The sequence below is a fragment of the Oryx dammah genome, unplaced genomic scaffold (assembly GCF_014754425.2).
Source record: "Oryx dammah isolate SB20612 unplaced genomic scaffold, SCBI_Odam_1.1 HiC_scaffold_3, whole genome shotgun sequence".
In the NCBI taxonomy this organism is placed as follows: Eukaryota; Metazoa; Chordata; class Mammalia; order Artiodactyla; family Bovidae; genus Oryx; species Oryx dammah.
The window spans coordinates 83,581,744-83,653,832 of NW_024070187.1; the positions used below are offsets into that span (position 1 = coordinate 83,581,744).

At 37.8% G+C, this 72,089-nt stretch overlaps 2 protein-coding genes and 1 pseudogene across 4 annotated transcripts in view; all 3 read right to left on the reverse strand.

Annotated features, from left to right (window-relative positions):
- Nucleotides 1–2,102: 2,102 nt before the first annotated feature.
- LOC120862196 (UDP-glucuronosyltransferase 2B18-like) lies at nt 2,103–24,796 on the reverse strand. Of its 2 annotated transcripts, none has more exons than XM_040238320.1 (6): nt 24,577–24,796; nt 20,290–20,438; nt 13,786–13,917; nt 7,954–8,041; nt 6,869–7,088; nt 2,103–2,763 (listed from the first exon to the last, which is right to left on the reverse strand). In XM_040238320.1, exons 2-6 carry the CDS (start codon nt 20,410–20,412, stop codon nt 2,484–2,486), a joined length of 843 nt encoding a protein of 280 aa, XP_040094254.1. In that variant the 5' UTR covers nt 20,413–20,438; nt 24,577–24,796; the 3' UTR covers nt 2,103–2,483. The 2 variants fall into 2 exon arrangements, with proteins under 2 accessions (XP_040094254.1, XP_040094253.1); XM_040238319.1 differs by lacking the exon at nt 24,577–24,796 and adding an exon at nt 21,250–21,976.
- LOC120861600 lies at nt 23,764–31,306 on the reverse strand (annotated as a pseudogene).
- Nucleotides 31,307–69,689: 38,383 nt separating this feature from the next.
- Nucleotides 69,690–72,089, reverse strand: part of LOC120862194 (UDP-glucuronosyltransferase 2B31-like) — a 15,918-nt gene continuing 13,518 nt past the window's right edge. For both annotated transcript variants that reach the window (XM_040238316.1, XM_040238317.1), the window contains one exon: nt 69,690–70,183. In XM_040238316.1, the coding sequence (XP_040094250.1) occupies nt 69,904–70,183 (280 nt within the window). In that variant the 3' untranslated portion in view covers nt 69,690–69,903. The remainder of the gene's footprint in view (nt 70,184–72,089) is intronic.

Consider the following 72,089-nt stretch of genomic DNA (forward strand, 5'->3'; position numbering starts at 1 on the left):
TCCTTCCAAAGAAATTCCGGGGCTGATCTCCTTCAGAATGGACTGGTGGGATCTCCTTGCAGTCCAAGGGACTCTCAAGAGTCTTCTCCAACACCACAGTTCAAAAGTATCAATTCTTCACAGTCCAACGCTCACATCCATACATGACCACAGGAAAAACCATAGCCTTGACTAGACTGACCTTAGTCGGCAAAGTAATGTCTCTGCTTTTGATTATACTGTCTAGGTTGGTCATAACATTTCTTCCAAGGAGTAAGTGTCTTTTAATTTCATGGCTGCAGTCACCATCTGCAGTGATTTTGGAGCCCCCAAAAATGAAGTCTGACACTGTTTCCACTGTATATTACTTGTTGACAATTTCAATTTCCCAGATTTTCCATACCACCTTTTATATGTCATTGGCCATTTCGCTTCTGTGAATTTCCTGTTCATACTTTTCATTTATTTTCATATTGGAGTGCTAGACTTTCCACTGGAGATTTTAGTCTTTCTTATTGCACAGTGACTACCAACCTTTGTCTATTACAAGTGCTGCTGTATAGATTTGAGGAAAATTTTGTAAGCCTATATGCTTGACTTAAAAACATTTTCTACTATGGAAACATATGGTTCTACCTTCTTACTTTCCGTTAGTTCTACTTTTCTTTAAATATGTGTCAATTATCTATGTGGGTTCTATGAGAAATTCTTGGTAAATTTTCCTATAATTCCCCAAACATCAATGTTTCTTCTTTAAAATAAATTATGCCTAGGGCTGATGAATGTTTTTTAAATGTTGTGGATGGTGGTCCCCTTGACCAAAAAGACAAGACTCGTTCCCTCACCTGGACATTTTGATAATAAACTGCTTTTCTGTTGTACAGTTTTCATCAGTACCTTCAGATTGTTTTCATTTGATTCACCAATTTTTTACAAAATTTACGTGATTTTTGTATTGTGCTCATTGTTTCTGATTATTTCAGTCATAGTGGACCTAGGTTTAAAGAAAATAATGTCTATAATATTTTCTGTCATGATAAAGGATTGAATGTTTACATGTAAGTGTTATGGGAGGGACAATGCAATAGCTTCCTGAGGAAAGAGACAAAAGAATGATAAATGCTGATCTAAAGTGTGGTTATGATATAATATAATATGAAAGTGAAAGTTGCTCAGTCATATCCAGCTCTTTGGGACCCCATGGACTATAGCCTACCAGGCTCCTCTGTCCATGGAATTCTCTAGGCCAGTGTACTGGAGTGGGTAGCTATTCTCTTCTCCAGGAGATCTTCCCAACCTGGTATCAAACCCAGGTCTCCCACATTGCAGGCAGATTCTTTACTGTCTGAGCCACCAGGTAAGCCCAAGAATACTGGAGTGGGTAGCCTATCCCTTCTCCAGGGCAATCTTCCCAACCCAGGAATCGAACCAGGGTCTCCTGCATTTCAGGCAGTTTCTTTACCAACTGAGCTACCAGGGAAGCTAATATTATAATATAATAGTAAATAATTCGGTCTGTGTTCAACAAACCCATTGAATTTTTCATCATATCTGCAACTAGCTAAGTGGTGCTCTGTCCTGAGTTGTAAAAATATACATAGATTTAGATATGTATATAGATAAGATCATAGATATATTCAGGTAGCTTTGGAGAGAATGAAAATTCAAAAGTCCCTTTGGAGTTCAGGTTATTATTTTCTTAACATACAGTTGAGAACTTATACCCATTAGCAAAGGCTGGTTATAGGAGTGAAAATAATAGATGAATAAAAGGTGGGTGACAAAAAGAGAATTAGGTCACAAAATTAAAGATTTTTGCAAATATCTCAATTTTATAGATGGAAGCATGTAGCAGTTGGTTGCTACACTTCTAATTCCATGAACACTCCAAAGGCAAATGAGTTTAACTGGATGAAGGCAAGTGTCTTGCCATGGCTTTAGGTAAGAAGTGTTGTTGAGGCTGGATGCACAGTAAAAATGAAGAACTATTAGTGGTCTCACTAATAAAATTAAAGGATGATTCTTTCAAAAGAATTCCAATTATTGAACAATCTCTATAGCAAGGAAAAGCTATAAAATTCTATACAAAAATGAAGGTAAAATTTTGAATATCTACAAAGTAATATGGATACTATCAATAGACTTTTATTGTTCTTGTTTCTACACCCAACATGTGAAAAACAGTTAAATTCAACCATATATTTTTAGTATACTTTTGCATTAAAATAATAAATTTCAATACATACCCACATCATTTTATGGAGGAGTTCTACTTATGAGGCAGAACTGCTAGAGCAGCAGTACCCAAACTTTTAGGCCCCAGGAACCAGTTTCGTGGAAGACCATTTTTCCATGGACTGGGTTAGGAAACAATGGTTTTGGGATGATTCAAGCACATTACATTTATTGCTCACTTTATTTCTATTATTGCATCAGCTCCACCTCAGATCGTCAGGCATTAGATCTCAGAGGTTGGGGACACCTGCGCTGAGTCTCAGATACAGCTAGTCTCTTTTCCCCTTCTTTCCTGTTTTAGCAAACTTCCAGCAACAAAATAGACAACATTTCATGATGACAAATATGGCAGTTGCCACACAGGCCAGCAGGAACCCAATGACATCCAGAGAGTGGTACTGGAACCAGGTGAGATCATGGATAGCTGGCCGCAAGTGCTTGGCTCCTTTGTGGCGCATGACAAACTCGATCCAGAAGACTGCTCTGTCCAAGGGCTTCATAGGCTGATCATGTTGAACGGCTGATAATCTCATCACATTCTCTTTGTAGCTGAAGGAACATCAAACAGTTATCATTTATGGAATGAGCTATAATAGATAAATATGTGAAAATTTCTTGCAGATGGTAACAGAGTGCAACACAGAGTGGAAGAAAAACAGATAATTTTCTCCAAGGTGATTATTCAGATATTAGCTTATGGCTAGGATTTCTTAAATGCATAGCGTTTCAAGCTACAAAGAAAAGAAAGAAAATAGGAGAGAACAAGATTGTGTATTCTAAAGAATGGAAGGAGCTGTCCCAAAGGGAAAGAAAAGGAAAGAAATTCGTAATATGTTTGCCAAAGTTTGAATTATCTCATAAAGAATTGTTAATAGACCTGGTAGATGTATTTCAAAATGTTATGATCTATATATAGCAGGTAAACCAGGGATGAGGTTTGGAGACATGTCCAGACAGGGCTGGTCTTACATTAGTGAAGTGGTGGTCGAAAGTGTGGAAGTAGATTGACTCAGTTTGATTCCTGACTCTTACTTTGTTGGCTGCTTTTTTATTTTTCTGTTCCTCTGATTTTTAAAAAAAAAATTAATTTTACTAACATTTTAAAACATTTTTATTTTTTAAACTTTTAATTTTACTTTGGAGGGCTCAATCATGATAGAATCTGTTTCTCAGTTTTTCATTGTTACATAAAATGGCTAGGAATAGTATCTTATCTAATTATTTTGAGAATATTGTATTGATTCTTAGAGGCATTCCTAGCATGCAGTAGACACTCAGTGAATGTTTACTAGTATTGTTTTTCTGGTTCTTGTATTTTTGTTCTGGTTCTTTGTCATGAGCCTTCTGGAGAAGGCTCAACATTTCACTCTCAAGCATTGCAGACACACTTGTTTCTATTGCTGAAATAATGGCAGACTAATAGACAAGAAGGAAGAATAATGAGATATAGCTCATGAACTTTAAATCACAAAGTGCTATAACATAGCAGTGTAGTAATAACAATGGAAGTAACTTTTCTCCCTTTACTGTCAAAAACACAGGAGGAGCACTGGGTTTTTGCAAAGACTGCAATGATCCTGGAAATATATTTTTAATACAATAAGAATAGACTACAATAAAGAAGTTACTTAATATGTGTAAAGTAACACTGTTTTACTAAATGCAACATGTAGCATATCATGAACATTCAGTATATTTTCATTTTTGACACCAATATTGTATTATTAAAAATTAAAAAGGCATATAAATATACTAGAGATATGTACATTTACATAAAAACAGCAAATGAAAGATTTCTTTCAAAAAAAGAAAAAAAGGGCTTTTTATGCTGCTCGCTTAGGACAATAGCTGTGCTAAAATTAAATTTAAATAACACTGCTCATTGTGGTCTTGATTTGCATTTCTCTGATAATGAGTGATGTTGAGCATCTTTTCATGTGTTTGTTAGCCATCCCTATGAATTCTTTGGAGAAATGCCTACTTAGTTCTTTGGCCCATTTTTTGATTGGGTCATTTATTTTTCTGGAGTTGAGCTGCATAAGTTGCTTGTATATTTTTGAGATTAGTTGTTTATCAGTTGCTTCATTTGCTATAGTTTTCTCCCATTCAGAAGGCCGTCTTTTCACCTTACTTATAGTTTCCTCTGTTGTGCATAAGCTTTTAATTTTAATTAGATCCCATTTGTTTATTTTTGCTTTTATTTCCAGTATTCTGGGAGGTGGATCATAGAGGATCTTGCTGTGATTTATGTCAGAGAGTGTTTTGCCTATGTTCACCTCTAGGAGTTTTATCAGAGAAATGCATATCAAGACCACAATGAGGTACCATTTCACACCAGTCAGAATGGCTGTGATCCAAAAGTCTACAAGCAATAAATGCTGGAGAGGATGTGGAGAAAAGGGAACCCTCTTACACTGTTGGTGGGAATGCAAACTAGTACAGCCACTATGGAGAACAGTGTGGAGATTCCTTAAAAAACTGGAAATAGAACTGCCTTATGACCCAACAATCCCACTGCTGGGCATACACACTGAGGAAACCAGAATTGAAAGAGACACATGTACCCCAATGTTCATTGCAGCACTATTTATAATAGCCAGGATATGGAAGCCACCTAGATGTCCATCAGCAGATGAATGGATAAGAAAGCTGTGGTACATATACACAATGGAGTATTACTCAGCCATTAAAAAGAATACATTTGAATCAGTTCTGATGAGATGGATGAAACTGGAGCCGATTATACAGAGTGAAGTAAGCCAGAAAGAAAAACATCAATATAGTATACTAACACATATATATGGAATTTAGAAAGATGGTAATGATGACCCTGTATGTGAGACAGCAAAAGAGACACAGATATATAGAACGGACTTTTGGACTCTGATGGAGAGGGAGAGGGTGGGATGATTTGGGAGAATGGCATTGAAACATGTATACTATCATGTAAGAAATGAAGTGCCAGTCTATGTTCGATACAGGATACAGGATGCTTGGGGCTGGTGCATGGGGATGATCCAGAGAGATGATATGGGGTGGGAGGTGGGAGGGGGATTCAGGATTGGGAGTTCGTATACACCTGTGGTAGATTCATGTTGATGTATGGCAAAACCAATACAGTATTGTAAAGTAAAATAAAGTAAAAATAAAATTTTAAAAAATAACACTGCTTATAAAACACAAAATGCATTTTGCTGCCATTACTGACACATTCTCAAAATGCTTTCTTTACAAAGTCATTACGACCAAAAAGGGGGAATATATACATCATATTTGTGATATTAATATAACCGTGTCATTGAAATTCATGTATATCCTGAAGTGATTTGGAAATTAAATATTTCTGTTTTCATAAAATGTGGCTTTTAAAGAGGGATATCCCAACATAACTATCTATTCCAAACAAGACAAAAATGAGCACGAATAAAAGAACTCTGAATATACTTACATTTATAAGCTGTATCTACATAGTTGTAATTGAGTAAATTAGAAAATTCTAGTTGTTTACCATTTATGAATGATGGGATCAAAATATTATTACAGACTAGCAGATACAGAGAATAATCTATTGGATACCAGATTTGGGGAAGTAGAACCACACAGGTGGAGGAGTAGGAGGCAAAATTACTGGGAATAATATAAGCTCAAGGAGGTGTTATACAACACTGGAAATTTAACCACTATTTGGTAATTACTTTAAATGGAAAATAACCTTTAAAAATTGTGTAACTGTTTTTAAAAGAGGAATATCCCAATATATGGGATTCCCTGGTGGCTCAGATGTAAAGAATCGGCCTGCAATGCAGAAACCTGGTTTGATCCCTGGGTCAGCAAGATCCTCTGGAGAGGGGAATGGCTACCTACTCCCATGTTCTTGCCTGGAAAATTCCATGGACTGAGGAGTGATGGGATATAGTCTATGGGATCCCAAAGAGTCGAACACAACTGAGAAACCAGCACTTTCACTTTTTCATATGAACATACTCTTCCCAAGTCAATTATGTTTAGATTTTATAATTCTTCCAAACAAGACAAAATGACCACAGTAAAAAAAAAAAAAAATCAAGAATATACCCACATTTATAAATAGGATATAGGATATAAATATTTGAAACTGGGTAGTTAGAAAGTTATAGCTGTTTATCATTTATCAGAGATGGAGTCAAAATATTAGCATAGGAAACTTGGAAAATAGTAAATGTAATTGGAATTTGAAATGGATTATGTCATGGTGGTTTGCTGAAAATAAACCGTCTTATAAGAGTTTAAAACATTTGAGAAGTTCACATGCTGAAAGAAAGTAAAGTGGGCAGATGAGTATCCATATTGTTCATGGTTCCCTACAATAACTTTGTTCTTAATGTTTCTTAATCCATTAGAATTTCAATGGTTCTTCTCATTCTAATGATTAAGTTTTCAAAATTTCTCCACTATCTTTAAAACACTGACAAACCTTTTCCATAAAACCATGAAAAAAACTTAATGTGACATTCACAACCCATTATTTTTGTCTGTTTTCAAAACATTGAGCAAATCTTACACCTCATTGTGCTTATGTGAAGACTCATGGCTGCCTCCCTCGCCTTCAGATGAGAACTTCTCTAGAAAGATTAGCTAGTAAAGAAAAAAAAAAAATATATATATATATACTCACGAAGGATTATTAATGACTTCCTTCAATGCGTTGAGCAAATCTCTTGTTGACATTGTTTCCAAGTCCAATCTGACAGCTGTTCCCTTGGATTTCATTCGAGCAATGTTATCAGCTTGATCAGCAAACAAAGGCGTACCCACCATAGGGATCCCATGGTAGATGGCCTCATAAACACCATTGCTTCCACCATGAGTTATAAAGGCTTTGGTTTTTGGATGGCCTAGGATTGAGTGAATTTCAGTAAGATTATTAATTATAACTCAGAATACAATGAGAAATGGGTATTATAAGGCACGGGAAGAAGCAGTATCTTTTAGATAACATTATTATGTATATTGAAAGTGCTTTTAACTTGCTTTCAGAACTCAGAGAAGAAACAGCTATGTCTGCTGAAGGGGTAAATGAAGATTTTGTGAAAGAAGTGCTTAGTCACTTGAACATCACAAATGAATCCAGGATTGGCAGGTGAACAACTTGAAAGACCATTCTGGGTAAAAGAAACCACATGCGCAAAAAAAGAGGAGGGCATGCCCGAATTTATTCACCTAAAGATATAGTGAAGTCATTTAGTTTGATAGGAATGGTGTCAGGGGAAAAGAAGTATAATGATAGTGGCACTGGAACCAGAGGAAGGAAAAGCTAAATTTTATCATGAAGTATGCTATTGTTTCACAAAAATGATTGTGCTTTTTTTTTTTTTTTATAGAAAATTGAGAGTCGTTGGTAATGGCAGAAGAGTTCTTATTTTTAGTAGCATTTAACATACCTCTACAGAATGGAAATGATCAGTATAAGGAAAGAATTCAGAGACAGAACAACAATCCAGGAAATTATTGAAAAGTTCACTGTGAGAAGTAATTACAGCTAAAGTAAAGATTCTGGCTGTGAGGGATGTGACTGTGTAGAATAAACTGACAACTTTTATATGTTCTTTTTTTCTCATAGCAAAGAAAATTATAATAAAGTAGTAAAGTTTTCTTTTTCAGTGTTTCAATAATTGCTTTGTAAGTGTGTTTCCTGTTGAAGCACTCTCACTCTGCTCAGCTGTTACTCATGTTTTCATTATTTGTTCTGAGAAATCTCACCAAGGAGGTCATTCTGGGGAAGCCATTTATACAATCGGGTGTTGGGTCCTAAGTTATCTGGTTTTTTGCCATCATATCTCCATAGCACCTGTTAAAAGTAAAGGAAATACTTTATTCTATGAGCTGAACTTCAAAGTTATACTAATAATTTCTAAATTGACTAAGTTACATATAATTACATGTCTTCCATATGACATGTAAGGAAGTGAAGACATATTAAGTAATGGTAACTAGTAATACAAAGACATAAATAGGAATACCTACGTTTGATGTATTAATTATGTACACATGATGGCAGAGACAAGTGAGATTTTCAATGACCAATTCAAGTATTAAAAAAAAAAGCTGCTTTGTTGTTGCTTTGCAGTCACTAAGTTGTGTCCAACTCTTTGCACTCCATGGAGTGCAGCATGCTAGGCTTCTCTGTCCTTCACTATCTCTCAGAAGTTGCTCATATTCATATCCATTGATTCGGTGTTGCTATCCAAGCAACACATCCTCTGTCACTCCCTTTCCCTCCTGCCCTTAATCTCTCTCAGCATCAAGGTCTTTTTCAATGAGTCATCTCTTTGCATCAGGTGGCCAAGGTATTGGAGCTTCAGCTTCAGCATCAGTCCTTCCAATGAATATTCAAAGTTAATTAACTTAGGATTGACCAGTTTGATCCTGCTGTCCAGGGGACTCTCAAGAGTCTTCTCCAACACCACAATTCAAAAACATCAATTTTTTGGCACTCAGCCTTCTTTATGGTCCAACTCTCACAGCCATACATGACTACTGAAAAACCATAGCTTTGACTATATGGACTTTTCCAGGCAAGTGCTGTCTTTGCTTTTTAATACACTGTCTAGGCTTGTCATAGCTTTTCTTTCATGGATAGGTGGTTTTATTTCTAATACAATAAGTCAGTGGCAGATTACACATAACCTACATATTCATTTACTTTCTTTATATGCTAGTGCTCATTTTCAAATTCAATATTCACTGATTGATTTATTTTTGACTGTTATAAAAGAGTTTACTTATATCAAGTAGTTAAAATGGGAAGTTATTTTATTAGAATTTTACACGTTTTGAATACAAAGAAGAAAACGTATGCAGTCAATCACCGAAGATAGATATTTTGGCTTATTTATAATTTATTAATCCCCTTCATAGATCACAACCTTGTCATGGTAAAGCGGCTTGTGTAACTCAATGAAGCTATGAGCCATGCTCTGCATGGCTACCCAAGGGCAGATGGGTCATAGCAGAGTGTTCTGACAAGCTGTGGTCCACTGGAGGAGGGAATGGACAACTACTCCAGTATTTTTGCCATAAGAACCACATGAACAGTATGGAAAGACTAAATGTATGACACTGGAAGATGAGTTCTCTAGGTCAGAAGGTGTCCAATATGCTGTTGAGGAAGAGTGGAGGGCAATTACTAGTAGTTCCAGAAAGAATGAAGTGACTGGGCCAATGAAGAAATGATGCTTAGTTGTGGTGGTGAAAGTCTGAGGCTGTAAAGAACATAGGATCCTGAGGCCAATGAAATCAAGGTAGTTGGACATGGTCAAGCAGGATATAGCAAGAGTGAATATCAACATCTTAGAAATCCATGAACTAAAACGGTCGAGTTCAATGAATTTAATTCAGATGACCATTATATCTAGTACTGTGGTTAAGAATCCCTTAGAAGAAATGGAGTAGCCTCACAGTTAACAAAAAGGTCTGAAATGCAGTGCCTGGGTGCAATCTCAAAAACAACAGAATGATCTTGGTTCATTTCCAAGGTAAACCATTCAACATCACAGCAATCCAAGTCTGTGCCCCAACCACTAATGCTGAAGCAGCTGAAGTCGACTGATTCAGCAAGACCTACAAGACCTTCTAGAATTAACAGGTAAAAAAAAAAAAAAAAAAAATGAAGAAGTCTTTTCATCATGGGGATAGGAATGTAAAAGTAAGAAGTCAAGAGATATCTAGGATAAGAGGCAAGTTTGGCCTTGTAGTACTAAAAGAAGCAGGCAAAGGCTAACATACTTTAGTCAAGAGAACACACTGGTCAGAGTAAACATCCTTTTCCAACAACTGATGACTCTATACATGGACATCACCAGATGGTCAATACTGAAATAAGATTGAATATATTCTTTACAGCTGAAGATGGAGACGATCTATACAGTCAGCAGAACAAAACCTGGAGTTGACTGTGGTTCAGATCATGAGCACCTGAGTGCAAAATTCAGATTTGAATTGAAGAAAGACTTAAATTGAAAGTGGGGAAAACCGCTAGGCCATTCAGGTATGACAGAAATCAAATCCCGTATAATTATACAGTCGAGGTGATGAATAGATTCAAGGGATTATATCTGATATACAGAGTGCCTGAAGAACTGTGGATAAAGGTGTGTAATATTGTACAGGAGGCAGCGATCAAAACAATTCCAAAGAAAAGGAAATGACAGAAGGCAAAGTGGTTATCTGAAGAGGCTTTATACATAGTTGAGAAAAGAAGGGGAGTGAAATCCAAGGCAGAAAGGGAAAGAAAGATATACTCAACTGAATGCAGAATTCCAGAGCATAGATAGGAGAGATAAGAAGGACTTCTTAAAAGAACGATGCAAAGAAATAGAGAAATCAATGGGATGTGAAAGACTAGAAATCTCTTCAAGTAAATTAGAGAGCCCAAGGGATCATTTCATGCAAAGATGGGCACAATAAAGGACAGAAATGGTATGGACCTAACAGAAGCAGAAGATATTAAGAAGAGGTGGCAAGAATACACAGAAGATCTATACAAAAGAGGTCTTAGTAACCTGGATAACCATGATGGTGTGGTCATTCATCTAGAGCCATACTTCTTGGAGTGTGAAGAATATGGGACCTTAGGAAGTATTACTGTGAGGAAAGCTAGTGGAATTTCAGCTGAAGTATTTCAAATCCTAAAAGATGATACTGTTAAAGTGCTGCACTCAATATGCCAGCAAACTTGGAAAACACAACAGTGGCCACAGGACTGGAAAAGGTGTTTTTATTCCAAACCCAAAGATGGGTAATGCCGAAGAATGTTTAAACTACTGTATAATTATGTTCCTTTCACACCCTAACAAGGTACTACTCAAAAATCATTTATCTCGGCCTAAGCAGTACATGAGCCAAGAACTTCCAGATGTGAAATCTAGGTTTAGAAAAGGCAGAGGAACCAGAGATCAAATTGCCACCATTCATTAGATCATAGAAAAAGCAAGAAAATTCCAGAAAATCATCTACTTTTGCTTCATTGACTATGTTAACCTTTGACTGTGTGGATCACAACAAACTGTGGAAAATTCTTAATGAGTTGGGAATACCAGACCACCTTAACTGTCTCTTGAGAAACCCGTATGCAGGTCAAGAAGCAAGAGTTAGAATTGGACATGGAACAACAGACTGGATCAAATGGGGAAAGGAGTACAAAAAAGCTGTATATTGTCACTCTGCTTATTTAACTTACATATGCACAGTATATCATGTAAAATACTGGGCTAAGTGACTCACAAGCTGGAATCAAGATTGCCAGTAAAAATATCAATAACCTCAGATATGCAGATGACACCACCCTTATGGCAGAAAGTGAAGAGGAACTAAAAAGCCTTTTGATGAAAGTGAAAGAGGAGAGTGAAAAAGTTGGCTTAAAGCTCAACATTCAGAAAACGAAGATCATGGCATCTGGTCCCATCACTTCATGGGAAATAGATGGGGAAATAGTGGAAACAGTGTCAGACTTTATTTTGGGGGGCTCCAAAATCACTGCAGATGGTGACTGCAGCCATGAAATTAAAAGACGCTTACTCCTTGGAAGAAAAGTTATGACCAACCTAGATAGTATATTAAAAAGCAGAGACATTACTTTGCCAACAAAGGCCCATCTAGTCAAAGCTATGGTTTTTCCAGTAGTCATGTATGGATGTGAGAGTCGGACTGTGAAGAAAACTGAGCACCAAAGAATTGATGCTTTTGAACTGTGGTGTTGGAGAAGACTCTTGAGAGTCCCTTGGACTGCAAGGAGATCCAACCAGTCCATTCTAAAGGAGATCAGCCCTGGGTGTTCATTGGAAGGACTGATGCTAAAGCTGAAACTCCAGTACTTTGGCCACCTCATGCGAAGAGTTGACTCATTGGAAAAGACTCTGATGCTGGGAGGGATTGGGGGCAGGAGGAGAAGGGACGACAGAGGATGAGATGGCTGGATGGCATCACTGACTCAATGGACATGAGTTTTAGTGAACTCTGGGAGTTGGTGATGGACAGGGAGGCCTGGTGTGCTGCAATTCATGGGGTCGCAAAGAGTCGGACACGACTGAGTGACTGAACTGAATTGAAAGGGACTCGATGTGGGTGAAAGAGGAAAGTGAAAATGCTGTCTTAAAACTCAACATTCAAAACAATACATTCATGGCATCTGGTCCCATCACTTCATGGCAAATATATGGGGAAAATGTGGAAGCTGTGACATATTTTATTTTCTTGGGCTCCAAAATCATTGTGGATGATGACTGCAACCATGAAATGAAAAGACACTCGCTTCTTGAAAGGAAAGCTATGACAAATCTAGACAGAATACTAAAAGCAGAGACATCACTCTACCAAAAGAGGTCCATATAATCTGCTATATTTTTTCCAGCAATCATGTATGGATATGAGAGTTGGACAGTAAAGAAGGTTAGGTAAGGTAAGATAAGGTGAAGTCACTCAGTCATGTCCTACTCTTTGTGGCCCCATGGACTGTAGCTTACCAGGCTCCTGTATCCATGGAATTTTCCAGGCAAGAGTATGGGGGTGGGTTGCCATTTCCTTCTCCAGAGGATCTTCCCTACCCAGGGATCGAACCCAGGTCTCCTGCATTGTAGGCCTACGCTTTACTGTCTGAGCCACCCAGGAAGTCTATAAAGAAGGTTAAGCACTGGAGAGTTAATGCTTTTGAATTGTGGTGCTGGAGAAGATTCTTGAGAATCCCTTGGACTGCAAGGACATCAAACCAGTCAATCCTAAAGGAAACCAATCTTGAATATTCATTGGAAGTACTGACGCTGAAGCTCCAGTACTCTGGCCACCTGATAACTCATTGGAAAGACTCTGATCTGGGAAAGGTTGAAGGCAAAAGGAGAAGGGCTGGCAGAGGATGACATGGTTAGATAGCATCACTAAAGCAATGAACATGAATCTTGGCAAACCCTGGGTAATAGTGAAGGACAGAGGAGCCCAGCATGCTGTAGTCCATGGGATGGCAATGATTCAGACAACTTAATGACTAAACAACAGCAGCATAATTTTTTAATAATAAGTTAATTAGTGCTGCTGAAGAAGTATGTTCTCTTAAATTACAAATTATTAAGCCCTACTTCCAAAAACAATGAAAAGTGGAATTGTTTGACTTGAATCAATATTGCATGACTACATTTATTGTTAAAATTGAACTCCCGAGAGCATCTGTATGTGTGTTGTGTCCTCAGAAGTCCTTCAAAGAAAAGGAACAAGTGACAAAGCAGAATTTACTGGTTAATCTTCCTGCCCATGCTACCATTGTATTAATAACACCAAAATTCATACTGTGTCTCTTAAATATCATTCTTTTTGATCACTATGTTGAATAATTAAAATTATTCTGGATCAAAGGTACTCCCTGTACTGCCGTAGCACCTGCCTTGTATATTTTGGTTTATATATACATATATATATGTATATATGTGAGATAAATTGCTGCTATCATATTATTTACCTTTCTGATAGGAAATGTCTAAAATCAAATCTATACAGAGTTTATCAGACTTATTAAATAGTTGTCCATGATTAAGTTATTGTATCTACCTTTTGTGGAATTTGAGCGAAGGCTGATGCAATCACCTTGGCTCTGTCTTCTGACATGTTACTGACCATTGACCCCAAAGAAAACACCACAATACCATTTTCTCCAGAGCTCTGCACAAACTCTTCCATTTCCTGTGAAAAAAGAATTTGCCCCATCACAAAACAGCAACAGCATAGCATACATTATTGAAGGGATTACTACAAGCAACAAAAGAAAGAAAATCAGAAATTGTCTCGAGATATTAGAGTAGTGATTTCTTACAAAAATATAGTGGTAAGATACACATGGCATAAAATTTACTTTCTTAATTGTTCCTAAGTAGATAGTATAATAGTAGTGTTAAGTATACTCACATTGTGCAACCAATCTGCAGATCGTTTTCAACTGACAAAACTGGAAGTCTATGATCATTAAGAAACTCTACTTTCCTCTTTCTCCAGCCTTTGGCAAGTTTCATTCTACTCTGTTTCTACAATACTGGATACTTCTGGATACTTCTTATAAGTTGAATTGTACAGTATTTGTCTTTTTCTGACTAGTTATTTTCACTTAATGTAAGGTTCATTCATGTTGTGACATGTGTCAGAATTTCCTTTTATTTTTTTTAATTTTTATTATTTTTTTTCAGAATTTCCTTTTAAAGGTGAGTCATATTCTATTGTTTGTATATATATTTGTTTATTGCTTCCTCTGTTGATGGACATTTGGGCTGCTTCAACCTCTTGGCTCCTGTGAATAGAGCTTTCATGCATATATTGTACAGACACTTCATTGGGATCTTAATTTCAATTATTTTGGATATAAACCCAGAAAAGGAATTGCTGAGCTATATGTGTAGACAGGTTTTATATTAGAAAGTGCACATTATTCTTATCACATACTATACAGTTAGCTAATAGAGTGATTTCCCTCCCTCACCCACCCCACTCTCCCAATTCTCTTGAACATGTTAACTTCACATCTTGGACTTTGGTCAGTTGTACTAATAAATATTCAACACTAAAAAATCACTAAAAATTTTTTGAGGGACTTTATATTATTTTTTATAATTTTTTAAAACATTTTTCATCCTTGAGATCCTGGGGAAAGAATGGGTGGTATGAGGGCAATTTCTTCCATTATATATATTTGTGCAAATGTTTTTCTGTATAAGCAGGAAATAAGATAGAGCCAGTACTAGTAGTGACAAGGAGATATTATTAAACTATATTATCCTCATACTCTTCATTAGTCTTGATGTTAATTACTAACATAGATTCTTGGAAAGAAGTTACTTGCCAGATTCAACTCGCTTTGGTTCTTTGTTATTATATTCTGCTAACTGATTTATTTATTCCAGACAGACTTTTTGAGAATTATTTAGGTTATTCATTAATATTTCATTTCCTGACTATGAGTACTATGAAAAAAAAATGATCTGAATCACTTTATGTCATTCATTCAGCTCTGTAATCCTATTCTTCATCTTAGACTTTGTCATAATTTCCAAACTCTGTCTAAAATACTAACTACTGACTTGAGGAGTCAAGTATTATAGTTTGGAAGTTCTATGAAACAGTTCTGTGAGTTCTATTTATAATCCAAAGTTACACTTGTATAGTTACTTATTTGAGAGACCATATTGCTGTGTTTCTTTACATATGATGCCTTTGTCCTGAACTTGCATAATTAATATCACAGATGGATGTGTTATGTCTAACTGTGGTGAAGGACCTTCAACTTGACTTCAATGAGTCCCCCTGGGAGCACCTGCTCCACAGAGGAAGAGGTGCCCAGGGCTTTCTGCAGTACAGGTATGGTCAGCTTTTGAGTAATTCACTTCTAACTAAATAAAGCTCCTGGTGAATCCATATTTGCCTGGAATTGTTTCTGAATTATTTTGCCTTGTGGTCCTTGATCCTTTCTGATTAAAAATAAAGTTACTTTCTATACTAGAATAATTCCAAATTTTAAATGGCAACCCACCCCAATATTCCAGTCTGGGAAATCCCATTGACAGAGGAGACTGGCTGGCTATAGTTCACAAGGTCACGAAGAGTCAGACATGACTGAGCATGTATGCATATTCACTGTTCTGCACCTTAGATCTCTAGTATTTATTTACTAAGAAATGCAAATTTGTATCCTTAAACAACATTTCTCCTATTCTTCCAACTCTCAGTCCTGGCAACCACCATATTACTCTCTGTTATTACAAGTTTGGCATTTTTAGATTTCATATACAAGTGATTTCTTACAGTATTTGTCCTTCTCTGTCTTTTCAAAAAGATAAAATTGAAAACCTTTAGTTAGACTAATCAAGAAAAAAAGTGACTCAAATAAATAAGGTTAGAAATGAAATGGAGACATTTACAGCTGATACTGAAAAATTACATAGGATCCCGAGACTACCATGAATAATTATAAGCTAAGAAATTATTAATACATATATGAGAAGAATGGAGAACTACTTAAAAACAGAACCTACCAAGACTGAATCAGGAAGAAGTAGAAAATCTGAACAGTCCTAATAAGTGAAGAAATTGAATTGGTAATCAAAAACCTATCAACACACAAAAGGCCCAGGGCCTGATGGCTTCACTGACATAGTCTATGAAATATTATAGAATAACTAATGCCAGTTCTTCAAAAAATCTTAGAAATTAAAGAGAAGGGTAGGAACATTTCCAAACTCATCCTACAAGGTCATCACCATGATCATGATACCAAATAGATAATCACATTGCAAGAAGATAAAACTAAAGTCAATATCCAGATTGAGTATTGTTGCAAAAATTCTCCACAAAATATCAACATGCCAAATTCAAGAGCACATTAAAAGAATTATATAGTAAGACCAAGTGAGATTTATCTCTGTGATGCAAGGATAAATGGAATGAACAATAAAGTAACTTGATTATCTCAATAGATGTCCAAAAAACTTTTGACAAGATATGACATTCTTTCATGATAAAACCCTCAACATATAGGGTATAGAAGGAACATATCTCAATGTAATAAAGAACATATATGACAAACCCAAAGCTAACGTTATACTCAACAGTGAACACTTGAAAGCTTTTTCTCTAATCAGAAACAAAATAAGGACGCTTACTCCCACTGTATAGACTTTAGTTACTGTGTACTAATAATGAAACATCTGAAAAAAACTATCCCATTCACAATAGCATCAAAAGGAAGAAAATAATTAGAAATCAATTTAATCAATGAAGTGAAAGATCTGTACAGTGATAACTATAAGAAATTGTAGAAATAGAAGAAAACACATATAAATGGAAAGTCATTATGTGACATGGACCAGAAGACTAATACTGTTAAAATGTTGACATTACCAAAAGCCCAAAGAATCACACCTTGAAATTTCATATTTACCACAAAGTTTCAATATTTCAAGTAGTGTACTGGCCCCCAAATAGACACATAGACCATGGAACAGCACACAGGGTTCAACTAATAGTCAACAAGGGAGCAAGGGAGACAAAAACACCAACTGTGAAAATGTTAGTCACTTCTTTCTTTTCTGAGAAACCTGGATAAACTATGAAAAAAAAAATGAGACCACTCACAAAAAACAACTCAAAATGTATCAATGTATCAATGACTTAAATGTATCAATGACTTAAACACAAGACCAGATACCATAACATCCCTAAAAGAAAATATAAGGTTAGAAACTCCTTGGCACTGGTCTTGAAAATGATGTTTTTGTATATGACATCAAGACCACAACAAAAGGAAAAAATCACAAGTGGGGCTACATCAAGCTTAAAAGCTTCTGCACAGCAAAAGAAATAATCAACAAGATGAAAATGCCATCTACAGAGTGGAAGAAAAGTTTTGTAACCACATATTGAATGAAGGGTTAAGATCCAGAATATATGCACAATTCATACAAAAAAATTCAATTAAAGAATGGGCAGATGAACAAAATAGACCCTTTATAAAGAAGATTTCCAAATGGTCACCAGGTATAGGAAAAGATACTCAACATCAGTAATCATCAGGGAAATGTATTTCAAAATCACAATCAGATATTACTTCACCCCAATTAGAAAGTCTATAACCAAGAAGAGAAAAGTGTTGTGAGAATGCGGAGAAAAGTGAATGCTTGTACACTCTCAGTGGGAATGTAAATTGGTTTAACCCCTATGGAACATACATTGAAGGTTGCTAAAACAATTAAAGATAGATCTATTGTATGATCCAGCAGTTCTACTTCTGGGTATACAGTCAAAGGAAATAAAAACAGGATATAGAAGAGGTATATGGGCTCCATGTTGACTGCAGCATTATTCACAATTAGCTAAGGGAAAAAACTTAAGTGCCCACCAATGGACGAATTATTTAAAGATGTTTCATAGATACACACAGACATGCACACACACACACACACACACACAGAGACACATGTGCTCAGAATGAAATGTTATTCACCCACGAGAAAGAAGGAAATCCTGCCATTTTCGACAACATGGATGGACCTTGAAGACATTATGCTAAAGTGTATGCTGCCATTTTAACCTTTATTCTATTCCTATAATCAAATAATACACTATGATATATATCCTTAAAGTTGTAATTCTAGCTTATGCTTTTTTAATCTTCAAGTAAACTGTGATCTTATTATATTTGTTATTTTCCAAGTAAATATTTTATTGTATCTGATTTTTATTGTATCTCATTTAGTATATTTTATTGTATCTGATTTAGTATAATTTAGCATTTCCTAGTGGCTCAGATGGTAAAGAATCTGCCTGGAGTGCAGGAAACCAGGATTTGATCCCTGGGTCGGGAAGATCCCCTGGAGAAGGGAATGGCTGCCCACTCCAGTATTCTTGCCTGGAGAATCCCATGGACAGAGGAGCCTGGTGGGCTACAGTCCATGGGGTCACAAAAAGTCAGATATGACTGAAGTGACTTAGCAGCAGCAGCATTTAATATAAAGTTTTTAATGTCAGGAATTTTTAAGGTTTTGGCTATCAGATGAAGAAGATGAAATACTACAGTATTTTTGTAAGTTTTAAGGCTTTTCACCACAGCACTAGCTAAAATAAATGCCCATTTCCAACAATATAAATGAATGTACATATAAATGTATGTTTTTATTCCCAACCCAGAGATTTATTTAAATTTATTTAAAGTAAATCATCCTGATTCATATCAATGTATGGCAAAACCCACCACAAAAATGTAAAGTAATTATCCTCCAATTAAAATAAATTAATTTAAAATAAAGAAAAAATGAGTTAATGTGATATCTCTGTGAACACCGTACTCTAGTTTTCACTCATTATTGTCTATATCTAGTAATAATCTGCTAAATGGTCTCTTCCTACTCTTTACCATTTACAATCCAACCCAGTGACTACATCTTGCATTTTATTTTTAATAATATATGACTATCTCTTTCTCAGGGCTTTTGTCATAGCTCAGTCAGTAAAGAATCTGCCTGCAATGCAGGAGACCTGGGTTCGATTCCCAGGTGGGAAAATCCTCTGGAGAAGGAAATGGCAACCCGCTCCAGTATTCACACTTGGAGAATCCCATGGACAGAGGAGCCTGACAGTCTATAGTCCATGTGATTGCAAGAGTCGGACACAACTTAGAGACTAAACCACTGCCATCACCTCTTTCTTTCTTAATCCTCTCAATATTCTTCCCAATGCCCCTACTAGATGTTTCAAATCTTTATAATTATCTGTTTCCAACTTACCTCTATAGCATCATCTTTATTCAACCTTTTCCTATCTAGACTAAACTTGGACTTTTTGGCAACTGTCCTTACTACTCCACCGACCTTTCTTTTATATCTTTTTCCAACTGAGCTACGAGAGAAGTCCATATCTTCTTTCACCCCTGCCCTATTCCTCTGTTTATTCCTGAGCATCCTTCAGATCTCATATTTGTCTATGAATCAGAGATACATTACATGATTCATGCTGAATATTTCTTTAGCACTCTGGTCTTTCCATATTATAACATTTTTTACAACTTGATTGTGTTCTGTCATTTAAGGTGGACTGTAGAAACTGAGCCTACACTATTTGCCTAAATTAGCACTCACTTCTGGAATAGGCTATATATAAAATTATCCTATAATAATTATAATACAATTATAATGTAACATATTATAGTGAGATGAGATGTTTGGATGGCATCACCAGGTGATAATATCACTATTATCTTATTTATATAAAAAATATATATTTTATATAGAACTATGTGTCCTTTAATGAATGATGCTTCTCTATGTGTTGAATAATGAAATTGTAATTTAATTGATGTATTATCAAAGTGTCCCATGTACTCTAGTTTATTCTGTAATGATAATGAAATTCAGATAGTTGTGTTGATACAGAAATACATCACTTTCTAGGTAGAAGGTCACTTTATCCAGGTTCCCACATCTGACTACCTGTAATCAAACATTCTAAATAAAGAATACAGAATATTCTTATTGAAAACACAAAGTTCACAAAGAACAGCAAGGAGGAGTAGGTGACCTTAGGCAGAGGCTTGGCAGGTTTGCAGTGGAGCCCTCCAACAAATTCAACATTTGGTAGTCGTGGACGAGGAAATGAAAAGTCCCAGTAGCTTCGAATGAGCCACATTTCGGCTTTCCCCATTGTCTCTGATAAGGTAGTAGGTCTTCCTGAAAGTAAAAAGAAAAACAACAACAAATGTTTGATCAAATGAGACTATTGTCATCTGTGTATATTAGATAATTTTTGTAAAGGAACTTGGGATGTTTTGGCCACGATATTTGAATGTGTCTGTTTCTTGATAAAGATATACATAGCATAGTATAGGATAATAAAGTATATCTGGAATACATCTGTTTCTACATAAGCAGAAACAATTTCTAAAAGCTAACTGGATACTTATACTACAAATATGTTTATAACTCTCAATGTACATGTCTTCATTTATCAAGACAGTTTATGAGATTCTTAATGACTTTAAGTTAAAAAAAGAAGTTTTGTAAGTTGGATAGTCACTTGCAGATGTCCTAGGTACTTCAGTCTGTGGTAAATGGCTTCCTGGTATCCGATACTAGTAATGGGCTTTACCCTACCCTATAATTTAAGTGTTTGCATAATATTTGTTAGATTGAGGGTCATTTTATATTTTTATTTCACTGTTTCACTTATGTGAGATAAATTTTTGTGAATTTATATTTAGACAAACTCAACTTCCAAGGCACTAGGAAAAATAAGACAATGCTACCAACTAAAAACATGAATTACCTAGTAGTTTCGTGGCTAAGTGATAACTGACTCTTTTCAACTTGGTGGACTATAGCCCAACAGGCTTCTCTGTCCATGGGATTTCCCAGGCAAAAACACTGGAATGGAATGCCATTTCCTTTTCCAAGGGATCTTCCTGACCATAGGATCAAACCTGTGTCTCCTGCATTGGCAGGTAGATTCTTTACCACTGAGCTATCAGGAAGCCCAACTTACCTAGTACTTCACTGTAAAACTGATTCCACTTCTTATCGTGTGTCATGAAGAAAAGGTCAAAATAAAGTGTGTAAAACATATTTTTGACCCTCTCCATGAATGTCATATGATCACTTAATTCTGAAAGCATAACAGGTACATAAGATGGTGGGAATGGAAGTCTTCCACTATTCTTTTCAATTACATGGCCAGGTGAGGTGTAATGACTGTACACGAATGGTATTTTAAGTAATTCAGCCAGCAGTTCACCACAGGGTCCAACGGCATCTGCAATAAGGATATCAAACCTTGATTCCTGTAGTTTTGTCATTAAGTTCTTGTTGGAAACAGCATCTTTACACATACTTAAAGCAGTATCAAAAAATTCCCAAAATAAACTTTTCACTGTTGACAAATAGGACCAAAAGGAATCTTTCGCCACATATGTCCATTCCTCAAGAAGACGTTCTATAAAATTCTCATAATCACTTTTTGTTAAAGATACAGGAAAAGTCTCAAATTTCATAGTAGATGGTTTGCTGGAATTAGTAATAGTGGAAGCTGAAGATAGCAGAACAGTCACCTCATGACCCCTCGTGACAAGTTCGTCCAGAATTGTCTTTATATTCAGCCAGTGACTAAATTCCACTGGCCACACCAGCACATTTCCACAACTCCCACCGCTAAAGTAACAAGTCAGCTGTAGCAGCAGCAGAAGCGAGAGTCTTTTCATCGACATCTTGCTCATATGTAGTCCTTTTAAAATAACTACTGTAAACTTTTGCTATTGCTCAGGCTTATATCTAGAAGTCATCAACCAGAAGTTAAATTATAACTCCTATTCCTTAAAAAAGTAGATTACATGAATAGTCAGCAGATGTGGAAATCAAGTGAAAAGGCAAAGTGCAGAACATTTTGAGATTATACACTGTATTTAGTATTGATTTGTCAGTGCTGTAACCCATCTTGTTCACACATATCAATTATATTCTATGAGAAAGAAGACTAACTAGTGTAAAACAATAGCAAGTGAGAGGCTGTTGTGTCTGCAGTTGCTTTGACACAAAATTAGAGATAAGGTGACATCAACAAGATGGAGTGTTATGAGGTCACAACAATTGTGTCCCTCACAGAAACAGCAAAAACAATAAATGACCAACTGCAAACCAATGTAAATTATTTTGGGAAAGTTCTGGACTAAAATGAAAAAGCAGCAGAAATCCTGCAGTTTGCAAAGACTGAAGATGTGTGTTCTGATTTTTTTTAGTGCAATGTATTAATTCTAAAGATATCAATTAAGTTTGACTGGTCAATTGTATAATTTATGATCACTATTGCCATATTGATTATTTTGTCTGAATGATCTGCCTACTGATGACAGTGGGCAGTTAAAACAGAAGGAGACGACAGAAGATGAGATGGTTAGATAGCATCACTGACTCAATGGACATTAGTGTGAGCAAACTCTGGGAGATGGTGAAGGACAGGGAAGCCTGGTATGCTGTGGGCTATCAGGTTGATCAGAAAACATAGAAAAGCCCACCATAGGGATCTCATGGCAGATGGCCTTGTAAGTGCTGTTGGTTCCACCATGAGTTATAAAGCCTTTGGTTTTTGGATGATCTAGCATTGAGTGACTTTCAGTAAAATTATTAATAATAATTCAGAGTGAAACAAGAAATGGGCCTTATAAGGCACTGTAAAAAGCAATGTTTTTAAGATAACAGATGGTTACACACAGGAAACTGCATTTAAATTGCTTTCAGAACTCACAACCAGAAACTCCTGTCTGCTGGAGAGATAAGTGAAGACTTCATGAAAGAAGTGCTTTGTCACTTGGACTTCACAAGTGAATTCAAGATTGGCAGAAGAACAACTTAAAGAACACTCTGGGTAAAAGAAACCACATATGCATAAAAATGGGGCATTCAGAAATATATTCTCTAAAAGATTAAGGAAGTCATTTAATCTGATAAGAATGGTGTCAAAATCACCAAAAGGGTAATGGTAGTAACTGTGGAACCAAAGAAAAGAGAATCTTCATTTTATTAAGAAATATGCTACCTCTTCATGGAAATGATTGTGGATTTTATTTCTGTAGAAAATGGAGAGTCACTGGTAATAAACAAGGAGCTATTATTTATCAGTAGTATTTAAAATACTCCTACACAGGAGACCCAATAGGTGTAAGGAAAGCATTCAGAGGTAGAACAATAACCCAATAAGCTACTCATGTTAGAAGCAATTACAGGCAAAATGAAGATATTTTAATTTTGGGCATAAGGGATATGACCAATGTATAATACAGTGCCAACTATGATATATCTTCCTTCTTCCCTCTAGTGTTGGGAGTAAAAACACAGAAGTAAAGTTTTCTTTCTGAATGTCTTAATAATAAACACTTGATAAGTTTATTTCCTCTTGAAGTACTATCACTCTGCTCAGCTGTTAATCATGTTTTTAGGATTTGTTCTGCCAATATTTACCAAGAAGGTCATTCTGGGGGAATTCAGTTATACAGACAAATATTGGGGCCTAAGGTGTCTGGCTTTTTGCCTTCATATCTTCATAGAACCTGTTAGGGTAACAAAAATACCTTATTCAATTAGTTTAAAGTCATAGCATTATAATTCAAGATATTAAAAGATAACATTAAATGTCTTCCATATGGCATGTTAGGAAGAAAAGATGCGTGATCATAAGCAATGATAACTATTAATGCACTGACATCAGTAGGAATAGTTACATTTTACATACTTATTACTATATTCAATCAGCTATGGAATATAATCATGACCGTTCACACATGATGGCATAGACAAATGATGTTTACATTTATAAACAAAGACTTCTTTTTGTAATTTATAAGTATCAATAAACTGTTGAAAAAGTTCCAACTTTGTGATAATAAAATTTATTCAGCTGATCATGAACACATTAACAATGAACCACAAAGGAGTGTCAGTGGCAATCCGTCGTTAGTAAGGTACGGATTTTGGAATTCCCAATCAATTCTCATACACTGGATTATAATTTATAGGGTTTAACCTCTATTTGCTCTGAAATGTAAAGTAACTCTATCAGCAAAGGAACAGCTTAGGTCATTAGGAGAAGATTACAATATCAGATAGCAAATTATAAAAGTAGTTCAAAATATCCAAAGACCTCAGGGGAATTTTATGTATTAGAAAATAAGGTATCATTCTATTTTATGGAGAAAGAGGTTGGTGAATCTTTTCCATGCCACTTTCCTTATGCTTGATTCTTTCTTACAGTCCCTCTCCCTCCTCAATCAGAAGGAGCAATGTGACAGGTTAGAAGCAGAGTCCATTAAGGGCCAGACCATACCATGCACAGAGTTTACTTAAAGGCAGGACCCTGTCTTCTGTTTGATCTTACTGATTCAGACTTTGTCAGGACCAAGTCACCAAGGAGGCTGATGTTTATCTTTCTCTAAGTCACTGTGCCTGGATGGGATCTGGAGGTCTCTTAGGGAGCCCTCACCATCTTTTCTCTGAATAGCACCCTGCAAAGCACACTGACAGGGCTACTTTAAAATTTAGGGGAAATGAAAGGGGTCAGGATTATCTGGCAAGTACAGTCTGCATGATGCATTCCAGACTTTTATCACTATTGCATAATGTCTTTGTGATACTGCACTTACTGTTAAAATTTAACTCTTGAGAATATTTGTATGTTTACTGTGTCCTCAAGAGTCCTTCAATGAAAAGGAACAAATGACAAAGCAGAATTTGATGGTTTATTTTCCTGCCCACAATCCCATTATAATATAAAAATTCATACTGGATCTCTTAGATATTTTTCATTTTGATAATGTTAATCCAAAGTATTGTTAATAAAAGATACTCTAAACTACTGTCAGTCAGTCGGTTCAGTCACTCAGTCTTGTCTGACTCTTCACGACCCCATGAATCACAGCATGCCAGGCCTCCCTGCCCATCACCAACACCTGGAGTTTACTCAAACTCATGTCCATGGAGTCGGTGATGCCATCCAGCCATCTCATCCTCTGTCATCCTCTTCTCCTTCTGCCCCCAATCCCTCCCAGCATCAGGGTCTTTTCCAATGAGTCAACTCTTCACATGAGGTGACCAAAGTATTGGAGTTTCAGCTTCAGCATCAGTCCTTCCAGTGAACACCTAGGACTGGTCTCCTTTAGGATGTACTTGTTGGATCTCCTTACAGTCCAAGGGACTCTCAAGAGTTTTCTTCAACACCACAGTTCAAAAGCATCAATTCTTCAGCACTCAGCTTTCTTCACAGTCCAACTCTCACATCCATACATGACCACTGGAAAAACCATAGCCTTGACTAGATGGACCTTTGTTGGCAAAGTTATGTCTCTGCTTTTGAATATGCTATCTAGGTTGGTCATAACTTTCCTTCCAAGGAGTAAGTGTCTTTTAATTTGATTGCTGCAATCACCATCTGCAGTGATTTTGGAGCTCCCCCAAATAAAGTCTGACACTGTTTCCACTGTTTCCCCATCTATTTCCCATGAAGTGATGGGACCAGATGCCATGATCTTAGTTTTCTGGATGTTGAGCTTTAAGCCAACTTTTTCACTCTCCTCTTTCACTTTCATCAAAAGGCTTTTTAGTTCCTCTTCACTTTCTGCCATAAGGGTGGTGTCATCTGCATATCTGAGGTTATTGGTATTTCTCCCAGCAATCTTGCTTGATTCCAGCTTGTGCTTCTTCCAGCCCAGTGTTTCTCATGATGTACTCTGCATATAAGTTAAATAAGCAGGGTGACAATATACAGCCTTGATGTACTCCTTTTCCTATTTGGAATCAGTCTGTTGTTCCATGTCCAGTTCTAACTGTTGCTTCCTGACCTGCATACAGGTTTCTCAAGAGGAAGGTCAGGTGGTCTAGTATTCCCATCTCTTTCAGAATTTTCCACAGTTTATTGTGATCCACACAGTCAAAGGCTTTGACATAGTCAATAAAGCAGAAAGAGATGTTTTTCTGGAACTCTCTGTTTTTCTAGAACTCTCTTGCTTTTTCCATGATCCACTGCTGCTAAGTCGCTTCAGTCGTGTCCGACTCTGTGACCTCATAGACCCCATAGACCAGCCCACAAAGCTCCCGCATCCCTGGGATTCTCCAGGCAAGAACACTGGAGTGTGTTGCCATTTCCTTCTCCAATGCATGAGAGTGAAAAGTGAAAGTGAAGTCGCTCAGTTATATCCGACTCTTAGCGACCCCTGTGGCCCACCAGGCTCCTCTGTCCACGGGATTTTCCAGGCAAGAGTGCTGTAGTGGGGTGCCATTGCCTTCTCCACAGATGTTGGCAATTTGATCTCTGTTCCTCTGCCTTTTCTAAATCCAGCTTGAACATCTGGAAGTTTACAGTTCACGTTTTGCTGAAGCCTAGGTTGGAGAATTTTGAGCATTACTTTACTAGTGTGTGAGATGAGTGCAATTGTGCGGTAGTTTGAGAATTTTTTGGCATTGCCTTTCTTTTGGATTGGAATGCAAACTAACCTTTTCCAGTCCTGTGGCCACTGCTGACTTTTCCAAATTTGCTGGCATATTGACAGCAGCACTTTCACAGCATTATCTTTCAGGATTTGAAATAGCTCAACTGGAATTCCATCACTTCCACTAACTTTGTTCATAGTGATGCTTTCTAAGGCCCACTTGACTTCACATTCCAGGATGTCTGGCTCTAGGTGAGTTATCACACCACTGTAGCACTTGTCATATATATTTTGGTTTTTATAAATATTTGTGTTGTTGGAGTTATCATAGTAATTTACCTTTCTTGCAGAAATTGTCTATAATCACACCTTTTATATTATTTAAGTGACTCATTAAATATTTTTCCACTATTAAATTACTTTACCTACCTTTTGTAGAATCTGAGCAAGAGCTGATGCAATCATATTGGCCCTTTCTTCTGTTAATAACCATTGACTCATAAGAAAACACCACAGTGTCTTTTTCTCCAGAGCCCTGGGCAAACTTTCACTTCCTGTGGAAAAAAAATTTGCTTCATGTGGGGAAATTAACAAGATGACTCTAGTCAGGCCCTCTTGCCCCATGGTCTCATGCTCTCTCACCCATGTTCTGTAAACAATGAGTTTGCATGGTTATGTAACAGATGAGATCTGTAACAGTTGTAGGACTGCGTATGCATATCACGAGGTACTTACTGGTCATGGGCTGCTTTGTGCAGTAGACCTGTAGGCGCTTCACCATGAAAGTCCTAGCTGCTGCTGCACTGGGGCTACACTGGTGTGACCCATGGTTATGTTACATGAGATTATGTTACGGCTAGGTTATGTTATGGCTGCTGCTACAGGTACTGCATCAGCCAGGAGAGAAGCTGTTTTATGGCTGCCATGCCAGTCAGGAGACAGTAAACCTGTCTGCAGTTACTGTGGCTCCTGAGTCTCCTTCCAGGCTCTTAGCTTGTGCCTTGCCTATCCTGGGTTCAGCGAACAGTGTGACCTGCATGAATGGAGAGAAAACTGGTGTCACAAACAAGATTAGCAAGATACTTCATCACAAAGGAGCAACAGCATAGCTAACATATTAAAAAGATTGCTCCAAACATCTCAGTTCAGTTCAGTTCAGTCACTCAGTCGTGTCCGACTCTTTGCGACCCCATGAATCACAGCACGCCAGGCCTCCCTGTCCATCACCAACTCCCGGAGTTCACTCAGACTCGTGTCCATCGAGTCAGTGATGCCATCCAGCCATCTCATCCTCTGTCATCCCCTTCTCCTGCTGCCCCCAATCCCTCCCAGCATCAGAGTCTTTTCCAATGAGTCAACTCTTCGCATGAGGTGGCCAAAGTACTGGAGTTTCAGCTTTGGCATCATTCCCTCCAAAGAAATCCCAGGGCTGATCTTCAGAATGGACTGGTTAGATCTCCTTGCAGTCCAAGGGACTCTCAAGAGTCTTCTCCAGCACCACAGTTCAAAAGCATCAATTCTTTGGTGCTCAGCCTTCTTCACAGTCCAACTCTTACATCCATACATGACCACAGGTAAAACAATAGCCTTGACTAGACGGACCTTAGTCGGCAAAGTAATGTCTCTGCTTTTGAATATGCTATCTAGGTTGGTCATAACTTTTCTTCCAAGGAGTAAGCGTCTTTTAATTTCATGGCTGCAGTCACCATCTGCAGTGATTTTGGAGCCCCCCAAAATAAAGTCTGACACTGTTTCCACTATTTCCCCATCTATTTCCCATGAAGTAATGGGACAGGGTGCCATGATCTTTGTTTTCTGAATGTTGAGCTTTAAGCCAACTTTTTCGCTCTCCACTTTCACTTTCATCAAGAGGCTTTTTAGTTCCTCTTCACTTTCTGCCATAAGGGTGGTGTCATCTGCATATCTGAGGTTATTGATATTTCTCCCGGCAATCTTGATTCCAGCCTGTGCTTCTTCCAGCCCAGCATTTCTCATGATGTACTCTGCATATAAGTTAAATAAGCACCTAAAGAGAGAAAACTGGATATATTCTAGAATTATTAGAATAGTAGCTTTTTAAAAGATATTGCCATCTTAATCATTCCTAAAGTTATGGTTTAGTAGTGTTAAGTGTATTCATATAGTGAAACCAATCACCAGAACTTTTTGATCTGGCAAAAATTGAAGTCTATGTCATTAAGAAACTACATTTTCCTCTTTCCTCAGCCTCTGGCAGCCATCACTCTGCTTTATGTGTCTACAAATTTGACTAGGCTATATACTCTGGACTTTTCTTGTACTTGTCTTTCTGGACTAGCTTATTTCATTTAGAGTAAAATTCATCTCTGTTGTGTGGTGTGTCAGAATTTTCTTCTAAAAGCTAAGTAATACTTTATTACTTGTCTAATTCAATGAAACTATGGGCCATGCTGTGTAGGGCCACCCAAGTCAGATGGATCATGGTGGAGAGTTCTGACAAAATGTGGTCCACTGGAGAATGGAATGGCAAATCACTTCAGTATTCCTGCCTTGAGAACCCCATGAATAGTATGCAAAGGCAAAAAGATAGGACACTCAAAGATGAACTCTCCAGGTGTAGGTGCCCAATGTGCTACTGGAAATTAGTGGAGAAATAAATCCAGAAAGGCAGAGATTTGGCAGGTTTGCAGAGGAGGCCTCCAATTAACTCAAAATTTGGTAGCACTGAGAGAGGAAATTCTAAATTCCAATAGGTGCCAAGATGAGTCATGTTTCAGCTTTCCTAATTATCTCAAATGTTGTAGTGGGTCTTCCTGAAAGAAAAAACAAAAACAAATCTTTGATGAAATGACTATCTTGTCACATGCATATATTAGGTAATTTTGGCAAAAAGGCTTGGAATGTTTTGGCCAAAGATGTTTCAAAGTGTCTGTTTTTGATAAAGCAAATACGTATGTACATGTATAGTATGTAATACTCATGCATGCATGCTAAATTGCTTCTGTCGTGACTGACTCTCTGTGAGCCTGTGGACCTAGTCATTCTCTAGGCTCCTCTGTCCATTGGATTCTCTAGGCAAGAATATTGGAGTATTAGTAAGGTAGACACTGAAGTTTATTAAGGCAGATACTGAAGTTTAGTAAGGCAGATATATAATTGCTTGGAGAAGTCTTAATCCTTCAAATGGTTGTTTATGGCTTCCTGGAATGCTCTACACTAGTAATGGAACACAGGGTTCTACTTTCAGTATTCCATAAATTTTTCCATAATATTTATGAGTTTGCTGAACCCTGTCATGCCCTCCTCTAGGGGATCTTCCTGACCTAAGGATTGAATCCACGTCTCTTAAGTCTCCTTCATTAAGGTTCTTTACCACTAGTACCACCTTGGGAGCCCATAATATATAATATAGTGTAATATAATAAGAAAACTGAGCTACAAGTAGGAACAAGTAGGAACAAACAGGAACAGTCTCCAAGTGCTACCTAGATACTATTGCTACAAATATCTGTGGGACTCTTCAATATACATGTCTTTGTTAATCAAAAATTTTACAAGGTTTCTAGTGATGCTTTCTAAATTAAAAAAAGAAGTTTAGTAAGGTAGATATATAATTTTTTGGAGAAGTCTTAATCCTTCAAATTGTGGTTTATGACTTCCTGGAGTGTTCTATGCCAGTAACGGGACACAGGGTTCTACTTGCAGTATTCCATAAAAGTTTCCATAATATTTATGACTTTGCTGAATCATTTTATATTTTCATTTCCTCATTTTACTTAGAGGAGACAAATTCCTGTGACTTTATGTGAATTCACTTTCAAACGAACTAAAAAAAATAAGATTTCATGCTACCAACTAAAAACATGACTAACTTAGTATTTCACTGTAAAACTTACTCCATGTGTTCTCATTAAACATTTGGAACCAAAAATCAAAATAATGTACATATGTTTCTGACCCTCTCCCTGAATGTCATATGACGACTAATTCAGACAACATAACAGGTACATAAGATGGTAAGAATGGAAGTTTTCCACTAATCTTTTCAATTGAATCACCATACAAGAAGCAGAGATTGTACAAATAAAGATACTTTAGGTAGCTCAGTGAGAAGCTTACTCACCACAGGATCCAATGGCATCTGCAAGAACAACATCAAACCTGATTGCTGTGTTTTGTCATAAGTCACTTGTTAGAAACAACATCTTTACAGAGATCCTTAAAAACATCAAAAAATTCCCAGTATAATCTTACTAATGAAAAATGTGTCCAAAACAAATCTTTTGCCAGATATGTCCACATGCTGACCAAATGCTTGATAAAATTCTTACAATGTGCTGTGTGCTGTGCTTAGTTACTCAGTCATGTCTGACTCTTTGGGACTCCATGGACTGCAACCTGCCAGGATCCTTTAGCCAAAGGAAAAGTCTCATATTTAATAGGAGCTGATTCATTGGGATCAACAAGAATGGAAGTTGGAGGTGTCAGAACAGTCATCTCATGAACCCTCCTGACAAGTTCATCCAGAACTGTTTTCATATTCATTAAATGACTGTATTCCATTGGCCAAACCAGCACCTTTCCACAACTTCTAGAGCTAAAGTAGCAAGTCATCTGTTGCAGTACCAGAAATGAGAGCCACTTCATAGACATTTTGCTCCTGCAAATATTACCGCATTCTTTCACCAGGGCTCATGCATATATAAAAGGAGAAATCAATCAGGAAGTTAAATTATAATTCCTGATTTATAATATGGGAGTTTATATATTTATAATATAATACAACTCAAATAAGTACATTATATTAATTGTCAACAGAAGTGGAAAGCAAGTGAAAGGGCAAAGAGTAAAACACTTCTAGGTTATACAGTGTGTTCAGTATTGTCAGCACTGTCACTGATCTAAAAGTCGATGAGTTTACACATGCAAATCCACTATGTTATGTAAGAGATAAGACTAGCCTGAAAACTGTAGCAAGTGAATGTCTGCAGTCTCCTTCAAGCAGAGTTAGAGTTAAGTTGATGGGTTATAGTCCATAGGGTTGCAAAGAGTCAAACATGATTGAAGCAACTTAGCATGCATGCACACAGCAAGATAGACTGTTTGAAGGTTTCAACACTTGTATCTCCCACAGAGAAATAGCAAAAACTATAAATAGTGAAGTGAAGTCGCTCAGTCATGTCCGATAGTGAACAATATGTTGGGAAAGCTCTGGACTATAATGAAGAAGCAACAGAAACCTGGCATGATTGAAAACTGAGAATGGTCATATAAAAACGTGGGGCTGATTTTACCTGCATTACCCCATCCTCCAGTTCAGAGATTCTGGGTCTTTTGGCTAAGACCAAGAGTAGTATTGGGACTTCCTAGATGGCTCAGTAAAGAATCCACCTGCAGTGAGAGAGACCTGGGTTCAACCTCTGAGTTGGGAAGGTCCCTGGAGAAGGGAACGGCCAGAATAAGGTATTCTAGCCTGGAAAATTTCATGGACTGTATAGTACCTGGGGTCACAAACAACTGGACATGACTGAGCTACTTTCACTTTCAGGCGGCTCAGTGGTATATAGAACCCACCTGCCAATGCAAGAGATGCAAGAGACACGGGTTTGATCCCTGTTTGGGAAGATCCCCTGGAGTAAAAAACGGCAAATCACTCCAGTACTTTTGACTGGAAAATTCCATAAGCAGAGGAACCTTGTGGGCTTTAGTCCATGGGGTTGCACCAAGTTGGACATGACTAAGCGACTGAGCACACAGAGTTCAGGACAGCTTGGCACCAGCAGAGACTGTCAGAGTAAGTTCCCTCCACGGGGAAGAGTAGTATCAGAAAAGACCAGCAAGCCTCACTATCACAGGTGTTTGCAGCCTGTGTTACTGAGGACTTCCACAGTCTTCTCCAACTCTGAGTCCAGCGGCAGAGCTGCCGCATCTTTGCTGCTGTGTCTTTCCCGAGGCTGGAACTGTCCCTGTGGTGGGACCTGACTCCTGCGGCCCTGTCAGTCCTGTGCCTGGCTTTTTCTGATTGGGATGCCACAAGCCTTGTGGTCTATGTGAGAGCAGCTGCTGAACTGCACCCCACCCCCAGGTTCTAAGCCAGTTCTTTTCCTGCTGTAACTGGGGTTGGGCTTCCCTGGCAGCTCAGTTGGTAAAGAATCCACCTGCAAAGTGGGAGATGTGGTTGATCCCTGGGTTGGGAAGATTCCCTGGAGAAGGAAATGGCAAACCTTTCCACTATTCTTGCCTGGGAAATCCCATGGACAAAGGAGCCTGGCAGGCTGTAGTCCATGGGGTCACAAGAGTCGAACACAACAGGCTGACTAAACCACCACTGCTTAACTGGGGCCATGCTGCTACAGCTGTAGACCTCATCCTGCACTTGCAGTCATGTCTTTGACCATTACCCAGGCTGTTCTAAACCCCCTTGTTTGACCGACTATTACTGGAGCCACACCACTGCTTTTCTGTACCACATTCCCTGGGTCCTGACATTGGCTTTAACATGCCATCACTGGATCGTGCTGCTCTGAGACTTCCCCTGGCATAAGTTTTGGAATTTTGATGCACCATCCTCAGGCTGGGCTGCTATAGCATTCAGTCCCCTGGGCCTAAGCCACTACTGTGACCTGTCACCTCAGGCCCTTTACCACTGCTGCACCCACCCCTTCCCCTTGCAAGTCACTGAAGCAAACCAGCCACACATCTAAGTTCTATCACAAATCTGCACATGTTTGTACCTGACTCTGACACCACTGCTCCAGCATGTACTCTTGCAAGTGAGGGCCAAGGCAGTATAGTAGTTACACATGAACATAATTTCAGGACCTTTGCTTCACTGCCACTCTCAGTGCCACTACATTGTACCTGGTGCCAAGAAGGATCTCCTCAGTTACTACTATGTGTCATGGACCAAGGTGGAGATCCTCAGCAGTAGGATGCCAGCAGACTTCACTGCCAAGGACCCCAATAGCTCTAGTTACCGCTGCAACCATCAAGAACAATCTCTGTAGCCTTGGTCACTGAAGACCCATGCAGTCTTCACAGATGCTGATCTGTGTGATAGCCACACAGGGATTATGCATCCATGCACTCCGAGAAACAGATATGACACCTCACTCATTCATTTCTCTCACAGCCAACTTTAGGTGAAAGCTGGGAGAAATATCAATAACCTCAGATATGCAAATGACACCACCCTTATGGCAGAAAGTGAAGAGGAGCTAAAAAGCCTCTTGATGAAAGTGAAAGAGGAGAGCGAAAAAGTTGGCTTAAAGCTCAACATTCAGAAAACGAAGATCAGGGCATCCTGTCCCATCACTTCATGGCAAATAGATGGGGAAACAGTAGAAACACTGTCAGACTTTATTTTGGGGGGCTCCAAAATCACTGCTGATGGTGACTGCAGCCATGAAATTAAAAGATGCTTACTCCTTGGAAGAAAAGTTATGACCAACCTAGATAGTATATTCAAAAGCAGAGACATTACTTTGCCGACTAAGGTCCATCTAGTCAAGGCTATGGTTTTTCCTGTGGTCATGTATGGATGTGAGAGTTGGACTGTGAAGAAGGCTGAGCACTGAAGAATTGATGCTTTTGAACTGTGGTGTTGGAGGAGACTCTTGAGAGTCCCTTGGACTGCAAGGAGATCCCACCAGTCCATTCTGAAGGAGATCAGCCCTGGAATTTCTTTGGAAGGGATGATGCTAAAGCTGAAGCTCCAGTACTTTGGCCACCTCATGCGAAGAGTTGACTCATTGGAAAAGACTCTGATGCTGGGAGGGATTGGAGGCAGGAGGAGAAGGGGACGACTGAGGATGAAATGGCTGGATGGCATCACGGACTCGATGGACGTGAGTCTGAGTGAACTCCGGGAGTTGGTGATGGACAGGGAGGCCTGGCGTGCTGCGAATCATGGAGTTGCAAAGAATCGGACATGACTGAGCGACTGAAATGAACTGAACTGAACTGAACTGAACTTTTCCCAATAAAGTGAGTCCAAAATGGCTAGAAATGTGATAGTTCCCTCTGGGCAGAGACAATTATTGTGTTACCAAAGGAACACAGTAATTTTTAATAACTGATCCCCCCAAAATGAAAATCTGTGAGTTACCAGGAAATAATTCAAAATAATTATTTTCAGAAAGTCCAGTGAGATTAAAGAGGACACACATAATTCAATAGTATCAGGAAAAACAATACCTGAACAAAACAAGTAGCTGATAAGTGAAAAAGAAATTATAAAAGCAACTGAACAGAAATTCTGTAACTGAAAAATAAATAAATGAAATTTAAAATGCAGTTGATACTGAAATTTGACAATAAGCTCAATCAAACACAAGAAAGAATCTTCAAACTTGAAAACAAATGTCTTGATATTACCCAGTTGATAGAGAGAAAAGGGCTTCCCTGGTAGCTTAGCTGGTAAAGAATCTGCCTGCAATGCAGGAGACCTTGGTTCGATTCCTGGGTCAGGAAGATCCCCTGGAGAAGGGCACGGCGATCCCCTCCAGTATTCTTGCCTGGAGAATTCCCATTGACAGAGGAGCTTGGGGCAGGGGGCTACAGTCCATGGGGTGGCAAAGAGTCATACAGGATTGAACGACTAGACACACACAGAAAGAAAAGAATGAAAAAATCTCTGTGAATTGTGTCCTAGAAAGTCAAGAAATAAACTCATGTACCCTATGTTCATCTAACCTATGACAAAGGAGGCAAGAATATACAATGGAGAAAAGGCAGTCTCTTTAATAAGTTGCTGGGAAAACTGGACAGCTACATATGAAAAAAATGAAATCAGAACACTCTCTCACCATACACAAAAATAAACTCAAAATTAATTAAAGATCTAAATGTGAGACTGGGCACTTAGAGGAAAACATAAGCAGAATACTCTTTGGCATAATATTTATTCTTTGACATAACACCAACTTCAAAAAACATTCCTGCAAAAGAGTGTGAATTTTGCTGGGTCAGCAATTTATGCTCAAAAACACCATCTTGAACTGGAACCTGTCTTTCTCCATACTCTGATTTTTTAAGGTATAAATTTAGGCTATTGGTTTGAAGTATTTATTTTTTAATGTAGATGTTTATGTTTTAAATGACCCTCTTAACAGTGTATTCTCATAATATTTTTCATTTTCTTTCTTAAATTATTTTCTAAATTTTCTTTTGCTTTCATCTGTGATGCTTTTTTTGAATATTATCTAATTTCCATATATTTGTGAATTTCTCAATTTCTTTGTAATGTTTTTTGTTATTGCATTGTGGCCAGAGGCCATTCATCTTGTGATTTGAATTTCTAAAATTTATTGAGACTTAAAAAATTCACTAGTGACAGTGTATCTTGGGAAATATTTATGTGCACTTGAGTAGATTGTGTATTTTACTCTTTTTGGAATGGGGTATTCTATAGATGTCTCCTAGAATCTAATTGGTTTATAGTGTTATGGAATTCTTCTGTTTCCTTTGTTGATCTTCTGCCTAGTTTTCTATCCATTATTAAATGTGAGTAAAGTGTTCCAGTATTAATGTTGGATTGTTTCTCCTTTGATTTCCCCCTGCTTTTGCTTCATGTGCTTTGGTCTAGATGTTAGGTATGTGTATCTTTATAACTGATATCTACTTACACTGATTGATTCACACTTTTATAATAAAATGTGTCTCTTAATCTATAGTAACATTTTTTGTTTTAACGTTTATGTGGCTGATATTAATATAGTCATTCCAGTTTTTTTATGGTTGCTGTTCATATGATACATATCCTACTCTATTCTTTTATTTCCACTTATTTGTATCTTTGAATTTATACTGTATCTTTAAGTAACATAGTTGAATATTTTTATTACAACCTTTAACATATGTCTTTTGATTGAATTTTTAATTTATTTACATTTTGTGTTAATACTGCTACTGTTGGATTTATATCTGTCATTTTACTTTTATTTGCATGTCATTTTATTTGCTTAGGTTTTTTTTTGATGTCTTTCTTTTGCATCAAATGAATACTTACTAGCACAATATCTCAATTCATTTAATGATTTTAAATTATTTTTGTATTATTCTATGGTTTATTATATAGACATGATAAATTATTAGAATTTTATTAATTTTATACTAATTTAATTCGTCTTCAATATGGAAGAAAAGTTCCTAAAAGCTCTATTCTATTGGAAACTTTTGTGCTGTCATTGTTATACATGCTATATTCATACATGTAAATACATACTAGTGTATGTATTGTATACTAGTATTTACATAATTTTGTCCTTTTTTAAGGCAAAATGAGGCAAAAATGAGAATAAGTATACATTATTTCAGTGGTTTTGATAACCTTTTTAGTTACCTATTCTTAATTTCTATGTTTGCTTCCATGTATTCATTTATCATATAGCATAATTCCTTTCTTTAATACAGCTTGTTACCACCACCTACTTTATCTTGCTTTTGACAAATATATTAACTATATGTCATCTGTCTAACAATACAACTATGTACATGATTTACATGCTTGTTTTTATATTAAGAGAAGAAAGAGAAAATATATGTACTTGTACTGTCTTACAAAATTACTTATCTCTACCAGTGCTCTTTGGTTTATCATGTGGATTAGAACTGCAGGCTGGTTTTACCATCCTCAGGCTGAAGAACTTCTCCAGTTTTCCTGTAAGGTGGATTTCCCAGCAATGAAGTCTTTTTTATTTTTAATTTTTGGCAGGGGGGAGGGGAAGGCATGAGCGGCAGAGGACTATCTATATTTTGTCCTCATTTTTGAAAGATAGCTTTGTTGACAGAATTTTTGACTGACAGTTTTGAATTTCAGCACTTTGAATATGTCATCCCACTGCCATAGAGATTCCATCCTTTCTGATGAAATATAAGTAATATTTTATTGAAGTTCATTTGTACAGATGTATTATTTTCTCTTGGTGTTTTAAAATTTTCTGTCTTTAGCTTTCAACATTTTACTAGTGTTGATGTATGGCTCTCCTATGTTTATCCTACTTTAAACTGATTGAAATACTGGGTTGTATAGATTAATATTTGCCATCATATTTAGGATATTTTCCAGCATTATATTTTTGAATATTTTGTTTTGCTCATTTTTCTTATGGCACCCCTATTTTGCGTATGTTAGTGTGTTTAATTGTATTCCACAATTTGCTATCCTTCTTTTCACTTTTCTATTCATTTTTATCTCTGTTATTTTGATTATATTATCTTACTGCTCTATCTTAAGTTGGCTGGCTTTTTCATCTGCTGCTTCAAATCTACTACTGATTCCCTCTGGTGAATTTTTTCAATTATTGTAATTTTCAACTCAAATTTTAATTTGGTACTTGAAAAATATGATTTCTATCTCTTACTTATAGACTCTGTCAATGGGACATTGTCTCTATAACTTTCTTTACTTCTTTAAGCTTGTTTTATAGAAGGTGCATTGTATGTTTTTAGAAATTTATCCATTCCTTCTAAGTTCTCCCGTTTTTTAGAATACAATGATTCATAATGTTCTCTTATGATCATTTATATGCATATTTATACATACATATATATTTAGCTTCTTAGTTTATTTACTTGACTGTTTTGTTTTTTTGATAATCCCCTTTGGGTCATTGAACACAATTTGTGATAGCTAGTATGAAGTTTTTACTTGTTAGAACTATTAGTCCCTTTCAGAGGCAGTTTCTATTGCTTTTTTTTCCCCATGTAGGTTACATTTCCCTGTTTCTATGTACTGTGAAATTTTTGTTAAGCTATGACATTTAGATAATGAGTATAGCAACTCTGGATACTGGTCCTTTCCAGTTCCATTAATTATTACTATTATCTGTTCAATAACTAAATAAACTATTTTAGTGAAGTCTCTTTTCCCTATAGTGTGAAGCCTCTGTTGGGGGCTATTTGGAGGGTGGAGCTTAGGGCATATTCACATTCCCTGGGATGATAGTAGTTTTAGTAGGGGACTCCTTTTGACTGTCTCTTTTCTTACTGTTAACTTTCATCAACTATTGACTGATTGTGCTATAGGTTATGTTAATATCTTGGGAGCATAAATTGTTCCAGAATCTGACTTCCAGAAGTTCATTTTCATTTGCAAGGATGTTTATGGAAGTCAATGTTTGAGGCCTGTTGTGACCTCAAGAGGACTCTTCTTAGCTGTGTCTTTCTTTGTTTTTGTCTGATAAACTAGCTTGCAAATGGTTTGGCTTGTATCTGTCATGAAACAGTTAGCTTCCTCTTAACAGTTCACCAACAAATCTTTCATGACTTGTGGGTAATCAAAGGCTTAACCTTCTTTCCCACAGTCTGATTCAAATAAAGTGAAAATAGCTTGGAGCTCTGTGTTTTATGTTTTATGTCTCCCTCTGGTCAAACTCTCTGAACACTGACTTCAAAACTGGGGATATGGACAGTGGCACACCTCTCTCTCTGTGACATCCTTTTAGGTGTAAAGAGTAGTATCTATTTTTAGTCTGCCTCTTTTGTTCTGGAACCTCCATTCTATGAATGAGCTGGAGAAATGACTATTTGGGATATGTGCCATCTAAGGAGCGGCAGCTGCATGGGCACAGGAGGGCTGAGAGGAGCTACTCCATGTCCAAGGTTAGGAGGGGTGGCAATGAGGAGATACCCCTTGCCTAAGGTAAGGAGCAGTGGTTGCGCTTTGCTGGAGCAGCCATGAAGAGATACCCCACATCCAAGGTAAGAGAAACCCAGTAAGATGATAGGTGTTGCAAGAGGGCATCAGCGGGCAGACACACTGAAACCATAATCACAGAAAACTAGCCAATCGGATCTCATGGACCACAGCCTTAACTCAGTGAAACTAAGCCATGCCATGTGGGGCCACCAAAGAAGGGCGGGTCATGGTGCTGAGGTCTGACAGAATGTGGTCCACTGGAGAAGGGAATGGCAAGCCACTTCAGTATTCTTGCCTCGAGAACCCCATGAACAGTATGAAAAGGCAAAATGATAGGATACTGAAAGGGGAACTCTCCAAATCAGAAGATGCCCAAATGCTACTGGAGATCAGTGGAGAAATAACTCCAAAAAGAATGAAGGGATGAAGCCAAAGCAAAAACAATACCCAGTTGTGGATGTGACTGGTGATAGAAGCAAGGTCCAATGCTGTAAAGAGCAATATTGCATAGGAACCTGGAATGTCAGGTCCATGAATCAAGGCAAATTGGAAGTGGTCAAAGAGGAGATGACAAGAGTGAACATTGACATTCTAAGAATCAGCGAACTAAAATGGACTGGAATGGGTGAATTTAACTCAGATGACCATTATATCTACTACTGTGGGCCATAATCCCTTAGAAGAAATGGAGTAGCCATCATGGTCAACAAGAGAGTCTGAAATGCAGTACTTGGATGCAATCTCAAAAATGGCAGAATGATCTCTGTTCGTTTCCAAGGCAAACCATTCAATATCACGGTATCCAAGCCTATGCCCCAACCAGTAACACTGAAGAAGCTGAAGTTGAACAGTTCTATGAAGGCCAACAAGACCTTTTAGAACTAACACCCCCAAAAGATGTCCTTTTCATTATAGGGGACTGGAATGCAAAAGTAGGAAGTCAAGAAACACCTGGAGTAACAGGCAAATTTGGTCTTGGAGTATGGAATGAAGGAGGGCAAAGGCTAATAGAGTTTTGCCAAGAGAACACACTGGTCATAACAAACACTCTCTTCCAACAACACAAGAGAAGACTCTACACATGGACATCCCCAGATAGTCAACACCAAAATCAGATTGATTATATTCTTTGGAGCCAAAGATGGAGAAACTCTATACAGTCAGCAAAAACAAGACTGGAAGATGACTGTGGCTCAGATCATGAACTCCTTATTGCCAAATTCAGACTTAAATTGAAGAAAGTGGGGAAAGCCACTAGACCATTCAGGTATGACCTAAATCAAATCCCTTATGATTATACAGTGGAAGTGAAAAATAAGGACTAGATTTAAGAGACTAGATCTGATAGATGGTGCCTGATGAACTATGGACGGAGGTTCGTGACATTGTACAAGAGACAGGTATCAAGACCATCCCCATGGAAAGGAAATGCAAAAAAAGAAAAATGGCTCTCTGGGGAGGCCTTACAAATAGCTGTGAAAAGAAGAGAAGCCAAAAGCAAAGGAGAAAGGGAAAGATATACCCACTTGAATGCATAATTCCAAAGAATAGCAAGGAGAAATAAGAAAGTCTTCCTCATTGATCAGTGCAAAGCAATAGAGGGAAACAATAGAAAGGGAAAGACTAGAGATCTCTTTAAGAAAATTAGAGATACCAAGGGAACATTTCATGCAAAGATGGGCTCGATAAAGGACAGAAATGGTCTGGACCTAACAGAAGCAGAAGATATTAAACAGAGGTGGCAAGAATATCCAGAAGAACTATACAAAAAAAGAGCTTCATGACCCAGATAATCACGATGGTGTGATCACTCACCTAGAGTTTATATCCTAGAATGTAAAGTCAACTTGGCCTTAGAAAACATCACTACGAACAAAGCTAGTGGAGGTGACTGAATTACAGTTGAGCTATTTCAGATCCTGAAAGATGATGCTGTGAAAGTGCTGCTCTCAATATGCCAGAAAATTTTGAAAACTCAGTAGTGGCCACAGGACTGAAAAAGTTCAGTTTGCATTCCAATCCCAAAGAAAAGCAATGCGAAAGAATGGTCAAACTACCACACAATTGCACTCATCTCACACGCTAGTAAACTAATGCTCAAAATTCTCCAAGCCAGGTTTCAGCAATACGTGAACTGTGAACTCCTAGATGTTCAAGCTGGTTTTAGAAAAGGCAGAGGAACCAGAGATCAAATTGCCAACATCCACTGGATCATCAAAAAAGCAAGAGAGTTCCAGAAAAAATCTATTTCTGCTTTATTGACTATGCCAAAGCCTTTGACTGTGTGGATCACAATAAACTGTGGAAAATTCTTCAAGAGATGGGAATACCAGACCACCTGACCTGCCTGTTGAGAAACCTATATGCAGGTCAGGAAGCAACAGTTAATACCGGACATGGAAGAACAGATTGGTTCCAAATAGGAAAAGGAGCACATCAAGGCTGTATATTGTTACCCTGCTTATTTAACTTATATGCAGAGTACATTATGAGAAATGCTGGATTGGAAGAAGCACAAGCTGGAATCAAGATTATGGGGAGAAATATCAATAACCTCAGATATGCAGATGATACCACCCTTATGGCAGAAAGTGAAAAGGAACTAAAAAGCCTCTTGATGAAAGTGAAAGAGGAGAGTGAAAAAGTTGGCTTAAAGCTCAACATTCAGAAAATGAAGATCATGGCATCTGGCCCCATCACTTCATGGGAAATAGATGGGGAAACAGTGGAAACAGTGTCAGACTTTATTTTTGGGGGCTCCAAAATAACTGCAGATGGTGACTGCAGCCATGAAATTAAAAGACGCTTACTCCTTGGAAGGGAAGTTTTGACCAACTTAGATAGCATATTCAAAAGCGGAGACATTACTTTGCCAACAAAAGTCTTGTCTAGTCAAGGCTATGGTTTTTCCTGTGGTCGTGTATGGATGTGAAAGTTGGACTTTGAAGAAAGCTGAGCGCCAAAGAATTGATGCTTTTGAACTGTGGTGTTGGAGAAGACTCTTGAGAGTCCCTTGGACTGCAAGGAAATACATCCAGTCCATCCTAAAGGAGATCAGTCTTGGGTGTTCACTGGAAGGACTGATGCTGAAGCTGAAACTCCAATACTTTGGCCACCTCATGCAAAGAGTTGACTCATTGGAAAAGACCCTGATGCTGGGAAGGATTGGGGGCAGGAGAAGAAGGGGACGACAGAGGATGAGATGGCTGGATGGCATCACCGACTCGATGGACATGAGTTTGAGTGAACTCCGGGAGTTGGTGATGGACAGAGAGGCCTGGCGTGCTGTGATTCATGGGGTTGCAAAGAGTCGGACACGACTGAGTGACTGAACTGAACTGATTCGCAATATGTTTTGCCTAAAGAGAACCTTTGCCCTATTAATCTGGCTGGGTGGAAGATGGGAGAACCTTGTTGACCACACTTGTGTGGAACTTTGCCTCTGTAAGATAGCTGAGATGTGCATGTGTGAGAAGTTCAAGTGACTTGACCTTTTGAAGAAGATACCATAGCAGTCAAAGGAACTGTGAGGAGTGAGAGGTCTGTGTTCTTTCTTAACCTACTTAGAGTGGAATCTATTTTTCTAATTAAGGACAGTGAAAGAGGGAGCAGTTTGAGGTTTAAATGGCATAGGCTTTCAGTGATTTTACTGTTAGTATACCCTTCTGGAATAAACGTGTCTTTATTTACTCTATCTTCAGGAGAGTTTCTAGACATTTTATTATTATTGGTTTTTTTTTCAAACTTTAAATTGTTTATTTTGTATTGTGGTATAGCCAATTAACAATGTTGTGATAGCTTCAGATGAACAGCTAAGGACTCAGCCATACATATACATGTATCCTTCCTACCCCAAATCCCCATCCTATCCAGGTTGCCACATAACATTGAGTAGAGTTCCAAGTGCTATAAAATAGGTCTTTGTCAGTTATTCACTCTGAATATAGCAATGTGTACATGATCTTCCCAAACTCCCTAACTATCTCCTCCCCTCAGCAACCATAAATTCATTTTGTTAGTCTTTTTCTATTTTGTAAGTTCATTTGTATATATATATATATATATATTATTTTTTTTAGATTCCACATATAAGAGATGTCATACGATCTTTCTCCTTCTTGGTCTGACTTACTTCACTCAGTATGACTTTCTCTGTATCCATTAATATTGCTGCAAATGGTATCATTTTCTTTTTAATGGCTGAGTATATTCCATTGAATATATGTACATCTTCTTTATCTATTCCTCTGTTGATGGACATTTAGGTTGCTTCCATGTCTTGACTATTGTAAATAGTGCTGCAGTGAACATTGGGAGTGCATGCATATTTTCTTTTTTTGGATCATGTTTTTCTTTGGATATATAGCCAGGAGTGGGACTGAAGTGTCATATGGAATACCATACCACCTGACCTGCCTCTTGAGAAATCTGTATGCAGGCCAGGAAGCAACAGTTAGAACTGGACATGGAACAACAGACTGGTTTCAAATAGGAAAAGGAGTACGTCAAGGCTGTATATTGTCACCCTGCTTATTTATCTTATATGCAGAGTACATCATGAGAAACACTGGACTGGAAGAAGCACAAGCTGGAATCAAGATTGCCAGGAGAAATATCAATAACCTCAGATACTTTGCCGACTAAGGTCCGTCTAGTCAATGCTATGGTTTTTCCAGTAGTCATGTATGGATGTGAGAGTTGGACTGTGAAGAAAGCTGAGCACTGAAGAATTGATGCTTTTGAAATGTGTTGGAGAAGACTCTTGAGAGTCCCTTGGACTGCAAGGAGATCCAACCAGTCCATTCTGAAGGAGATCAGTCCTGGGATTTCTTTGGAAGGAATGATGTTAAAGCTGAAACTCCAGTACTTTGGCCAACTCATGGGAAGAGTTGACTCATTGGAAAAGACTCTAATGCTGGGAGGGATTGGGGGCAGGAGGAGAAGGGGACGACAAAGGATGAGATGGCTGGATGGCATCACTGACTCTATGGACATGAGTCTGAGTGAACTCCAGGAGTTGGTGATGGACAGGGAGGCCTGGCATGCTGCGATTCATGGGGTCGCAAAGTGTTGGACACGACTGAGCGACTGAACTGAACTGACTGATGGTAAGTCTATGTTTAGTTCTTTAAGGAATCTCCATACTGTTTTCCATATTGGCTGTACCAATTCACATTCCCACCAACAGTCTAGCAGGGTTCCCTTCTTTCTATAACTTCTCCAGCATTTGTTATTTGTGATTTTTTTTGATGATAGTGATGAGTGTGAGGTGCTATCTCACGGTAGTTTTGATTTGCATTTCTCTAATAACTAGTGATGTTGAACATCTTTTCATATGCCTAGTGGCCATATGCATGTCTTCTTTGGAGAAATGTCTATTCAGATCATCTGACCTTTTTTTTTTTTTTTTTTTTTGAGTGGGCTGTTTGTGTTGATGCTGTTAAGTGAATTTCTAGACACTTTAGTTATTTTAAAGCATAATTTCCACTAGATATTCTTACTTCATGTAACAGCTTGTCCATAAAATATGTCATGTTAGCATTTAAGAAACGGGAGATTCAAAGTGTTTTGAAATTTCTGCACATTCTGCTGCTTTAATACATGCAGCAGGATGTAGATGGCAATTTCCTAGGGTTAAGGAATGAATGAATGGAAAGTAACTATCTAATGGGTATATAGTTTCTTTTGGGAGAAGAAAATACTCTTGATCTAACTAGAGGTGATAGTTACATATCATGTAAACTTATTAACTGAAGTATATAATTGATTATGGTTAAATTTTGTGTTATATACATTTAACCTCACCGGTAGAAACACAAGTGGCTGCCGCCAAGATATGGCCCAGAGGCCATGGTTTAAAAGCCCTTTGGTTTGTAACATAAGAGAGAGTATCTATCTATCCTCTATCTATCTATTGAATATATGTATGAATATATCTATGAATATATGTATCATTAGATCTATCAATCTTTAAGTGTAGGTGATTTACAATTATGTGTTAGTTTTAGCTGTATAACAAATCAGGATTTTTATAGGTTATATTTCGTTATTGTTGTTGTTCAGTCACTAAGTTGTGTCCGAATCTTTGTAACTCTGTGAACTGCAGCACGCTAGGCTTCCCTGTCTTTCAGTATCTTTTGGAATTTGCTCAAACTAACGTCCATCGAGTTGGTGATGCCATCAAACCATCTCATCCTCTGTTATGTCCTTCTCCTGCCCTCAATCTTTTCCAGCATCAGTGTGTGTGTGTGTGTGTGTGTGTGTGTGTATGAATGTGTGTGTGCTCAGTTGCTCTGTCGTGTCTGACTCTTTGTGACCCCATGGGCTATAGCCCACCAAGCTCCTTGTCCATGGAATTTTCTAGGCAAGAATACCACAGTGTTTCCATTTCCTTCTCCAGGTGATCTTCCGGACCCAGGGATCAAGCTGGTGTCTCTTGGGTCTCCTGCCTTAGCAGGCAGATTCTTTACCACTTTTCTCCCGGAAGGTCCCAGTATCAGGTTTTTTTTTTTTTTTTTTTCCCCAATGAGTCAGCTCTTGGTGTCAAGTGACTAAAGTATTGGAGCTTCAGCTTCAGCATTAGTCCTTCCAGTGAATATTCAGGGTTGCTTTCATTTAGAATTGACTGATTTTATCTCCTTGCTGTCCAAAAGACTGTCAAGAGTTCTCCAGCATCACAATTCAAAAGTATCAACTCTTTGCGGCTCAGCCTTCTTATGTATGGCCAAACTCTCACATCCGTACATGACTACTGGAAAAGCCATAGCTTTGATTATACAAACCTTTGTCAGCAAAGTGATGTCTCAGAATTTTAATACACAGTCTAGGTTTGTCATAGCTTTCTTTCCAAGAAATAAGCATCTTTTAATTTCAGGTCTGCAGTCACCATCATATTGATTTTGGAGCTGAAGAAAAGAAAATCTGTCATTGTTTCTACTGCCCCCCCCCACTTTCTATTTGCCATTAAGTGATGGGACCAGATACCATGATCTTAGTTTTTTGAATGCTGAGTTTTAAGCCAGCTTTTTCACTCTCCTCTTTCTCTTTCATCAAGATGCTCTTTAATTCCTCTTTACCTTTTGCCATTAAAGTGGTATCATTTGCATATATGAGGTTTTGTTGATATTCCTAAATATCATCAGCCTCACATATGCAGATGATCCTGGCAGAAACACTCTAATGGCATAATGTAAAGAGAAACTAAAGAGGCTCTTGATGAAGGTGAAAGAGGAGAGTGAAAAATCTGGCTTAAAACTCAACTTTCAAAAAACTAAGATCATGAGATCTGGTTCCATCATTTCATGGAAAATAGAAGGGGAAAAAAGGAAGCAGTGGCAGATTCCTTTTCCCCTCTTGGGCTCCAAAAAAACTAGTAGGTGACTGTAGCTATGAAATTAAAAGACACTTGCTCCTTGGAAGAAAAACTATGACAAACCTAGGAGTGTATTATAATGCAGAGACATCACTTTGCCATCAAAGGTCTGTATAGTCAAAGCTATGATTTTTCCAGTAATCATGTATGGATGTGAGAGTTGGACCATAATGAAGCCTGAGTACCAAAGAATTGATGCTTTTGAATTGTGGTTCTGGAGAAGACCCTTGAGAGTCCCTTGGACAGCAAGGAGATCAAGCCAATCAATCATATAGGAAATCAACACTGAATATTCATTTGAAGGACTGATGCTGAAGCTCCAATACTTTGGCCTCCTTGTTAAAAGAGCTGATTCACTGGAAAAGACCCTGATGCTGGGAAAGATTGAGGGCAGGAGAAGAAAGGGGCAACAGAAGATGAGATGGTTGGATAGTATCATCGATGTAATGGACAGGGATTTTAGCAAATTTCAGGAAATAGTAAAGGACAGGGAAGCCTGGCATGTTGCTGTCCACAGTTTGGCAAAGAGTCAAAGACACAACTTGAGGACTAAACAACAATAATGTATCAAGATAGTTTACTGAAAATAAATGCTCTTTGAAGAGTTTAAAACATCAGAGGAGTTCACACACTGAAAGAAAGAAAAGTGGGCAGATGAGTATCCATAACATCCATGGTTCCCTATTTTAACTTTGCTCTCATGCTTCTTAATCCTTCTATTACCATTTCAGTGATTATTCTCTTTCCAATGATTAGACAAAATAGACTTTAAAATAAAGAATATCAGAAGAGACAAAGAAGGACACTACATAATGATCAAAGGATCAACCCAAGAAGACATAACAATTATAAATATCTATGCACTCAACATAGGAGCACCTCAGTACATAAGGGAAACACAAACAGGCATAAGAGGAGAAATCTACAGCAACACAATAATGGTATGGGACTTTAACACCCTACTTTCACCAATGGATAGATGATCAAAACAGAGAATCAATAAGGAAACACAAAGCTTAAATGAAATATTAAACCAAATGGACCTAATTGATATCTTCAGGACCTTCTATCCAAATGCAGAAGAATACACTTTCTTCTCAAGTGCACAAGGAACATTCTCCAGGATAGACCACATCTTGGGCCACAAATCAAGCCTCAATAAATATAAGAAAGTTGAAATTGTATCAAGTATCTTCTCTGACCACAAGGCTATGAGACTAGATACCAACTACAGGGGGGAAAAAAACAACAAAAAACACAAACTCGTGGAGATTAAAAAATACATTACTAAATAGCAAAGATATTACTGTAGAAATAAGAAAAGAAATAAAAAGATTCCTTGAAACAAATGACAATGAAAACACACACAACTCAAAACCTATGGGACTCAGCAAAAGCAGTTATAAGATGGAGGTTTACAGAGATACAATCATACCTCAAGAAGTAAGAAAAGCATCGAATAGATAGGCTAACTCTACATCTAAAGCAGCTGGAAAAAGAACAAAAACCACCTAAAGTCAACAGAAGGATGGAAAGCATGAAAATCAGAGCAGAAATAAATGAAAAAGAAATGAAAGAAACAATAGTGAAGATTAATAAAATTAAAAGCTGGTCCTTTGAGATGGTTTAAAAAAAAAAGTCAAACCACTAGCCAGACTCATCAAGAAAAAAAGAGAGAAAAATCAAATCAATAAACTTAGAAATGAAAACAGAGAGATTACAACAGGCAACACAGAAATACAAAGGATCATCAGAGAATATTATGAGCAACTATATGCTGATAAAATGGACAACGTAGAGGAAATTGACAGATATTTAAGACAAGATCAGCCTCCCAGGACTGAACCAGAAAGAAATAGAAATTATGAACAATCCAATTACAAATACTATTTTATTTATTTTTTAAATTAATCAATTAATTATTTTTTTGGCTTTACAATACTGTATTGGTTTTGCCATGTCAATGTATGGCAAAACCAATACAGTATTGTAAAGCAAAAATAAATAAATAAATAAATAAAATAAAATAAATTACCAAAATGTAAAAAAACAAAAAAACAGTGATCAAAAATCTCCCCAAAAACAAAATCCCAGGGCCAGATGGCTTCACAGGGGAATTCTATCAAACATTTAGAGAAGAGCTAATGCCTATTTTACTGAAACTCTTCCAAAAAATTGCAGAGGAAAGAACACTTCCAAACTCATTCTATGAGGCCACAATCACCCTGACACCAAAACCAGGAAAAGACAACATGATAAAAGAAAATTACAGGCCAATATCACCAATGAACATAGATGCAAAAATCCTCTACAAAATTTTAGCAAACAGAATCCAACAACACATTGAAAAACTCATACACCATGATCAAGTTGGGTTTATTCCAGGGATGCAAGGATTCTTCACTATACACAAGTCAATCAACATGATACACCATATTAACAAATTGAAAGATAAAAGCCATATGATTATCTCAATACATGCAAAAAAAGCCTTTGACAAATCCAGCATCCATTCATGACAAAAACACTTCAAAAATTGGGCATAGAAGAAACCTACCTTAACATAATAAAGGCCCTATATGAAAGGCCAACAGCAAATATTGTTCTGAATAGTGAAAAACTAAGAGCTTTCCTCTAAGATCAGGAACAAGACAAGGACATTCACTCTCACCACTATTATTCAACATAGTTTTGGAAATCCTAGCTACAGGAATCAGAGAAGAAAAAGAAATAAAAAGAATCCAAATCAGAAAACAAGAAGTAAAGCTCTCACTGTTTGCAAATGACATGATACTATACATAGAAAACCCAAAAGAAACTATCAGAAAATTACAAGAGCTAATCAGCAAACTCAGGAAAGTCATGGGATACAACATCAATACACAGAAATCACTTGCACTCCTATAAACTAACAATGAAATATCAGAAAGAAAAATTAAGGAATCAATCCCATTCACCATTGCAACAAAAAGAATAAAATATCTAGGAATAAACCTACCTAAGGAAACAAATATCAATAACCTCAGATACGCAGATGACACCACTCTTGTGGCAGAAAGTGAAGAACTAAAAAGCCTTTTGATGAAAGTGAAAGAGGAGAGTGAAAAAGTTGGCTTAAAGCTCACCATTCAGAAAATGAAGATCATGGCATCTGGTCCCATCACTTCATGAGAAATAGATGGGGAAACAGTGGAAACAGTGTCAGACTTTATTTTTTTGGGCTCCAAAATCACTGCACATGGTGATTGCAGCCATGAAATTAAAAGACGCTTGCTCCTTGGAAGGAAAGTTATGACCAACCTAGATAGCATATTCAAAAGCAGAGACATTACTTTGCCAACTAAGGACCATCTAGTCAAGGCTATGGTTTTTCCAGTAGTCATGTATGGATGTGAGAGTTGGACTGTGAAAAAAGCTGAGCATGGAAGAATTGATGCTTTTGAACTGTGGTGTTGGAGAAGACTCTTGAGAGTCCCTTGGACTGCAAGAAGATCCAACCAGTCCATTCTAAAGGAGATCAGTCCTGGGTGTTCTTTGAATGGAATGATGCTAAGGCTGAAGCTTCAATAGTTTGGCCACCTCATGCGAAGAGTTGACTCATTGGAAAAGACTCTGATGCTGGGAGGGATTGGGGGCAAGAGGAGAAGGGGACAACAGAGGATGAGATGGCTGGATGGCATCACCGACTTGATGGACGTGAATTTGAGTGAACTCTGGGAGTTGGTGATGGACAGGGAGGCCTGGTGTGCTGCAATTCATGGGGTCGCAAAGAGTCGGACATGACTGAGTGGCTGAACTGAACTGAAGGAAACAAAAGACCTGTATATGGAAAACTGTAAGACACTGATGAAAGAAGATGACATAAACAGATGGAGAGATATTCTATGGCTCCTGGTAGTGAAAATGATTATATCACCAAATGCACTCTACAGATTCAATGCAATCCCTATCAAATTACCAACGGTTTTTTCACAGAACTAGAACAAAACATTTCACAATTCATTGGAAACACAAAAGACCCTGAGTAGCCAAAGCAGCCTTGAGAAGGAAGAATGGACTTGGAGGAATCAACCTTCCTGACTTCAGACTATACTACAAAGCTACAGTCATCAAGACAGAATGGTAGTGACAAAAAAACAGATATATAGACCAATGGAACTCAGAGATAAACCTGTGCACCAAAGAGTACCTTATTTTTGACATAGGAGGCAAGAATATACAATGGGGCAAAGAGAGGCTCTTCAATAAGTGGTGCTGGGCAAAGTGGACACCTAATGCAAAAGAATGAAATTAGATTATTACCTAATGCCATACACAAAGATAAACTCAGAATTAATTAAAGACCTAAATGTAAGATTAGAAATTATTAAACTTTTAGAGGAGAACATTGACAGAACACTCGATGAGATAAATCAAAGGAAGATCCTTTATGACCCATCTCTTAGAGTAATGGAAATAAAAACAAAAATAAACAAGTGGGATCTAATTAAACTTAAAAGATTTGCCCAGCAAAGGAAACTATAAACAAAGTAAAAAGACAACCCTCAGAATGGGAGAAAATAATAGCAAGGGAAACAACTGATAAAGAATTAATTTCCAAAATATACAAGCATCTTATACAACTCAATACCAGAAAAGCAAACAGTCCAATCAAAAAGTGTGAAAGAGACCTGAAGAGACATTTCTACAAAGAAGACATATGCATGGCTAACAAGCACATGAAAAGATGCTCAACATCACTCATTATTCAGTTCAGTTCAGTTCATTTCAGTTGCTCAGTCGTGTCCAACTCTTTGCGACCCTACGAATCACAGCATGCCAGGCCTCCCTGTCCATCACCAACTCCCGGAGTCTACCCAAATCCATGTTCATTGAGCCAGTGATGCCATCCAGCCATCTCATCCTCTGTCGTCCCCTTCTCCTCCTGCCCCCAATCCCTCCCAGCATCGGGGTCTTTTCCAATGAGTCAACTCTTCGCATGAGGTGGCCAAAGTATTGGAGCTTCAGCCTCAGCATCAGTCCTACCAATGAACACACAGGACTGGTCTCCTTTAGGATGGACTGGTTGGATCTTCTTGAAGTCCAAGGGACTCTCAAGAGTCTTCTCCAACACCACAGTTCAAAAACATCAATTCTTCACTATTAGAGAAATGCAAGTTAAAACTACAATGAGATACCACCTCACATCAGTCAGAATGGCCATCATCAAAAAGTCTACAAACAATAAATTCTGGAGAGATTGTGGAGAAAAGAGAACACTCTTGTGTTGCTGGTGGGAATGTAAACTGATACAGCCACTATGGAAGATGGTTTGGAGACTCCTTAGAAAGCTAGGATGACCAGATGACCCAGCAATCCCACTCCCTAGGCATATACCATGAGGAACTAAAAACAGAAAGAAACACATATAACCCAGTGTTCACTGCAGCACTATTTACAACGACTATAACATGGAAGCAACCTAATGCCCATCAACAGATGAATATTTAAGAAGTTGTGGTACATATATACAATGGAACACTGCTTAGCCATAAAAAGGAACACATTTGAATCTGTTCTAATGAGGTGGACGAAACTAGAGCCCATTATACAGAGTGAAGTAAGTCAGAAAGAGAAATATAAATATCATATACTGACACATATGTATGGAATCTGAGAGATGGCACTGATGAATTTATTTTCAGGGCAGCAATGGAGAAACAAACATAGAGAACAGACCTATGGACAAGATGGAAGGAGAGGAAGGAGAAGGGAAAATGTATGGAAAGAGTAACATAGAAACTTACAATATCATATGTAAAACAGATAGCCAATGGGAATTTGCTGTATGACTCAGGGAATTCAAACAAGAGCTCTGTGACAGGCTGAAGGGTGGGGTAGGGAGGGAAGTCTGGGAGGGAGGGGACATGGGTGTATCTATGGCTGATTCTTATTGATGTATGACAGAACACCATAAAATTCTGTAAAACAATTATCCTTCAATTAAAAAATTTTTACAAAAAGAAGCCCTTCAAGGAAAGAGAACAGTGACAAAGCAGAATATGGTGATTTATTTTCCTGCCCATGTTACCATTATAATTCCAAAATTCACACTACATTTCTTCAAATATCATTCTTTTTTTATTACAACATTAATCTAAAATTATTATGGATCAAAGACACTCCTTGTAATGCTATAACTAGCCTGTCATTTATATTTGGTTTATTTATATATCTGAGATAAGTGGTAACTATCATAATATTTCACCTTTCTGGTAGAAAATGTCTAAAATCAGATCTTTTATAGTTTAACAGATATTAAATAGTTGTCCACTATTAAGTTACTGTGTGTACCTTTTGTGGAATCTGGGCAAGGGCTGATGCAATCACATTGGCACTTTCTTCTGACATGTTACTGACCATTGACCCCAAAGAAAACACCACAATACTATATTTTCCTGAGCTCTGCACAAACAACTCTTCCATTTCCTATGAAAAATTTTGTTCCATCACAAAAGAGCAGTAGTGTAGCAAACCTTATTGAATGGATTTCTACAAGCAACTAAAGAGAGAAAATCAGATGGAATTCTTCAGTCAAGAATCCTGAAGTGGGTATCTATTCCCTTCTTCTGGGGGTCTTACCAACCCAGGGATTGAATCTAGGTTTCCCTCATTGCAGGAAGTTTCTTTACTGTCTGAGCCACCTGGGAAGGCTCTCATTCTACTCTATAGTTTCTACAAATGTGACTAGACTGGGTATTTCTCATAAGGTGAATTGTATAGTATTTGTCTTTTTCTGACTGGCTTATTTCACTTAGCATAAGATTCATTCATGTTGTGACATGTGTCACAATTTCCCTTTAAAGGTGAATATTTCATTGTTTGTGTATATGACATATAGTTTATTGTTTTATCTGTTGATGGACACTTTTGTTTTTTCAATCTCTTAACTCCTGTGAATAGAGCTTTTATGTATGTAGTGTGCAAATATCTCACTGGAGTCCTAATTTCAATTCTTTTGTATACATACCTAGAAGAGGAATTGCTGAGCCACATATGTAGACAGGTGTTATATTAGAAAATGTGTATTATTCCTTCAATGTGCTATATAGCTAGTTTATAGAGTGATTTCCCTCCCTAATCCCTCCAACCCCTGAATCTCCCCCCTACAAAGCCATGTCTCTTGAACATGCTGCATTCACACTTTGGACATTGGTCAGCTGTGCACTTTGGACATTGGTCAGTATTTAACACTAAATAAGTTAAAATTTATTGAGGAAATTCCATATTATAATCCATAATGGCTGTTTTTAACATAAATCATCCTTGAGTTCTCTGGGAAGGAAATGGGTGATATGAGGTCAATTTCTTCTATTATGTATATTTGTGCAAATGTATTTGTGTATAAGCAGGAAATGAAATAAAGGAAGTACACAGTGCTGACAAGGAGATACTGTTAAACAATATTATATTTATATTCTTCATCAATCATGTTGTTTGTTACTAATATTGATACTTGGAAGGAAATTACAATGCAGGATTCAACTCACCTTTAATTTTTTTTATTATTGTTCTACTAAATCATTTATTTATTTGAGACCGTCCTTTGAGAATTATTTTATTTAGTCATTAATATTGCTTTTCCCTACTAGCACTATGAAAAAATGATCATTTTAATCAGTTTATGTCTACCATTCTTATTCCTTATTCTTTACCTTAAAGTTTTAATAATTTCCAAAACTCTCTGTCTATATTACTAGTCACTGATATTGAGGAGTCTGGTTTTATTGTTTAGAAGTTTTATGAAACAGTTCTATGACTTGCGTTTGTATCCCAGAGGTACACTTGTGTAGTTACTTATTTGAGTGACTGTATTGCTGGATTTGGGTTTCCCTGGTGGCTCAGATGGTAAAGAATCTACCTACAATGTAGGAGACCTGGGTTCAATCCCTGGGTTGGGAAGATCTCCTGGAGGAGGGCAAGGTAACCCACTCCAGTATTCCTGCCTGAAGAATTCCCATGGACAGGGGACCCTGGTGGGCTAGAGTCCATGGGGTAGGAAAGAGTCTGGACACAACTGAATGACTCGGTACATGGCATTGCTCGGTTTGTTTACGTGCAGCACCCTTTGTCCTGAAATCTTATAATTGATGTCACAGTAGGATGTGCTATATGTAACTGCCGTGAGGGACCATCATCACCTGAGGCCCAGGGAACACCTGCCCCACAGTGGGAGAGGTAACCCAGAGCTTTCTGCACCAGCGATCTGCTCACCTTTTGAGTAGTTCATTTCTAACTAAATAAAGCTCCTTGTGAATACTTATTTTCCTGAAACTGTTTTTGAATTATTTTGTCTTGTGATACTTGATCCTTTCTAGTTTAAAAAATATGTTATTTTCTACACAGGAATAATTCCACATTTCTCAAAGTTTTCTATTTAAGATTTAGAGGAGCAAAATTTTTCTGGATATCTGATTAAAACCATGTACTCATCTTTTTAAAAATATTTTCTTCTGTTTAATCTCTGGAAAATAATGACCAAACTTGTATATCATAAAATATACACTTTTTGATTTTAATTATTGTGTAAAACTTCTTTGCAAAAATATATTTTAACAAAGAAAAGAAAAGAAAGCACTTTTTCAAAACTTTAACCTTAAAGGCTATGTTGATGCTGCTGCTGCTAAGTCACTTCAGTCGTGCCCGACTCTGTGCGACCCCATAGATGGCAGCCCACCAGGCTCCCCCACCCCTGGGATTCTCCAGGCAAGAACACTGGAGTGGGCTGCCATTTCCTTATCCAATGAGAGTGTTCTTCAAAAGTATAATTTCATCTGTTGATATCAGTTTTAATACTATTGTCACTGAACTTTCTTAATGCTCACATGGTATATCCAGGTAATATTCTATTTATAGTGATCTGTAGTAGAATTTAAAGTTACTTATCTTCAATGCTTTGTCATATTGCCTTGCTACCCAGTGCTGCTTCATCTATGCTGTGAAAAATGCATCCATTTGGAATTATTATAGTACATACTGTCTATACAAATTAATTACTGATATGGACTGATTCACTTCATCCTCTGATATCTTATGAAAATAATATAAGCTCATGGCAATAAAACATGCAAAGGTATGAAAATTTATATAAAGGGAAATAAGATTTATTAAAGCTCTCCATACAGGGATAGTCTTAGTTTCAAATTATATACTTATAGAAAAGGGTGGATATATTTAACATATAACATTAAGTTAACATATATAACATGATGACTGATACATCTATATATTATAATATGATTGCCATTTTAATGATGGTTCAAACCTCTATCATGCCATATAATTATAATTTCTACTTTGTGGCCAGATAAGTTAACAAGTATGTGAGCTGTGAACTTCTAGATGTCAAGTTGGATTTAGAAAAGGCACAGGAACCAGAGATCAAGTTGCCAACATCTGCTGGATCAAAGAAAAAGCAAAGATATTCCAGAAAAACATCTACTTCTCCTTTATTGATTACGCCAAAGCCTTTGACTGTGTAGATCACAACAAACTGTGGAATATTCTTAAAGAGATGGGAATACCAGACCACCTTACCTGCCTCTTGAGAAATCTGTATGCAGGTAAAGAAGCAACACTTAGAACCGGACATGGAACAATAGACTGGTTCCAAATTGGGAAAGAAGTACATCAAGGCTGTATATTATACACTGCTTATTTAAATAATATGCAAAGTACATCATGAGAAATGCTGGGCTGAATGAAGCACAAGCTGGAATCAAGATTGCCAGGAGAAATATCAATAACCTCAGATATACAGATGATACCACCCTTATGGCAGAAAGTGAAGAAGAACTAAAGAGCCTCTTGATGAAAGTGAAAGAGGAGAGTGAAAAAGTTGGTTTAAAACTCAACATTCAGAAAACTAAGATCATGGCATTGGGTCCCATCATGTCATGGCAAACAGATGAGGATACAACGGAAACAGTGACAGACTTTATTTTCTTGGGCTGCAAAATCACTGCAGGTGGTGACTGCAGCCATGATTAAAAGATGCTTGCTTCGTGGAAGGAAAGTTATGACCAACCTAGACAGCATATTAAAAAAAAGAGACATTATTTTTCCAACAAAGGTCCATGTAGTCAAAACTATGGTTTTTCCAGTAGTCATGTATGGATGTGAGAGTTGGATTATAAAGAAAGCTGAGCACTGAAGAATTAATGTTTTTGAACTGTGGTGTTGGAGAAGACTCTTGAGAGTCCCTTGGGCTGCAAGGAGATCCAACCAGTCCATCCTAAAGGAAATCAGTCCTGAATATTCTTTGGAAGGGCTGATGTTGAAGCTGAAACTCCAATACTTAAGCCACCTGATGCAAAGAACTGATTCATTGGAAAAGATCCTGATTTGGGAAAGATTGAAGGCAGGAGGAGAAGCGGACAACAGAGAATGAGGTGGTTGGATGGCATCACTGACTCAATGGACATAAGTTTGAGTAAAGTCCAGGGGCTGGTATTGGACAGGAGGCTGGTATGCTGCAGTCCATGGGGTCGCAGAGTCAGATACAACTGAGCGACTGAACTGAACTAGGTAAGTATGGACTTCTCTGGCATTCAGTGTTGAAGAATCCACCTGGAGATGTGAATTTGATCCCTAGGTTAGGGAGATAACCTGGAGAAGGAAATGGTAACCCATTCTAGTATTCTTTCCTGGAAAATCCCACAGAGAGAGAAGTCTGATGGGTTACAATCCACGGGGTGGCAAAAGTCATATAAAACTTAGTGACTAAACAACAAGCAACAACTAGGTAAGTCATGTTTTTAGTTGGTAGCATTAAGTCCTATCTTTCCTAGTACCTAGGAGGGTTTGTATAAACATAAATTCACAGAAATTTGTTTTAAAAAAGTGAAAGAGCGAAATAAAAATATAAAAATATTTTCTTGGGCTCCAAAATCAAGAATCTCAATAGTCTTCTCCAACACCACAGTTCAAAAGCATCTATTCTTCAGAACTCAGCTTTCTTTATAGTCTAACTCTTACAACCATACATGACTACTGGAAAAACCATAGCCTTGACTATCTGGATCTTGGCAAAGTAATGTCTCTGCTTTTTAATATACTTTCTAGGTTTGGCATAACATTTCTTTCAAGGAGTAAGCATCTTTTAATTTCATGGCTGCAGTCACCATCTGCAGTGATTTTGGAGCCCCCCAAAATAAAGTTTGCAACTGTTTCCCCATCTATTTGCCATGAAGTGACGGGACCAGATGCCATGATCTTAGTTTTCTAAATATTGAGCTTTAAGCCAATTTTTTTCACTCTCCTCTTTCACTTTCATCAAGAGACTCTTTAGTTCTTCACTTTCTGCCATAAGGGTGGTGTCATCTGCATATCTGAGGTTATTGATATTTCTCCTGGCAATCTTGATTCCAGCTTGTGCTTCATCCATCTTAGCCTTTCTCATTATGTACCCTGCTGCTGCTGCTGCTGCTGCTGCTAAACCTCTTCAGTTGTGTCTGACTCTGTGCAATCCCACAGGCAGCAGCCCACCAGGTTTCTCTGTCCCCGGGATTCTCCAGGCAAGAATACTGGAGTGGGTTGCATTTCCTTCTCCAATGCATGCATGCATGCTAAGTCATGTCAGTCGTGTCCAACTCTGTGTGACCCTATGGACTGCAGCCCACCAGGTTCCTCTGTCCATGGGATTCTCTAGGCAAGAATCTGCATGTAAGTTAAATAAAAAGGGTCAAATACAGCCTTGACGTACTCCTTTTCCTATTTGGAACCAGTCTGTTTCATGTTCAGTTCTAACTGTTGCTTCCTGACCTGCATACAGGTTTCTCAAGAGTCAGGTCAGGTGGTCTGTATTCCCATCTCTTTCAGAATTTTCCACAGTTTATTGTGATTCACACATTCAAAGGCTTTGGCATAGTCAATAAAGCAGAAATAACTGTTTTTCTGGAACTCTCTTGCTTTTTCGATGATCCAGCGGATGTTGGCAATTTGATCTCTGGTTCCTCTCCATTTTCTAAAACCAGCTTGAACATCTGAAAGTTCACAGTTCATGTATTGCTGAAGCCTGGCATGGAGAATTTTGAGCATTACTTTACTAGCGTGTGAGATGAGTGCATTGATCATTCTTTGGCATTGCCTTTCTTTGGCATTGAAATGCAAATTGACCTTTTCCAGTCCTGTGGCCACTGCTGTTTTCTAAATTTGTTGGCATATTGAGTGCAGCACTTTCACGGCATCATCTTTTAGGATTTGAAATAGCTCAACCAGAATTCTATCACCTCCACTAGCTTTGTTCGTAGTAATGCTTTCTAAAGCCCACTTGCCTTCACATTCCAGGATGTCTGGCTCCAGGTGAGTGATTACATCATCCTTATTATCTGTTTTTTTTTTTTTCTTTTTTCTTTTTTTTTTTTTTTACAGTTCTTCTGTGTATTTTTGCCACTTCTTCTTAATATGTTCTGCTTCTGTTAGGTCTATACCATTTCTATCCTTCATTGAGCCCATCTTTGCATGATATATTCCCTTTGTATCTCTAATTTTCTTGAAGAGATCTCTAGTCTTTCTCTTTCTGTTGTTTTCCTGTATTTCTTTGCACTGATCAAATGAGGAAGCCTTTCTTATCTCTAATTGCTATTCTTTGGGACTCTGCTCAAATGGGTATATCTTTCCTTTTCTCCTTTGCTTTTCACTTTTCTTCTTTCCACAGCTATTTATAAGGCCTCCTCAGACAACCATTTTGCTTTTTTGCATTCCTTTTTCTTGAGGATGGTCTTGATCCCTGTCTCCTGTATAGTGCCACAAACCTCCGTCCATAGTTCAGCAGGCACTCTATCAGATCTAGTCCCTTAAATCTATTTCTCACTTCCCCTGGATAATAGTAAGGGATTAAATTTAGGTCATACCTGAATGGTTTAGTGGTCTTCCGTCCTTTTTCAATTTAAGTCTGAATTTGGCAATAAGGTATTGATGATCTGAGCCACAGTCAGTTTCTTTTATTGTTTTTGCTGATTGTATAGAGCTTCTCCATCTTTGGCTGCAAAGAATATAATCAGTCTGATTTCAGTGTTGGCCATCTGGTGAAGTCCATGTGTAGAGTCTTCTCTTGTGTTTTTGAAAGAGGGTGTTTGCTATGACCAGTGCATTCTCTTGGCAAATCTCTATTAGCCTTTGCCCTGCTTCATTCTGTACCCCAAGGCAAAATTTGCCTGTTATTCCAGGTGTTTCTTGACTTCCTACTTTTGCATTCCAGTTTCCTATAATGAAAAGGACATCTTTTTTTTTTTTTTTTTGTCATCATTGTGGACATATTGCTCATCTTCCCTCACTTTCTTTGGGGCCAGTAGTGGAACTTTGAACCACTATTCTCAGTTGGTGCATTCCCAGCTACAGCACCCCTTTGCAGTATTAAGCCACTGCAGAACACTTTCATCTTGGCCCTGTACTGCTGCTCCAGTATCTTTCCTGAAGAAGTCCATGGACAGAGGAGCCTGGTAGGCTATTATTGTCCACGGGGTTGCAAAGAGTTGGACATGACTGAGTGATTAACACTTTCACTTCATTTTTTACCACTGCTGCATTCCTCCCTCCTCTCAAATATATTATTAAATAACTATATGTCATAGGCCTGGAAATGCAACTATATACATATTTTACATGCTTGTTTTTTATATTTTTTAAGAGAAGAAAGGAAAAGATACATGCTCTTACTGTTTTATAAATTGCTTCTCTTTATCACTGCTCTTTGGTCTATCATGGGTATTAGAATTGTAGTCTGGGTTTACTTTCTTCTGCCATAGGACTTCTGTCAGTTTTTCCTGTAGAGCACATTTCCCAGCAATAAATTTTCTTTTGGAGTTAGAGGGCACAAGGCTATAGTTTTCACTCATATTTCAAAAATAGTTTTGCTTGATAATGAATTTTAGGTTGAAAGTTTTGACTTTCAGCACTTTAAAAGGTCATCCCACTGCCATGGAGCATTCCTTATTTCTTATGAGAAATAAGCACTATCTTGGCATTCACTTGTAAGAAAGAATTATTTCTCTTTTAGTTCTTCAAGACTTTCTGCTTTAGCTTTCAACATTTCACTAGTGTCTGTGTGTTGGGGGCCAGAGTGAGGAACTCTGCCCATGGCAAAGGTCATGAGGAAGGAGGCTTGGCATACGCAAAGGCGTGATCAAGCCTCAGGAAACCCCCTGTTCCCGAGCATCTACCCCCAAACCAGAGTCTGTTTTATGCTCTCGCCTACACCTCAGACTTTACGGGGTGCTCTCCCCCATAACCATTTCTCTTGGAGAAGGAGTAAACGTGCAGCTCTAAGGCAATTAAAATTCCTGGGTGTGACAAGCGTGTTTCAGCTTACGGACTCCTCTGAAGGTTATCTAGCCCGCCTGTATAGGTTTGTCTGGCCACATGTGATTGTTTACAGCCTCCCAATCTGAGAGGCACGAGATGTTTTAGCCTTACTAAAGGCAAATTCTTTTGGGGAGTTAGAAATTATCAGTATAGTGAATTGGTTAGGAATTATATTGGTGAAGGGTTTTTCATTTGTTGGGCTGATGTTTGCTGCTAAATCTCCATATTCCCTGCCCTTATAATGAATATAGCTAACATATAGGAGAAATAAGTATTAACCTTTAAGCATATAGGAGAGATAGGTATTAACCTTTAAGATTAATCCTGTTAACCTTGGGTTAAATAAATTCCTTTCTTGATTGTAACTCACTACACCCTCACCCTATAGGAATGCAACTTTATCTGGAGGGTGGTGCCTGGTTTAAGAAAAAACACCCTTGGAAGAAATAAGGGTTTTGATTATCAGAAAGAAAGGACCATAGAATGTCAGCAGGTCTTACTCATGGCCAGAAGATGATGTAATATCCCTAAGACCCCCGCGTGACTCTGTATTCATCCCTATGTGTAACAAAAGGTATATAAGCAAACCCCCAAATAAAGAAATCGGATCAGTTTCCGGAAAGACTGATTCCACCATGTCACTTCTTTCTTGATCCTGTTTCTCTGGCTGAAATTCAGCCTCTTTTCTCCACTAATTCTCCTACTACACTATCCATTTCTAATCTCTCTATATATCTGTAATTAAATATGTATTTTTCCAAAGACGCCGATGCCGTCCCCACCTTCGAATTCCCTGGATCCACCGGGGCTGGACCCCGGTATCTGTGTATGGCTCTCCAATATTTATCCTACTTGGAATTAGTTAGACAATTGGGATGTGTAGTTGGGATTTTGCATCTTAATTGAAATGTTTTCACACATTTAAAATATTTTGCTCTGCACCTTTTCTCTTCTGGCTCTCTCCCTCTGTGTATGTTAGCGTGCTTTATTATGTATCACCATTCTCTAAACTTTTGTTCATTATTTTTTTTTCCCCTCTGTTCATTTGATTATGTTAACTTATTGATCTATAATATCTTTACATTTCCTGGCTTTTTCATCAGCTTCTTAAAATCTACTATTGACTTCCTCTGGTGAATTTTTCATTTCAGATATAGTAATTCTCAACTCCAAAATTTCCATTTGTTACTTTTGTAAAATATGATTTCTATCTTTTATTTATAGGCTTTTGTTAGATGGAATATTATTATAATACATTGCCATTATACTTTTCTTCTTTAAGCATAGTTGCCTGAAGATAGGTTTCATGCTTACAAGAATTTATCCTTTTCTTCTAAGTTCTCCAGTTTGTAGGAATATCACAATAGTAGCCTATGATCTATTATATTCTTTATTTTAGTTTCTCATTTTATTTATTTGTGTTCTTTGTCTTTTAGCTAGACTTCAGGAAGGCTCTTCTTAGCTGTTTCTTTCTCTGGTTTTCTCTGATAAACTAGCTTGCCAGTGGTTTAGCCTGTATCTATCATGAAGCAATCAGCTTCCTCTTAACTGCTTATCAACATATCTTTCACAGTTTGTGAGTAATTATAGGCTTGACCTTCCCACAGTTTGATTAAAAAAAATAAAGTGCTTTGAGAATGGCTTTTATGTCCTAGGGCTTACTTGATGCCTCAATTAGTAAAGAATCCACCTGCAATGCTGGAGACCCCCGTTCGATTCCTGGGTCAGGAAGATTCCCTGGAGAAGGGAACAGCTACCCATTCCAGTGTTCTGTGCTTTCCTTGTGGCTCAGCTGGTAAAGAATCCATCTGCAATGTGGGAGACCTAGGTTCTATCCCTGGATTGGGAAGATCCTCTGGAGAAGGGAAAGGGTACCCACTCCAGTATTGTGGCCTGGAGAATTCCATGGACTATAGTCCATGGGGTCGCAAAGAGTCGGACATGATTGAGCGACTTTCATTTTATGTCCTAAGTCTCCCTATCAGGAAACTCTGCACCTTGGCTTCCAGACCTGGGGATAGGGACCAAGGCACACTTCTCTCTCTGTGACATCCCTCTTTTAAGTGTAAACAGTAGGGTTTATTTTTAGCTTGCTTTTTTCATCACAGAGCCTCCATTCTATGAATGAACTGAGCAAACAACTGCCCTATGACTGGGGTTGTGTGGAAGAAGGGAGAATTTTGTTGGCCATACTTGTCTGGAACTTAGCTACTGTAACACACAGCTATGGTGTGTGTGTGAGAGAGAAATTCAAGTGGCTTGATCCTTCTATGAAGATATGATAACACTCAAATGGGAGCTGCAGGTAGTGAGAGCCAGGTGTTCTTTCTGAACCTACTTAGAGTGGAATCTATTTTTCTGCTAATGGGTAGTACAAGAGGGAGAACTTTGGATTTAAACATCACAGGCTTTCAGAAACTTTACTGTTAATGTATTTTTCTGGAAAAAATGTGTCTTTATTTGCTGCATGTCTTTTTAGGGCATTTTCTAGACACTAAATAGTTGTTTTAAAGTATTATTTTCAGTGGTTATTCTTACTTTGTGTAAGAGCTTGTCCATGGAATATGTCATGTTGCCATTTAAGATGTGGGAGGTTTGGGGTTTCCTTGGTGGCCCAGTGGTAAAGAATCTGCCTGGCAATGTAGGAGACATGAGGTTTGATCCTTGGTCCAGGAGTATCCCACATGTCATGGGATGAGTTAAACTGGTGCACCACAACTATTGAGCCTGTGCTCGAGGGCCTGGGAACCACAAATAGTGAGCCCACCCATTGCAACTTCTGCAGCCCGCATGCCTTATAACCTGTGCTCCCCAACAAGAGAAGCCACATCAATGAGAAACTTGTGCATCGCAACTAAAGAGCAGCCCTCATGCCCTGCAGCTAGAGGAAAGGCTGCACAGCAACAAAGCCACAGTACAGCCAAAAAAGAGTCAGAGGTTCCAGGAATAAAATTTTCTATCTACCTATCTATTTCTACCTATCTACCTTGAAGTATAGTTGATTTACAATTTCGTGTTAGTTTCAGGGGTATAGCTTAATGATTCAGTGTTTTTGTAGATGATATTCCATTACACATTATTATAAGATATTGGGTATAATTCCCTCTACTATCCATTAGATTCTTTTGCTTGTCAATTTTTGTGTTTGGTTGTTTACATCTCTTACTCCATAGTCTTAATTGGTTGCTCCCTTCCTGCTGTTTGGTAAGCATAATTTTATTTATTGCCTATGTCTGTGAATCTGAGTCTATTTTGTATATAGATTCATTTGTATTATTTTTTAGATTCTCCATATAAACGACGTAATATTTTTCCTCTGTGTGACATATTTCACTAAGAATAGTGCTTTCTAGTTCCATCCACATTGTTGCAAATGCAAAATTTTATACTTTCTAAGGGCTAGTAATATTCCTTGTACATATATCCTACATCTTCTTAACATAGTTATCTGTTGATGGGCACTATCCTATTTCCCAGATGACTTAGTTTTTCTTCTGTGTCATTTAGTTAGCTATTCATTGTTTATAAATTGCTTTTTATCTCAAATTTAATTATTTTTCATGGGTTGATCTTTATAATTTCTAACTACATGTTATAATGATCAGTGTTTTTATCTATAACTTTTTCTTAATTTAATTAATACTTTTATTACCTCCTTTGAAAGCTCAGTACCTGGTAGACTGGTGATGACTGTTTCATCATTTGCTATTTCAAGGGATTTCTCTTGCTCTTTTAATGGGAGTGTTTCTTCTTCTTTTTCATTTCACTTAACTTTGCCTCTCTGAATTTAGGAGAAACAGTTCTGTATTGTGGTCTTGAAATGGTGTTTTTATGTGTAGTATCCCTGTGTAGACTGCATGTTTTCAATGTCTTTGGTATGAAGACTGATTCAGAAATGGATGTCCATCATGTCTTCTATCAGGGTGTGTGTGCTGGGTGTTATCACCTTGATAGGGGGCATTGTTGCTGCTTAAGTGTCTAAAGTGCAAGGAGATCCAGCCAGTCCATTCTGAAGGAGATCAACCCTGGGATTTCTTTGGAAGGAATGATGCTAAAGCTGAAACTCCAGTACTTTGGCCACCTCATGCAAAGAGTTGACTCATTGGAAAAGACTTTGATGCTGGGAGGGATTGGGGGCAGGAGGAGAAGGGGACGACAGAGGATGAGATGGCTGGATGGCATCACAGACTCGATGGACGTGAGTCTGAGTGAACTCCGGGAGATGGTGATGGACAGGGAGGCCTGACGAGCTGCGATTCATGGGGTCACAAAGAGTCGGACACGACTGAGCGGCTGAACTGAACTGAACTGAAGTGTCTAAAACCCAGAAGGATGTAAGGTGGGATTCCCTTTCTGCTCCAAGCTGTTGCCACTCTATCACAGGCAGGGTCTATTCACTGCTTGCTGGAGTACAAGCCCTGAGAGTTTGGCTTGATCCGGCTATTTTCATAGTAATTATTTTCCTTTCGCCATGGGTGGAGAGTACTGAAGTCAGTGAGGTATGTGTGCTCACAGAGGTCCTATACACCACCTGTGTAGGCATGCTCATGTGCAGGCTAAGCTTGTGTCCTCTCCCTTGTGTGGTTGTCCAGATATAATGTAAGTCTGTCGTGTGGAGTAGGTGGGGCCAGAGTACCTGGCCAGCTGGGAGAGGGACTATGGCACACTCATCATGCTGACTTTTGAGACAATGTCTAAGTGTCAACATTGGTGGTGGTCACCTCTTCTAGACCACACTCAAGGTCTCAAGCATTTTCATCATAGCTATGGAGAAACCATCGCTTTGATTATATACATCTTTGTTAGCAAAGTGATGGTTCTGCTTTTCAATACACTGTAGGTTTCTCATCACTTTCTTTCCAATGAGCAAGCATCTTTTAATTTCATGGCTGTAGTCATCATCCAAAGAAAATAAATTCTGTCACTGCTTCTCCTTTTCCCCTTCTATTTGCCATGAACTGATGGGACAAGATGCCAAGATCTTAGGTTTTTTTAAATGTTGAGTTTCAAGCTACTTTTTTCACTTTCCTCCTTCACCCTCATCAAAAGGTTCTTTAATTCCTCTTCACTTTCTGCCATTAGAGTGGTATCATCCACATCATTGAGGTTATTGATATTTCTCCCAGCAATCTTGATTCCAGCTTAGGATTTATCCAGCCTGGTATTTCACCTGTTGTACTCTGCTTATAAGTTAAATAAGCAGGCCGACACCATACAGCTTTGTTATACTTCTTTACCAAATTTGAATCGGTCAGTTGTTCCATGTCTGGTTCTAACTGTTGCTTCTTGACCTGCATGCAGGTTTCTCAGGAGGCAGGTAAGATGGTCTGTTACTCCCATCTTTTTAATAATTTTACACAGTGTGTTGTGATTCACACAATCAAAGGCTTTTGCATAGTCAATGAAGCAAAATATTTTTTCTGGAATTCCCTTGCTTTGTCTATTATCCAAGGAATTTTGGAAATTTGACCTCTGGTTTCTCTGTCTCTTCAAAACCCAGATGTACATCTGGAAGTTCCTGGTTCATGTACTGCTGAATCTTAGCTTGAAGAATTTTTGAGCATAACCTTACTAGCATGTGAAATGAGTGCAATTGTGCACTAATTTGAACATTCTTTGGCATTGCCTTTCTTTGGGATTAGAATGAAAACTGACATTTTTCAGTGCTGTGGTCACTGCTGAGTTTTCCAAATTTGCTGATGTATTGAGTGCAACATTTTAACAGCATTATCTTTTAGGATTTTAAATAACTCAGCTGGAATTCCATCACCTCCACTAGCTTTGTTCATAGTAATGCTTCTTAAGGCCCACTTGACTTCTCACTCTAGGATGTCCAGCTCTAGGTGAGTGACCACACCGTTGTGGTTACCTGGATGACTGTGACCTTTTTTGCATAGTCTTCTGTGTACTCTTGCCACTTCTTACTCTCTTCTGCTTCTGTTATATCCTTACCATTTCTGTTTTTTATCATGCCCATCCTGGCATGAAATATTCCCTTGATATCTCCAATTTTCTTGAAGAGCTTTCTAGTCTTTCCCATTTTATTGTTTTCCTCTATTTCTTTGCATTGTTTGACTAAGAAGGCCTTCTTTTCTCTCCTTGCTATTCTCTGGCACTCTGCATTCAGTTGAGTTTGTCTTTCCCTTTATCCCTTTCCTTTTGTTTCTCTTGTTTCTTCAACTATTTGTAAAGCCTCCTCAGACAACATCTTGCCTTTTTAAATTTCTTCTTCTTTTTGCTGGCTGTATAGAGCTTATTCATCTTTGGCTGCATCTGGCAATATCCTTGTGTAGAGTTGTCTCTTGAGTTGTTGGAAAGGGGTGTTTACTATGATCAGCATGTTCTCTTGACAAAACTCTGTTAGCCTTTGCTTGTTTCATTTTCTCTCCAAGTTCAAACTTGTATGTTATTCCAGATTACTTTTTTGACTTTCTACTTTTGCATTCTAATTCCCTATGATAAAAAGGACATCTTTTTTTGGTGTTTGTTCTAGAATTGGTTGTAGGTCTTCATAGAACCAGCCAACTTCAGCTTCTTTGGCATCAGTGTTTGGGGCATAGACTTGGATTATTTGATGTTGAGTAGTTTGGAAACAAATTAAGATTATTCTTCATTTTTGAGGTTGCATCCAAGTACTGCACTTTGAACTCTTGTTGATTATGAGGGCTACTCCATTTCTTCTAGGGAGGATTTTTTGCCCACAATAGTAGATATAATGGTCATCTGAATTAAATTCACCGAACCTGTTCATTTTAGCTCACTAATTCAGTCTTTCCATCTTTAGCTTGACCGTGTCCCAATTACCTTGATTCATGGGCCTAACTTTCTGGGTTCCCTTGCAATATTGTTCTTTAGAGCATCAGACTTTACTTTCACCACCAGAAACATCCACAATTGAGTATTGCTTCTGCTTTGGCCCAGCCACTTCATTCTTTCTGCAGCTGTTAGTTATAGCTCTCGTCTCTTCCCCAGTGGCATATTGGACACCTTCTGACCTGTGGGGCTCATCTTCTAGTCTCACATCTTTTTGCCTTTTCAAACTGTTTATGGAATTCTCTTGGCAAGAATACTGGAGTGGGTTGCCATTTCCTCCTCCAGCGGACTTTATTTTGTCAGAACTCTTCACCATGAGCCATACATCTTGGGTGGTCCTGCATGGCATGGCTAATAGCTTCATTTAGTTATGTAAGTCCCTCTGTGGCAACAAGGCTGTGATCCAGGAAAGGGATATTAATTTTGTTTTTCTTAAAAATGTGTCAATTATCTAATGAGGTTCTGTAAAAGATTCTACAGTAAAATTTCCTATAATTTCCCAAGTCTCAATGTTTCAATTTATTTTTAATATCAATTATGCCTTAGGCTGAAGAATATTATATAATGTGGATGATGGTCCTCTTGATTAATAAGACAAGAATGTGTTTCCACACCTGCACCACTTTAATCATAAACTGTTTTCCTGGTGCACATTTTTCATAAGTGCTCTCAGATTGCTTTCATTTGATTCATTAACTTTTCCTAAAATTTGTAATTTTTGTATTGTGCTCATTGTTTCTGATTAGGTCAGTCATAGTGGGCCTAGGTTTAAAGAAAATGATGTCTATATTATTTCCCGTCGTGATAAAGGATTGAATGCTTATGTTTAAGTGTTGTGGGAGGGACAAGGCAATAGAGCCTTGATGAAAGAGACAAAAGAATGATAAATACTGATCTAAAGTGTGGTTCAAAATATATTATAATGTAATAGTATTTAATTCAATCTGTGTTCAACAAACCCAAGGAATATCACATCATATCTGCAAGTAGCTAAGTGGTGTTGTGTCCAGTTTCTTAAGAATATATATAGATTTAGATATGTATATAGATACAGTCTGTAGATATAGTCAGGTTCATTAGGAGAAAATGAAAATTCAGTAAGTCTCTTTATATAGTCTCTCTATATAGTACAGGCTATATCTTCTTAATATACACTTGAGAACTTACATTCATTATCAAGGAGTGAAAATAATAGATGACTAAAAAGTGAATGAGAAAAGAGAATTAGGTCATGAAATTAAAGATTTTTGCAAATATCTCAGTTTTATAATAGGAAGTAGGTAGTAGTTGCTGTATTTCTAATTCCACAAACACTGTTCTGGGAAATGAGTTAAATTAAATGAAGTCAAATGTCTTGCCATAACTTTAAGAAGTGATGCTGAGGCTGGATGCACAGTGAAAATGAAGAATTGTTAATGACCTCTCAAATAAAATAAAAAGACATATCTTTTTGCAGAATTCCAATTATTGAGCAATTTCTATAGCAAGGAGAAACTAAAAATTCTACATCAAAATGAAGTTAAGAATTATGAATATCTACAAAATAATGTGGATGCTATGAGTAGACTTGCTATTGTCCTTGTTTTACTCTCGATATGTTAAATATAATTACATTTGTTAATTTCTTTTTAGTATAACTTTAGAAGCTCAGTCAGTAAAGACTCTACCTGCAGTGCAGGAGACCCGGGTTCGATACCTGGGCTGGGAAGATCCTCTGGAGAAGGAAATGGCAACCCACTCCAGTATCCTTGCCTGGAAAATCTCATGGACACAGGAGCCTGGTGGGCTGCAGTCCATGGCGTTGCAAACAGTTGGGCATGACTGAACTAACACTGACTTACTTACTTACTTAGAATTAAAGTAATAAATTTCAATATATAAGCTTACAGTTTTATTTTCATTCATTTTTTTGCCAGTATTTTTCCTTGGCAAGCCATATTTCTAACCCAAGTAGAAAATCCCTTGAAAGTGAAGTTTGTATTTTGTCACAAGAGGATGGGAAACTTATCATAATTTTTCCAACTGGAATACATTGGAGGAGTGTTATCTATGGGGCAAACCTGCTTGAGGTCTCAGAAACAGCTAGTCTCTTTTCCCCTTCTTTCCTTTGCCAGCAAACTTCCGGTAACAAAACAGGCAACACTTTGTGATGACAAATGCAGCAGTTGCTACACAGGCTAGCAGAAACCCAATCACGTCCAGAGAGTGGTATTGGAGCCAGGTGAGGTTGTGGATAGCTGGTCGCAGGTGCTTGGCTCCTTTGTGGCGCATGACAAACTCAATCCAGAAGACTGCTAGGTCTAGGGGCTTTACAGGCCGATCATGATGAATGGCTGATAACCTCATCACATTCTGTTTGTAGCTGAAGGAAAATCAAACAGACATTGATATATAGAATGAGCTATAATTGAAAATTTGTGAAATTTTCTTGCAGATGGAAACAAAGAATGCATCACAGACTTAAAGGAAAATAGATAATTTTCCTGTGAGGTGATTCTTGAGATCTTAGCTTAAGAGCTAAGACTTCTTAAATGTATAGCATTTCAAGCTACAAAGGAAAGAAAGAAAATGGGAGGGGTTTGTGCAGTCTAAAGAATGGAATGAATTAAGTCCCAAAAGGAAAGAAAACAACAACAACAAAAATCATGGTTTGTTGCTCAAAGTTTGAATTATCTAGTAAAGACCTGATAGAAATGTGTTAAAATGCTGTCATAATCCAGAGATAGCAGGAAAGTCTATGATGCGGTTCCAAGATATGTCCAGGCAGGGCTGATCTTACTTTAGTGAAATAATGTTCCAAAGTGTTGAAGTGGATTGTCTGTGTTTGACTCCTGATTCTGACATTTATCTTGTTGGCTGCTTTTTTATTCTTTTTGTCTCACAGTTTTATTTGCCTTAAGTTTACTAAACTTTTAAAAATGTTTTTATTTTTATATTGGAGGGGCCATTCATGATATAATCTATTCCTCAGTTTTTCATTTTTCTATGGAATGGATAGGAATAGTATCTTATCTGATTATTTTGAGATAATTTTTTTGGAGATATTTTGAGAATATTGTATCGATTCTTATAGGCATTCCTAGCATGTTGTATACTTGCAGCAAATATTTGCTAGCATTGTTGTGGTTCTTGTTCTAAAAGACTCTGGAGAAGGCTCAACATTTTACTTCCAGGCATTGCAATTACATTCATTTCTACTGTTGATAATAGACTAACAGACAAGAAAGAAGGGAGAGTAAAGAGATATAGCTCAAGAACTCTAAATCACAAAGTGTTACAAGATGACACTGTAAGCAATAGCAATGGAGGCAACTTCCCTCCCTTTTCTGTCAAAACAGAGGAGGCGCACTGAGTTTTTGAGAGGACTTCAGTAATCTGGAAAGTGAAAGTGAAGTCACTCAGTCGTGTCTGACTCAGCGACCCCATGGACTGCAGCCCACCAGGCTCCTCTGTCCATGGATTTTCCAGGCAAGAGTACTGGAGTGGGATGCATTGGAAAAGGAAATGGCAACCCACTCCAGTATTCTTGCCTGGAGAACCCCAGGGGCAGAGGAGCCTAGTGGGCTGCCGTCTATGGGGTTGCACAGAGTCGGACACGACTGAAGCGACTTAGCAGCAGCAGCAGCAGCAGCAGCAGTAATCTGGAAACGAATGGTCAGAGTAAAAATCATATTGATTATATTCTTTGCACCCAAAATGGAGAAGTTCTATATGCTCAACAACAACAAAAAAAAAAAAAAAAAAAGAGAGAGAGAGAGAGAGAAGAAATAAAGAAGGCAATGTGGTCGTCTGAGAAGTCTTTATAAATAGCTGAGAAAAGAAGAAAAGCAAAAGGCAAGGAAGAAAGGGAAAGGTATACCCAACCGAATGCAGAGTTCCAAAGAATGCGAAATGCCAGGCCATTTAAGTGAACAAAGCAAAGAATTAGAGGAAAACAATAGAATGGGAAAGACTAGAAATCTCTTTAAGAAAATTGGCGATATGAAGGGAACATTTCATGCAAGGATGGGCAAAATAAAGGATAGAAATGGGAAGGACCTAACAGAAGAAAAAGAGATTAAGAAGAGGTAGCAAGAATACACAGAAGAACTATACGAAAAAGGTGTTAATGACCTGGATAACCACAATGGTTAGTCACCTAGAGCTTAAAAATCAACATTCAAAAAACTAAGATTGTGGAATCCTCTCCCATCACTTCATGGTAAATAGAAGGGGGAAAAGTTGAAACAGAGACAGATTTTATTTTCTTAGGTTCCAAAATCACTGGG

Coding starts and splice junctions, on each gene's coding strand:
- LOC120862196 (XM_040238319.1), bottom strand. CDS start 21,976: ATGAGCAAGATGTCGATGAAAAGACTCTCGCTTCTGCTGCTGCTACAG. Junction 20,439..21,249: donor GTTTTACAGTGAAGTACTAG/GTAAGTTGGGCT, acceptor TTTTACTTTCAG/GAAGACCTACTACCTTATCA. Junction 13,918..20,289: donor CTGCCAAGCCTCTGCCTAAG/GTCACCTACTCC, acceptor CTTTTTTCACAG/GAAATGGAAGAGTTTGTGCA.